Raw genomic sequence first — 72,089 nt, 5'->3', positions numbered from 1 at the left:
CAAGGGTTCGTAAGTTCATGCCCTAAAAAATGCTTAAATAAGCATGTATTTAGGCACTTCAAATTGGCAAAATATGCTTTGAAATATTCCTTAAAAAGTTAAAAATATGCAGGGCCGGATTAACCTAGGTGCAAAAGGAGCATTTGCTCCGGGGCGGCAAATTTAGTGGGGCGGCATAAATAAAATAGCCTCATAAAAATTATTTAAGATCGTCATTAATACAAGAAAAAATGTCCAACTTATCAATTTTATGCACAGAATCTGATTTGATTGAGGAAATGAAGTGAGAAGAACTAATATGAAAAACATAAAAACTTGTAACTATTAAATATTATAATTGTATTTTGTCAATATTTTCTGTTTAAAAAAATTCTTTGCAAAACTATTCTGTGACATTAATCATATACCTAATTATACTTTTTAGTTTAAGTAAGGGGCTTATTTAGGGGAGTGATATGGGTGTTAGAAAACCCACCCCCTAATTACTTACAGCGTAATTTGAAGAAACGTTGTATACAACTTGTAGATTTTACTTATACAGTCTTAATATAATCGTTTTCATTTATATAATAATTTATATAAATACATGGTATTCATTAATGTAATACGGGAAGGGGAGAGCCCCCACTTATCATAAGTCTATTCAATTTTAAAACACCCCCGTTAAATTAATCCTGGGTACGCCACTGGTTTATGTAGATTAATTATTATATTTAACTTATATTTTATAATAGTATTTTATTTTTTTAATTAATACATAAAAACCAGGATTTTTTTTTTTTGGTTTCACTTAACATTATTCTTTTGAGGTGGAGAGGGCAAAATTGTTTGCTCCAGGGCGGTATTGGCCCTTAATCCAGCACTGAAAATATGTATTTATATGCATTAAATATCTAAAATTATACACTTAAAAAATGCTTACTTAAAAAAATCATTTATCATTTTTGAAATAACATAAATTATCCTTTTATTTTTTTATAGCTATATTTTATTTTTTGTCACATTAAAAAAAAAATAGATTTAAATACTATTCTTGAGCCTTCATGAACTGCGTATAATGTGCGTCTTTAGCAGTAATTAATTTTAAATCTGAAACTTTTGAAACTTATATATTCATTAAATGTACGAATATCAAAAAGATAAGAAAAAAAAAATAATGCAATTTCTATTTTTAATTTAATTTATATTTTCCATTTCGATTTTTGATAGATTCTAATTGAATGTTGTATAATATGCCCGATAATACAAAAATATGCATAAATATGCCAAATATACAAAAACATGCCAAATATGCAAAAACATGCAAAATAAGATTTCACCGTGGTACCTTGCAATGGATTTCTATGTCATCTAGGATTAAATACAATTTTCCAAGATTGATATGCTAATGCCTGAACTTACGAGCCCTGGTCATTACTTTTTTTTTTTTTTTTACGAGTCGGGGGGACAGGTTATTTTACTAGTAAATAAATGTACTCGTATAAACATCATTACATGTAAACTAACATAAACATATAAATTAACAAAACGTCAGCAGGTAAATATATAAATACTAAAACAGGTGCATAAAATAAAATAAGATAGTGTTAATGTACTAAGTATATATTGGTAATTATCATAATGGTAATCAGTGGCATAATTTTTTTTTTTGGGGGGGGGCAGGGGGGTAAGTGCCCCCGTTACAATTTTTTGAGAGATAAAGGTATAATTTTGCCCCCCCCCCCCCAGATAATCCAACAGTACAAATAGCACGTTTTATTAATGAATTCTTATGGGTATTATTTAACAATATTGGTACCTAGTACTTGCTACCTACAATTTATGTTAATCTAAACCACAAAACGAGTTAAAAGACTTATGTAAAATCAATTAATTAGATATAGTGTATAAAATACATACAATAAAAATATATTTTAATTGGTGAGGGGGAGGGGTGTCTGGGTTTTGTTAATTATAAATATATTATATTGCCCCCCCTAGATTTTTTCCCAGTTACGCCACTGATGGTAATAGTAACAACGGGTGATTTTAGAGGTAACGTATGAAATTTTGTTTTTAAATTTCATCATTCCAAAATTCTGCCATCCCTGTGGCTTTGTTATTTGCGGCCTGCAAGTTTGTTACGTCACATTTTACTGGGTACTCATTGCAGTTTAGCAGGTGCGACACAGTTCGTGTCTTTCTTCCCATCGCTTATTTCTCATTTTTTTAAGTTCTCGAGCGTCTTACACCTGTACGTAAGCAATTTGATGTCCTCCAGATCACCCATTTATTGTCATATCCTCGGGGTAACTTCTCTTAGACTATTTTCCCGCTCTCTACCACCCACAATTTCAATTTTGCTGTCTGTGGGTTATCTTCTAATTTCTTCGTGCATTTTAGGAAACTCTTTCTCTATTTTAGTTGGAAACCTTCAACTTGTGTGTTATACATCGGGGGTGCCTCTCATCCATGAGCTGTTTCGTCCGTTCTATGTCACTAGCAATTTGTCTACGTATATGTAGTGGCGCTATTCCTGCTAGATGGTATATTTTGTCTACTAGTGTTGGCTTTAAGCAGTCTGTTATAATGCGTACCGTTTCATTTAATGCAGTATCAATTTGTTTAGTGTGTGTTGATCTGCCTCTCACAGGACATACATATTCAGTCACCGAGAAACATAAAGCTAGTGCAGAGATTTTAACTGTTTCGGAATGAGCTCCCCACTTTGAGATAACCAGTTTTCGCAATAGAATGTTTCTAATGTATATTTTTCGTTTTAAGGCAACACAGTGTTCTTTATAGTTGAGTGATCTATCAAGGTTAATACCTAAATATTTAGGGTATGGTGCGTGTTCTAACTTAACTCTTTTCTAGGTAATGTCCAGTTTTCTAGATGCTAGCCTGTTTTATACTTTTGTAGTATATTATAATGGTTTTAAGTGAAGATTCCAGTTTAATTTATACTCCTTCAAAGTTAGTATCTTGAACTGCTATCACTATATCATCGGCGTAGATGAAATGCCTGGCACCTGGAGTGATCCAATTTGTTCTTCTTTCTGTACCTATTATTTTTAGTAAAAATTCACCTTTATTTATGGTTTCAAATCCAAAAGGGTCCTTCTCATACATTTCGATGTATGTATTCATGTGTTTTGTTAGCTCTGAAGGAAAGCCCGTTATGTATTCTGTTCTACAGCCTCTTGGTATATGATTCCTTGATACTCTTTTAACTATATTTACAAAAATTTTGTAATTTTCTGTGGTTGAAGCGATTTTTATGATATCTGAATCCAGTTCGGTTCTGAAATTATTCTAATTAGCCTTTCTAAAAGTAAACCTTCTTTTCATTGACACTATAGTGGGTTTAAGGACAGCATTTATTGAACATACAATTGGTCGGTGTTGGGTGCGCGGGATTGGTTTTGCTACTGTCTTAACACACTGCTGTCTAATAGTTTCTCTGACTATGATCAAATCTGAGTTAAACCCTCTTTTCCATCTTGCACTATTGAATGATGGAGGTAGCTTTGAATCATGTATGATCGACAATTTGTTTTCATCTGCCCATTGTTCAACTAGGTCTCCATCATCATTTGTATTTTCATATCACCATTCTGTGTAATGGCTATTGAAATCACCAGTTATTATTTTTGTCCTTAAATTGTTAAAATTATCAAGATTGTGGAAAGTAAATGGAACATTAGGGGTTTGTATAATAATGTAATTGTCCACTAAGTTAATTCTATCGTTAAAATTTCTATTCCTTTAAAATTTGTTACATGTGATGACTTTATTTCCAACATAGGTTTGGTGAAAATAACACTTCCGTATTTATCATATGGTATTTGAGTTACTAATTTCATCCCTAGGATTTTTGGTTTATCCTGTTCGCTGCCTTTATGTATTTTCTGGATACAGATAATATCGCATAGTGTTTCTTTACATATATTTTCTAGGAGTAATTCCTTGTCGCTAGTCAAATCCTCGATATTTATCGAGGTTATCATCTGAGCTTGGTGTCAGGTCATCGTCAGGTTATGACGACTGGTTTTACTTTGATCTGACTAATTATATTTTTTCTAGTGTTCGATCATAATGCTTTATTATGACTAAAAGCAAAATGACTAAACATGACTTAAATTCCTTCAGTCAATTTTGCTTTACCAGTGTGCGGTCAGCCTTAGGCTACCCGATCGCATAGATCTAAGAGGTTATCACCCCTTCCCCCACCACGTTAAGGGGAGTTTGCAGATGTATCAGGAACATACCAAACATACAACTTATCTTCAATAAAATTCCAGGTTTCAAAATTGATATTCCTAATAATGTCTCAGCTTTAAATTGTTTCCAGTTATTCTGTAGTACAGATATTTTTGAGCTTATGCTAGTTGAAAGTAATTGTAACTCTGAACAGTTTCTTTCAAAGAGCAGGTTAACCAAGTCGAGTAGATTCTTTAAATGGTCACCAAAAAATGTTGATAAAATTGAAAAGTTTATGGGCTTACTCTTGTAAGTGGTTTAGTTAAAATGTCGAGTTTAGAGAGCTATTTGATTCAAAGCTAAAATTAGATACAAAAATAATGTTGCTCTTAAAATAATTTCACGTGATCGATTTGTATTACCTAATTTTATGATTTTGGCACTTCGCGGATTACGAGAAAACTCCTGATAATGATCGTATTTATAAAGTTCGTGATTTGATCGAACGTGTTGTAAAAATTATCAAAATGTCATGGAACCAGATGAGTACTTAGCAATAGATGAGTCAATGGCATAAGCGGAAATTTGAGGAAATTAATGAAGAGGGGGGCTGAGCATTATTTGTTTATTACACCTATAAGTACCTCTGTACCCAATTATTTATTTCAACAAGACTATTTACAAAGTTTGAAAATTTGACATACTCAACAATTTAACCAAAAAGAACAATTAGGTATCTTATCTTAAACATTTTTAGAGTAGGTATTCTAAACAGAAATTATTAATTAATTAAATTAAACAACCGATGCGGGTATTATTACAAATTATTAATATTACATTCATTACGATCGTTCCAAGTCATGACAATAAGTTTGTAAAATTTTACGAATTTGATTTAATTTTTATCACAAAATATTTTTTTTTTAATTCAGTTATTAAAAATGTATTTTACAATAATTGTAAATAATAGTTTTTAGTTTATGGTTAATAGTTTTCTTAATCAACACTAACAAAAGTTAAAAATTTACCATTTTGATCCACCTAAATTTCTTACACTGAATATCGTTTTTCTTGAGAAATAGTACATTGGTTCCAAAATTAAAATACCCATAAAGCAATGAGTTTTTTTTAAGTTATATTTTATATGATCATAACTTGCTCAAAAATTAAATTATCATAAAAAAAACCTATATAATCATAGGGATAATTTTCTTCTCTATAGTTTAAAAATAAGTCAGTTAACTCCACGGTATACTATATAATCTACCGTGGTTTACTCCAATGTTAAAGATTACAACACAAAATTTGTTCAACTGATAGCAGAATGGCTATACTGTACATTTGTAAAACAGAGACAACATAGTAAGTTCATTCAAGATTAAATATTATTGTAACACTAGCGCATTTGTATTATGTGTAGTATTCCATCAGATGAATAAGCAAATGCAAATAGCATTTCCTACGACCAGTATTGTTTAATATTATTTCAAATTATTATACGACATTCATATTATTTAATACAATTAATATAATGATAAATGTATTACAAATCTACTCATGGATTCAACCAGTAATGTTATTAATAGTAAGTATATATACAAGGTAAGTGCAACCGGTGCACCTGCACAGTAATATTATTGTTAATAATAGTTGTTGAATATTATTTTATATGGAATTCAGTAATTTGTAGTGTCGGGGGTTAGGGTTATAAGGGTGGTTCACATTTATATAAGCTAAACATTTTCTTTGAAAATTCAAAATGAGCACCTCTCTATTTTTTAACTGATAAGAAAAAATAATTTTGCGAAAATTTGATAATTCTATTATTTCCCATGTCGTAGTTGGATTTAATTATGGCTCAAATAAGATGTTTTTCAGATTTTTTAATTATTTCAAAAGTTAAAATTTTCACAAAAAAGTTTTTTAAATTACAAATTATAGAGTAGAGTTGCCATACATCTCGGAAAACCGGGATTATAACTGGTTTTGAACTTCGTGTCCCGGTGTCCTGAACAATTTTTTCGGGACGTCTATGTGTCCCGGTTTAGACGTTTAGAGGAAATGTAGAATTATTTAATTTTTAATTTTGACGATTTTATCTCAAAGTACATTTTTAATTGTAATCAATTAACAATGTATAATAAAAACATAATTTGTAATTTACACATAGTACATTTACAAGAATAGTAAATTTTATTTTACATAAATATCTTAAATATTATATTGCCGACATTAATTGTCCTCTAAATATATAAAAAGTATATTATTCAATAATGTGTTTGTCTTGTCTCGATTTCGCCTTATAAATTTATGGCAACCCTATTATAGAGGAATATACTTCTGCAATAGTGATGTTTATTGGTAAAGTTGCCAATATATGTAGAAATGTTTTTTAATATTGATAAAATTCAGAAAAAATAGTTTTATTATAGGGAACTCATAGGTCTGGAGGCGTGGCTTCCCCTCCTGGAGCTGCGCCTGGTTTCAACCCCATGGCCTTCCTCCGCGTAGATTCAGGTATACGAGTACTTGTTCATCAGCGAGATATCTATCAAACAATGGATTATTTATTTTATAATATGCTGTAATATGCGTGAACTCTAGTGGAAATGATTGATAAAGAAAACGAAATTCGCACAATTATTCCCTTAAAATAACTTATACAGAATTGTATTTGGACAATAAGAGTACATACAATTATACATCAATATAATTTCCTCAGAATAGGGCTGCTGAACAAAGTGTTCTATCATGCTTGCCGATGATTCGGGTCAACGGTAAGAATATTACTACTATTATGTTACTATTATTATTATTATTATTACAATATAGAAGCCATGCGATCGATTTCGGAAAGAAGAAAAAAAAATTAAAACGCTTACACAAACAACACGGGGATACTATACCGCGCGATTTATAATAATAATAATATATACCTAATATAATATAATAAAATATGCCACCGCGCGCTTATTATTCGTTTTATTACATTTGCGGTGTTTAGCATCTGCAGCAGCCAACCATCGGGTCCATCGGTTAGTCGGATCGATTGGTGGCGTTTTCCTGTATAAAATATATATAATAAGTAACATATATAATATTGTATACGTATGTGGATAACGAATACGTTTATATTTATCATATATTATGTATATACATCGGGCTTATACAGCCGAAAGATAGGATAACGTGTCGTTTGAGTCCTGCGGTTTCCTTTCGGCTCCGAAGCCTACTGTAATAACAACAACAACAACCGATAACAATGCGAACGCGGTGTACCTACAAATATCACAATGGTCCTGTGACTCGTGGTATTATATTCGCATAAACGCAAATGTGTATATATATATATTTAGTATATATCCACGTGGGTCAGTACACTCACACATGCATGTGTATACATGGTATGTAAGTATAGGTAAATGTGCGTATAAGAGCAGTGTGTACAACGTATACGTATAGATGTATTATTATTATTGAATAGTGCGATGTAAAGGGACGGATACACACACACATACACACTACGTGGAGGGTCTGACAGGTCATCGCCAAACGTTTTGCAAAAAAAAAAAAAAAAATCATACACAAAACGTCAAAACGGGCTTAAGCGTGTGTGTATTTTTATACTGTTTACATTGTTGCTTACGACCGAAATTCCAAAAACGTATTGTGCATCCGCCACGAACGGACATCTTGTCGGCGGCTGCTATAGTGGCGACAACGACGACGACGCGTTTAGGTTCTTATTATAATTTCACACAGTACGCATTATTGTATATACACGAATGCAATTTAAATGTATGACTTATGTTGATTGCCGTCAACTGCTGGGATGGCGAATGTGTCAAACGGACCATGAGACTCATGCATTTGGGCAAATCACTTATTCACAAACATAATAAAAACAATGTTTTTGAGCGAGTATTAAAAAATAGATGTTGGAAAACTGCGACGAATGCAGAAATAACTGTGTAAGCACATCATCACCACTCCTGGATTTGCTTGAATGGATTCGGTGGAACAAGTATCCATATTATGATAGATGGCATTAAACTTTTAGAATATATAACAGCACACATCAGGGACGGATCTTGGTTATTTTGATAGGGGGGAGGGGCACATATAAATTTTATAATGATTCTTTAATCATAATTAATAATACATACTTTTATTTTTAAACAAAATTGGTAATATATTTAATATATTGTTGATAACATAATATCACACACCAAAATAATAATTTATACCCATAGGCAAGTTATTATTCATATACGTAGTCATTAATAAATAAAAATATCTTTATAGATTCTCATACTTTATAGCCTTATAGGTCAAACTGAAGTCTTCGCTTATGTTTTTTAGCAAACATATTGATTTAGTTTAAATTTAAATAATTATTATACTAGTAGGTAGTATTATTCTTATTTATTGTATTTTTAATTAAATGATACTCGTAGTAACATAAAAAAAATTGTCGATAGAAAATTTACAGGGGGTACGTGCCCTTATGCCCCTCCCTTGAATCCGCCACTGCCACACGGGATTAGTCCATGGGATTAAAATTTTAAATATTTGACTCTTGAATTTTGTGTCACGCAATAGAAAAGAATAATATATATATTAAGAATTTTAATATTAAAAAAAAAAAAAAAACAGTGTATTTTTAAATGATATCTGTCCGATTTCAGGAACAGTTAAAAGTCTATTAAAATGAAAGGGAGGAAATGGACTAATAAAATACTGCCCAAATACATCATTGGATATTAAAAAAAATGAATACCCAAGTATATTATAACATTTTAATACCGCCCAAATTAATTACGTTAAATTTTCCAAACATATAGTACATATAGTACAGTTTGTAAGAACTCACTCAAACTCAAACCTCCAGCCAAAACTTAATACTGTCACAGGTAGATATAGGTGTAAAATCTGTATAGATTTGACCTGCAATACAAAAATATTAATTTAAGCATATGATTTTAATAGTTTTATATTCATAAATAAAATGCTTACTATAAAACTAAAACAATATTTAAAAATGCAAGTACAAAATTGGACGCGTAAATTGAATGCGTAACTTAGATTAACTCTTAAACCCGTAAAACAAATCTCTATTTACTCCAATTTTGGATTACAATTTTTATTATTTTTTATTAAGAGAACTGGTAAAGCGTCTTACAATAAACAAGGATTAGTGAATTTATTTCCTAAATATTTTTGTAATGGAGCATCAATTTGAGGGGAAAACGCGAGTTGGGTCCCGAGCTATTTGATCGCTTAAAATAAACACGAATTGGGTCCGCGATGTTATTCGATAATACTCGAATTGGGTCCGTGGTAATTTCCGGCTATAAGAGTAGTTTTAACAATAATCGGTAATATCTTATCTTACAATCTTATAATCATATTGTAACTTGTCAGTATACCGGCACGTGTCAAGGCTAAAAGTCCATTTAATAAAATATAAAATATAAAAAGTATAGCCTGTTTTTTTTGTTGTTATATTACATATAAAAATTAAATTATGGATTTCATGTCAAGCGAAAAAGGTAAAAAAATTATCATTAAAGACAGATTTAAATTTCGCTTCTACAAAATGTTCCGGAATGATGTACAACGTTGGAAGTGTTATCTTAATACCTGTAAGTGTTTTTTAAAACTATCTTGCACTTTAGATATAATAAAGAAATGTAACGTGCATAATTACCAAAAATGTGATGAGAGGTTCTGAATAGACAAAAGTTAAGTAACTCGGTTAAAAAGAAAAGCACAAGATGATATTTCTACACGACTTTCAAAGATCATTAGATCTAAGTTGAAAAACAGCGATATACTTTCGATAGATATTAATGATTTGAAATTAATAAAAAACAACGTCCATCATGCTCGTAAAGTACTATATCCTAAATTACCTAAAACCATACAAGACACCCATAATTGTTTAACTATAATGAACATAACTACAAACAGAGGTGAACAATTTTTATTCTGTAATAATTTGGTAGATAATATCATAAGTTTTTCAACTGAGACGAATTTGAAAGCTTTGTGTGATGTTACAAAAGTATTCATAGACGGGACGTTTAAAAGTTATACGAAATACTTTTTACAACCTTTTACTATTCATGGATTTCGAAATGGATTGTATGTACCATTGGTTTTCTTGGTATTACCCAACAAAACATTAGAAACGTACACTAAAACTTTTCAGTATATTGTGAGTTATTGCACGTCTCTTCAACTGAATTTTCAACCTACCGAAATATATGTCGATTTTGAGGTGTCAATTCATACGTCTGTTAAGTGTGTTTGGCCAAATGCTATTATTAAGGGTTGTAGATTTCACTTAGCGCAAAGTTGGTGACGAAAAATTCAACAGCTTAGGCTATCAAACGCGTATAAACGTTCCGATAATGATATAAGTGACTATCTCAAGTGTGTTTTTGGTTTATTGTTTTTGAAACCAGAGGAGGTGTTTGATTGTTTTATTGATGATTTAATAACTATCAAACCAATTAATACAAACATTGATAAATTTTGTGATTATCTTTTAAAAACATATATTGAGCAAGATGCATTATTTCCTCCTAATATTTGGGCCGAGTTTGCAGCAGCCACAAATCGCACCACAAATAGTTGTGAAAGTTTTCATGCAAAATTAAATGCTAGTTTCAGTGCAGCTCATCCTAACATTTTTGTTTTAATAGAAATTTTACTTGGGATCCAAAGTGAAATTTACGTATCACTTCGGTGCTCAGTCACACAGCCAATCAAAAGAATAGAAAAAGAAAAATTTTTACGAGAAAAGATGCTTAGTTTTACTAGAGGAGAATTGAGCCGCTTACATTTTATAAAAGATTTGTCTTTTAAATTTATTGCCTAGTTTAAAATAGTACAAATATTTCCGATAAGAAAAAAAAAAATAATAAAAGTAACAAAAAAAAAAAATGTCTTATATTTAATAATAATTTTAATATTTTAATAATCTCTACATTAGACCGTTACCTTAAAGTAACAAAAATAACATTTTTGGGAGAAATTCTAGCCAACCTCCTCGTGGTGTCTCCTGGGTAACGCTAATAGGCTAAAATATATCGGGACCCAACTCATGCACTCTATAAAATATACTGGGACCCAACTCATGTACTTCATAAAATACGTCCGGTCCCAATTCATGCTGTTTTTGAAATCTGGGACCCAACTCGAGTGTGTCAAATTTGAGTACATATAGGTATAAATGGAATATGAGATTACTACCTGATAAATATGGAAATAATTATTTATTATTCAAAATCAAAAGTCGATGACAAATGACGTGCCAAATACTAATAGTATTTTATAAAATACATTAAACATGTTCATTTATTAACATCATCTCTACATAATACAGATATGTTACTGTATTGAGTTACTTGACTTTGACTGAATATAAATTGAATTTAATCCGTCCATTTAATAGATAACTAATCATTAATGTATCATTAGATCACAATAATTTAGTATATCCTTTAGTAAAATATAACACATACGATCATTCATTATAGAGGTGTATGTCCTGTTGAGCTATTTTGTTAAACTGATTCGCCTTTATACAATTTGCAACTAACAATAAAAGCGAACACAATCCAGAGACAATATTATGACTTCACGTAATAAATCATAGTAATAGCAGTAAAAGTAATAATAAAAGGGAAGACGACTTGCCCGTATAAACCTGTGTCTGCAACCAATGTTGCTACGTGTATTTATGGGCATGTGTGTACGAATTGCGGTGCGTGTATGTTCACACACACACACACACACACACACACACACACACACACACACACACATACACACGTAATGGGGAATTCTGGTGATGTGATTTGTGAATGTTGTCAAACATACTCCGAAAAAGACCAAGTGGAAGAAAATCATTTACTGACTCTGCGAGCGGTCCATTTATTATTGACCCTTTAAAATTATTATTTGCCATGTTGAACCTGCGGGCTGGAGGTTTTTGAAATTGGGTTTGTTGTGTAAAGAAACACAGTGTGGGATACAGAAACAGATAAGTATCGCGGCATACCCTTGTACACACCGCATTACAAAAAAAAATATCTATATATACATATATAATAATAATAATAATAATAAAAAGAAATATAAGAATAATATTGTTTAAACGGTTTTCTTCTCATTCTTCATTTTTTTTTCTTTCCGAAACCGCACACACGATGCCGCCGCCTTTTTGGCTTCTTCTTTCACAAAAACTCACTATATACTCACGCATCCCCCCCTGTTATGCGACCAATGGGAAATTAAATTCAAAAATACGCACCACGATTGCCAAGGTAGTACGACTAACGCCATTAACTGTTGCACACATACGGTGAACTAGAAAGGAAGTGAGTAGGAGAGAGAGTGAATAAGAGAAAGAGAAAAAGAGAGGAAACCGTGTTCAATGAGATCAATGGAAGAAGGCGGCGGAATTTCGTGTGTTTATGTGCGTGGAAAGGGATCACTTTTACACCCGCGAATCAGCGATACCTATAGGTGTATACGTACCATTATACACATTTTGATGAGTCCGCAAGTAGATTAAAATATAATTAAAATGTTTTATTTTAGTGAAAATTAGTAATACATGTTAAAATATTATGTTCCCATTTACTAGTAAAACCAAAACTAATAAAATTAAATAAATAACAAAATAATAAATAGAAAATATTGACATAAGGATTTATTAAATTTATTAAATTATACCATCACCACTTATTTCAGAATAAATGTGATGGTATTTTTAACAAAGTATTCATTTTTAATGATCTAATAATGTGTTGTATTTATCAAATTAAATCCAACTATTGAATATCTAGTTAATCCTTACAAAGGATATGAACTCATAAACTTATGAGTTTTAGAATGTATTTTATATAGCTTATATAACGGAGTTGCATTATTTTTTATTTTTTGAAGTATTTAACATCCCAAAGAGGAAATTAGTATAATTTTAAAGTTAGCAAAAAGTATAAAAATAATTTTAATGATATCATACTAATACATGTTTAAAAGAAAAATATAAGTGAATATAATATAAAAGTTAAGTAAATTAATTAATATTCATTATTAGATTTTATCAAGTTTATCAATGAGATTAATTTGTTTAGGATTCCAAATGACTGATGCATATTGTAATATGGATCTGATGAGTGAGCAGTATAATACTTTTAAACAGTTAGTTTTAAAATTCGTGACAGTTTCGGTTTATAAAACCAATAGCCGCAGAGTTTTACTATAAATGAAATTATAATTATAAATATATATTTAAAATTAGTTTTATTTTATCTATTTAAGAAATATAACAAAACTGCAGTTATTCGTAGTAAACCTCAATAAAGATTAAAGAAGTAATTGATAGTTTAATTTCATTTGGTTATTAACACCAAGCATACAAATTAAAATAGTTAAAATAAATATAACAGTACTCGTAAATAGAATTTAAATAATATTATGTTTATTACAGGTTAAATGTATCATCAAGACATAATTAGAATTAATCATAAATCATCTAAAGATTTAGCACAGAAAACCCTTATATTTATTCAATTTTACTATCCGATTTTGGTCTTATAGTTTATTTTTCTATATTTAATTATGCGTCGTACATAACCCATATATATGTCACAAACGTATTTTTTTTTATATAGTTGTATACTTAGATATATTTCTAATATTTTATTATTTTATTTAATATATCCATTAAACAATGTAAATAAAACAATATGTTACAACCATAAACGTTCTATGAATGTGCTGATTTATTTTATTGAATTAATTTCGTTTTTTACTGTGAAATGTAAATTGACTGATTATGTAAAATTGTTGTTAAATATAATGTCATGTTTATGAAATAATATAACGTGTTGCATAAATTCATGGTCGGTCGTTCAGATAAGCGTCGTGAGTTACCACAGCTGGACCACACCATACTTAGTCACTTGTTTGGTCTATTCGTGATGTTTGATTGTCACTACAATGGATTTAGATATCGCGAGACTTAGTGAAAAAAGGGGAGAAAATCGATTCCAGTAATATACCATGAAACTATGGAAAATTAGAAAATGAGATAGTTTCACGCAATTGGGGTATAAAGTATTGACCATAATAATATTTAAAACGAATACACTATATTATAATAAAAACAAATAGAATAAGTCGTGTAACTTTTGAATGACGAACGTACGATATTTTAATCTCCTGTAAACCGTGGAGTAACATACATTTTAAAATTATAAAAATTAATTCTCTAATACAATGGAATATAATATGATGACTCATCATTAATGAGACCCTAAATACAATAAAATCAGTCTAATGAATTCTGTATTTTTTATACATATGTTAAAAAAATCATTTAAAACCTATGACTCATTAAAAACCGAAACATCATATAAAATTTATAATGCCGATTGAGTTAATAATTATGAAGTAAATAAAGTTTTTGGAAGCATAAATACACGGATATATTCTAATATACGAATGTTTTTTTGAAGATTAAGTTTGATATTGTTGTTAATGATATCTGATAATTGGTAATATATTTATAAATTAAGATTTCTTAGTAAATTATTTCTTTATTCCATGTCTTTATAATTATTTTATTTTTAAGTTGCACAACTGAGATTTTTAGTTCTAATTTTTTTGGTTTCAGGAAGTCATAAAATATACTTTATTATTCAAAAAAACACTAGTGCTACTGTCGTTAGAAATAGTAGGACGACTGCTTTTTACTGGAATTAAATGAGAAGTGACAGTAGTCGGTTTAACGAACAATTTTTCTGCAGAGTTTAGACGCAGCGTCCTAACGTAGAATTTGTCTGGACACTGCGTCTAGATGCAACGTTTGCTTGTTTTCTCTGTTGTGTTTCGACGCAGTCATTTTTGTTTTTTCTATCACGCTGCGTTCACTGAAATTCTATCATAGTTTTGTAACAGTGATCTAATCAATGTTGGGACTTATCTAGATAAATTTATCTAGATAAGTTATCTAGATAGATTTTTTGTCATCTTTTATCTTATCTAGATAAATAACGCTAAGTTATCTAATTACTTATCTAAGATAAAATTTTTACTTATCTAGATAATTGTCTGTATTCTTGCCAAGATTAGAGTTATTTTTATTCTTGTACGGAGACGAATCCAACAAATCAGAGATCATCAAAATCGGTCCAGCCGTTCTTGAATTATAACTTCTGTAAATAACCTGACTTTCTTTTATACATTTACATTTTGTATTCATAATCATAATTCGTGTATTATTAATAAATAATTAATAGGGCTCGGAAGTTGTTGCATTTGCATGATTTTTTTGAACCATTAGATTTATTGCTAAGCAAGCTAGAAATTCATTCCAAGACACTACGAAAAACATATCAAAAGTTTTTAGTGCATATTTTTGCATATTTAGTGATTTTTAGATTTTAGAGCATATTTCTTAATTTTACAATTTTTTAAAGCATATTTTATAATTTATGGAGATTAGGAGATTCAACATGAAAATTTGTAAATAAAAAAATAAATACATTCATATTCAGAGACCTTACTAAATATTCTTGTATCGTATTATTCAAATTTCCATTTGACATTAAAAACTGTTTTTCCGCTATCGGTTAATATGATATAATATTAATATATATACATAAATTACAACTACAGATAGCTTTATCTAAAATAGAATATTATACAAATCTAAAATAGAAACAGCTGCTATCGAAGTACGACGATTTTCTATAAATACTTTTATAGGAAAATAACTCAATGATTATTGACTATTGTTAATGGCATTTATAGACCTACCGCTTAGATATTTTTGTCAGTTCCGACTTATACGTCCGTGTTATCTGTTGTAGTTAGTAGTTCTATGCGTCATTCTTGTTTCAATTACCTACTTATATTATTTTTATTTCATAATGCCGAAAACCAAACAATCTGCGAAAAATCGTTTGAATAGTTTTGTTTTGGAATATGGTACGGATATATTCAAAACCGACGGAAGTATTTTATTCTGTAAGTTATGTTAAGTGAAAGTTAACAGTGATCGAAAATTTGTGGTCACTCAACACGTTAACACTGAGAAACATAAACGAGCAATTATTAGAAAAAACGTAAAAAACAAATTCTGAAATTCAACAGCTAGTAACTAATACTCCGAAAAAGTGTCTTTTTTTCACACGATTTGTGTAAAGCATTATTGTCAGCAAACATACCACTTTACAAAATAAGTAATCCTCAATTAAAATCATTGTTAGAAAAGTATACGTCAAGAGAAATTCCTAGTGACTCGACACTACGCAAAACTTATGTCGACGACATATACGAAGAAACTATAAAAAATATAAGAGAACAAATTAAAGAAAATAAAATATGGGTGTCTATCGACGAAACAACAGACTCTGAAGGCAGATATGTAGCTAACGTTATAATAGGAACTTTAAATACTGACGCACCGGGAAAAACTTATTTGCTAACAACCGAAGTTTTGGAAAAAGCAAATAATTCAACGATAGTTAAACTTTTTGATCATTCAATGTTCATCCTCTGGCCAAACGGAATTCGTCATGATAACGTCCTATTGTTTGTGATCGATGCCACACCATACATGGTGAAAGCTGGGCGAATACTTCAATCACTGTACTCTAAAATGATACACTTAACATGTCTCGCACACGGTATCCATAGAGTAGCCGAAAGTATACGGGAAAAGTTTAAGAAAGTTGATAAACTTATTTCCAGGGTTAAACAGGTGTTCTTAAAAGCGCCTTCACGTGTTTTAGTGTTTAAAAGTGAAGCACCAGCCATACCACTTCCACCAGAGCCAATACTAACTAGATGGGGCACATGGATAATGGCAGCTTCCTATTACTGCAAATATTACAAGGATATACGTAGAGTATTACTAAGTATAAATTCTGAAGATGCAATTTCTGTTAAAGAAGCTCAACAGTTAATTCAAGATCCCAATATGGAAGCTAATTTAGTATACATACATTCAAATTTTGGATTTATACCGGAATATATTACGAAACTTGAAACACAATATATTTTACTATCCGAAGCATTATCTGCAGTTAAATATGTCCAAAATAAATTAAACGACTGTGAGGGTGAAATTGGTGTTGTGGTATTTCAAAAATTCAATAATGTATTGGAGAAAAATTGTGGATTTAAAACGATATTTAATATTTCAAAAATATTAAGTGGACAAGAAAGTTCAATGGAAGGTTTTCCTGATAATTTGACCGGTGACGATATTACTTACTTCAAATATGCGCCGATTACGTCAACTGATGTTGAACGTAGTTTTTCAAGGTACAAAACTTTGCTCGTGGATAATCGGCGATCTTTCAATTTTGAAAACATTAAAAAAAGTTTAGTGGTCCAATGTAACACTTTGAAAGGTAAGAACAAAATTATATCCAATGCATTTTAATTATTAATTAAAATACTTTTTAATTAGGCATGTACCTGGTGGTTTTTCTAATTTAGTAATTTGTGTTATGTATTTCAGGTATATAAATATAACTCGACAGAAGTGCATTTTTTTACTCAAGGAACATTTTTAATTTTTAAAGCGATTTTTTTTATTATTTTTTTGTTTAAATTATGATTAAAAAATATAAATAAAAATAACTTTTATTACTTTGTTTTTTTTTTTATTAACAAATTTAAAAAAATATTTGTGCTAATGAAAATGTTGTGTAAAATAATTAAATATAAGTGCATATTTTTAGAGCATATTTGTACTTTTTTAAGTGCATTAAGTTCCGAGCCCTAGTAATTATTATTTCTTGGTATGACATTTTGTTTAAACTTTCATGTCGGGTAAATATTTTTGGTATTTTTAAACTTAATTTCTTATTTTTCCACGGTAGTTCCAAATATAATAGGTATTTGATTTTAATATAAACATGTCACTCATACGCTGAATAGTCATTACTTCTCTTTTGGAACCCGTAAAGTCGTAACTACTTATAGAATGATGAAAATCATGAAATTAATATTATATGGAAAATAATATTATTAACTTAAAATATTTTTTTATGTATTCTGTATTCATCTTGATACGTACAGAGCAAATTTCATTTTTTTTTTTTTTATGTAACATTTTAATGACTAACTATCATTAAATATTGTACATTATATATTAATACTGTTTAATGGTACACTATCTACATTAGTACAATAAACATTTAACACCTAGGAACCTATTGATAATAATGATTATAATTGAGTTTTCATAGATATTATTGGAATTTGAAATATTGACCAAAAAATAACATTTTTTGAAAATATCTTTTTTTTTATCTAGATAAAAATGAAATTATCTTTTATCTTTATCTAAATAAATTTGGACATATTATCTTTCATCTTTATCTAGATAAATTTTGCATTATCTATTCCCAACACTGAATCTAATACACATATAATTACTTTAAATAATATATATATTTAGCGATATAATTAGTAAATATTTTGTTTAATTACATTTTTAATTAATTAATTAGTGTTAATATATTTTGTACGAACCTTTTAAACTGATTTTTTCTGAAATATGTTTCCAAATATTTACTTTTTGATGAATATCTTTGTGTTTAGGATGTGAGCAATATAAAAAATTTCCCTATTTAGTTCAACTAATTCAATTAATATTTTATCCTCGGTTGATGAAAACACATATGTTTTGGATATTTTTAATTTGTAGATGCAGAACGTTTGAATGCGGCACAAGTTCAGATTAGTAGTATGTTTATGCGCTGCGTTAAATGCTAGTAGAAAAACGACCACATATAAAATGTATATACCTAATGAAAATGCGTCTGATGCTTTACTTGGACGCTACAGGGAAAACGTACCTTTACACATTATGCAAGTATGTACGTATAAAAATATTCGATTTAAAATTTATCATTACATTATAATTAAGACTGGGTTTTTGATACAAATGCATTTTTTTTCTAATGTCCCAAACACATAGGTTCGTAAAAAGAAAAAAAGAAGAATATGTGTTTCAAATGATACAGATTAATTTAATGCAGTTTTTATTTTGAATTTTTTGCATTTAATGACAAATTTAACTTTATATGCATTTTTAGGGTATATGTTGCTGTTTTTAAGAAATTTTTCAAGTTTTTATAGTATTTTAATTATTTAAGATACTATTTATTTTCTTTGGTTTTTTTTGGTAGAAATAATATAGCATGTAAGGAAAGAAGGATTTGGACCAAAGAGTCTTATTTAACCACCACATTTTTGAATAATAATAATTGTGATTTAGTTTATCACTAGCAAGTATAACGATAAGTCAGTATTAATAAATTCACAAAGATAAATAGATTTATAATTAATGTTCCATAATATATCTATAATATATGATAAAGATGAATGCTTATCTTGATGAATAAAATTTTAAATTATTGCACACTTTTTAGTATATATTATTTATACTGGGAAAGTAGAGAACAAAATACATGGACTTCAGCCTTTTCAATATATTAATGTTTCATGAAATCGAAAAATAACCTATAATATATTAAAATATCGATCTTTAATATACATAATATAGCTTAAATTATTCAATTTAATTTATAAAAGCGTGGATACCTAAAATAATATTTATACTTAGTCGATGCCATTTGTTATTCTGAATTACTTATATCAATTTTGCAATAACTTACATTTTGACCGTGGTCTGTAAACAATTCGAAACTCTTCCATAAACATAGGGTCGCAGGATATGGTTATCGTTTGTTTTTTTCGTCATTTCTTTTTTATCTTTTTCTTTTCATCTGTACTATTTAAGATTCCCGACCGAAATTAGTTACGCAGTATGGAAGCCAAACGGATACAAATTTCATTTTGTCCCGCATTACACCTGCTGCATTCTTCAATGGTCCATTATATACGTATTATTATGCAGGATGACTGCTATAGTGATAATTGAATCTCAGCTATATTGTGTGCTATATGTATGTACGTATATAATCATACTTATGACAATGAATCACGATACAGAAGTGTTCCAGTCGAAAATATCGCCAGTTTCTTAAGATTTTAAAATTTTAATGTATTGGGAACTTTTATAAGTGGTGATGAAACTAAAAGAAGTATTTAAAATAACTATTATGTAGTTAAACCGTAATTAATGAAATATTATATTTATAGAAATTCAATACTCATTGTACTATTATATTAAACTGCTAAGTTTGCAGCAAACAATTTTTTTTAAAGGACCTCTAAATGATATTTGCATCGACCTCCTGAGACTTAGATCTGGTTCTGTAGAGGCCACACATGGTATGATACTATAATAAAATATTGTAGAGTTAATAAGGGTATACGGTCTTCTGTATATATATTGCAATTTAATAAAATATTGAATTTTAACTATATAATTTAAATGAAAAACTGTTGTTTAAATTAGAATTATAAAATTATATCAATGCAATGTGAGAAAATTTAATGAAAGAGATTATTAGTCTGATATTTATTTTCTTGAAACTTAAATGTATGGTTTGATGTATTTTTTTGTAATTAATGAGTGCTTATTTATAATTATATTATCGAAATTGATCGGCAGTACATGAAACAGTCATACTAGTATTATATACTATATAGTACATTAATCATATATATATATATATATCTACCTATGTGTACCTATGTTCGTATATTGTTTAATTAATTATGTTATGTTGCGTCTTGCGTGTTTCCATGTTTTATTACCACTTATTCCTGATTCATATTTAAATTTAAATTTCAAATTTTTTAACACTATTAACTCTTTCCCACTATGGCTAAACATTGTTGTAAATTTCATCATGTTGAATTTCATATTGAAATTTTAACTACTTCTACTGATATTTAACACTGTAAGCAGTGGCGTGGCAAGCATATTTCAAACCCTAAGCAAAGTATTTAAACAATGACCCATACCCTCGCTTTCCTAGATAATATATATGTATATAACTATTAAATTGTATTATCTATAGGATTTTTCTTGATTCCTTTCAAATACCTAACTTATCTACCATATTTGCATATTAAATTATTTTTCAATGCCTGCAATTAGGCAATTAATTTAATTATTTAAATAAAATATGTTCATAAATACATAGCCAAGGGATACTCAGCCACGTGATAGGTTTCTAGGACTAAGCTTTTGCATTAGGTAACTGTCGTTCATAACGCCACGGCTAGTAAATAGGTATTAACTAGTATTATCAAAAGAAAAAGAACCGATATTTAGTATGTTTTGTTAAAACTTAAAAATACATTTGAATTTACCTTACCATTTTATACGTAAGACGCAACACAACATAATTAATTAAACGTTATACGTATGGTACATATTACATACTATAAAGTATATAATATCGTAGGTATATAAAATAAATTGCCACAGTTTGTATAATGTATCTTATTGGTTTTGTCTCAGATTGTGTAATGTTCAATTTTTTCTTGCCACAGTTTACGTATCAAATTGTAGAAAAAGGTTAATTTTTCCGCATTTTATCATCTCCCCATACTCTAACCATTTTTAAATATATAGTTAATTTAATAATTTATGTTGAACAACTTATTTAAATAAAATAAATTACCATGTAATTTATTTATTAAAATGTATTATTAGTAGTTAACTATAGTTAAAATAATTTAACAGTAGTTAACTGCAATTAATATTAGTTAGTAGTAGTTAACTGCAGTTACTATTGGTTAGCAGTAGTTTGATCATAGAATAAGATGTTATGAGAAGTGCAGATAAAAAGTGTTCGTGCTATTTCAGACTGAGTAGTTTGTAATACTGTGTTTTTAATAGAATTAAAACTAAATGTCTGTTAGAAATATATTTTTTGTAATCATTTCATCGTTTATAATATAATAAATTAATAAATTACAAGTAAATGATAACTATTTAATAGTAAAACTTCGTAAAATTAATTACTTTCATAAGACATTGACGTTCTTTTGTATGCGGATTTGGCCTTCACGGGGATACGAAAATAAGAACGCGTTATGTTTTTATGTCATAAGTATGTTTTTTTTAAAAGCTAAAGTTACTTACATACACGATTACAACATTGGTAAAAATAATTTTAAGGATAAAATAAAACAATTTAAATTATTATGAAATCGGCATTCTGTGTAAGCATTTATTTTTGTCATATTAATGTCATTGTGCAAGTACAAATATACATTATTAATAATGTACTTGAACACGAGTTCACGCGGACGTATAATACGATTGGTTCGATCTAATATTGTTTCAATATATTTAATATTGTATTATTATTAGTCACATGCTAGAAGCAAAAAAATTAAAGAAAATACGAGTTACTGCAACTGAAAATAATAAATTAAGTTCAAAATTTACATTAAGTCCTACGTCGATTGCGGTCAATTATAAATTACAAGTTTGCGGTGAAATCTGCATAAAAAAAATGTCATCATGTCGAGTTGTCGTTATAAAAATTACGGATTTGGATCGGTAAATTTAAAAATATAACAAGGAGCAACTTCTTTCCTAGTTATTTTATTGATGTGGCAAAAGTTTTGACTCGGATTACGGCTATGCGTGCAGTGTATTCTCTTATAAACGTGAAAACAACTGGGAACTCAAAAAATGTCGAGCAGGAAGAAAGGTGAAAATATCGTAAGTTTTCCTGTCTATTAAGATGAAAAAATCCGTATAATTTTTGTTCGAAACAAATCTATAGAAAGAGGTGCCTGGAGTCGCTATACAGTCTTCCTTTTACATTATACTGTAAGCGACGGAGGTTTTTATGATCATATTTTAAAGATGACGATGACGACGACGACAACGATAATGATAATGACGACGACGGAAAGAACGATGATGATGATGATGATGATAATGATGATGAGCAACTTTTGGACCACGCCCAGCTTCCAATGGGCAAATGGTATGATACTGGCAGGCACACCTGTACCGCCCGGAGGAGGAAGGAGTGCGCGAGAGACCGCGCGCGCGGTACAAAGAAGAAGATCACGGCGACCGACGGTGATGCTGCGCCGCCGCGCGATAATATATTACCCGAGTGAGAAACCGACGTTTCTTGTGTATGTGTACAATGTACGTGTACACGCGTGCGCACACACGCTCACATGTACGAACATTTGTGTACACGTACACAAGCGTAGAACGTGGTGGGGTTGCGGAAACATTAACGGGCACCTGTGCGTGTACACCGGCCGTCACGGTATCCCACGGGTGGGTTCGATCTCTGTTCACACAGACACGTCGTGTGGCGCGTATCTCGTGCGATGCGCGTCGTGCGTGCGCGTGTTACGTACGTTGGCCGCGCGTGACCGTGTACGACCGTATACATCGCGCGTCTGTTTTTGCGGAAAACACTGCGATATGTGTCTTTGGGATACCGCCCGAAATACAGTAGAACAGACCAACGTGCAGCAATATCTAACAATGTGTAGGTTTGCGAATGTGAAGAACGATATCCAAATGCACCACTACATGAAATCGAACGTGCATAACTTTTTAACGCACCCGTATACAAGTTTATTGTATTTATATAATTTTATGGATTATTCGACGGGTAATATTAACGGTCACGGTGGTAGATCCGGAGAACGTTCCCGTTATATTATCCGTAAAATTATAAAATGTTTTAAATATTTCTCGATAGTTTTTTTTTTTATTTTTTAATGTTCAGTATCTTGGAACAGATAATGTAACGGTAATGGATCATTTTCAAGAGACATTTATGGATTTAGAAAATATTTAGATTGGAAAACAGTTTTTGATTCCAACAAAACATCAACCATATTACATTTATTATTCATTGAGTAGTCGACACTATATTTTAATAAATTACTTTTATTGTAATTATTTTTCATAGTATGTACACTCAGAAGCTATATACTAATGCAGTTCTACAATATATTTTATTTACATATACATTTTATATCGAGTAAATAAACTATTTTTCATCTATTTACTCGTAACGGTCTATCAATATATTGATTTGTTAGTTTCATAAGTAAGGGTGAGTTCCGATCAATTGTTTATCGTATTTCGTTTTCATTTATTTTATGCTAATTTTAAATTTATATATTTGATTATACGTCTTATTATTATGTAAACCTTGGATTATTTGATGTTTGACATAATGCAAAAAGTTCCTAAACGACATTTACGAATACATGGTAGTAGTTTCAACATTAAAATTACGTTTAGTTACCTATTCGTTTTATACTACACCTCTATACACAAGGTGGTAAGAAAATAATATTAACTATACATTGTAACAAAAAATATCTTAAAACATCACGGTACAATTTATAATTCGGAAGTAACCTGTCGTCATAAATAACATATAACTTTTTTTATATAGTTCACTGTAAAACCTAAATTTTGTTTTTTTTTTACACTTTTTGCATACGTATGTTTTTAATGGACATGGCCGTTTTTTGACCGAAAACGTACCCTTCCCTTTTCGGCCGATTCACTTTTCAACCAAATTTAAAATAGGCCGATTCCCTTTTCAATCAAAACAAAAATTTATATAATAAATTTAAAATAATAAAATAATAATGTACAATTTTTGTCAATAATTATTAAAATATTAATATAAAAGAGAACATTATTTTGATCTAGTTTTGATCTCTTATTGTGATGAAAATTGTTTGCATTTATTTTTTTTTCGAAAAATCAGAACTTTAATTTAAAAAATGTTAAGGCTCGCCCCAGAGAGAAATATAGTCTAAGCCTTATCTAGTTTTTGTAAAAACCTTGTTACTGTTGCAAATGAGATTATGCATTGTATGTGAACCTAAAACTTCGTTACGCGAGTAAAACTCTGAATCGTCATTAATATATTATAGTAGTTTCCATCATAATCAAACACTGTATATCATAAATTTATTATATAAATTTTTGTTTTGGTTAACTGAATCGATCTATTTTAAATTTGGTCGAAAAGTGAATCTGCCGAAAAGGGAAGGGTACGGTTTTGGTCGAAAACAGACTCGCCCTTTTCAATAAACATATTTAATCCAGTATGGCTATATATATATATCCCTATTATCAAATAAGATATTATAATATGTAGATAGTATATATATTTGTGTCTAAATGAGTATAAAAAATTTAACATTTTTATAGATTTATATTATATGCTATGTAAGACGATGATTAAAGCATAAGTATATAATGGTGAAATATCTGGTGTATACTTGGTAAATAATGGTATATAAACCGTATATGTTACAGTAGATTGTGTGTATTGTACACGAACTTGGTGTTTAAACTAATATAATTTATTTTAACCTTATTATAATAATTTTTATTATTTGAAGCCACACTATTCAATAGTTATTTAATATAGTTAATTATATAAAATAAAAAAAATAAAAACATGTACCATGTATGTATATCTTATTAAAAAACAAAAAAATTAATAATGTACCCATATACATTTAAAAACGATTATCAAATTTTTGAAGATCTTAATCTTAAGTTTATTATTAGTTATCACACTTGTAGATATGAAGTTATTTTGTTAAATTTTCAAAAATACAATAATATATTAATACTGGATTGGGTGATAAATTAAAAATTTAATGTATTTTAGTAAATCTTACAATTTTATAATTATTTTATATAATAAAATTTGATATATATATATATATAGGCATTATAATATGCATAGATGACATATGTTGTCGGTAATCAAAACAATCAGATGTTCATAAATACATGTTCATTAATGTATTTATACGAATACTTATCTTAATCGATTTTAAGTCCTTTTTCTTCAGGTTCTAAACTACCTAAATTCGTGAGGTAGATATTATATTCTGAGTTTACTACCCCATACAAATGCTTGTAATTATATAAGATATTTACATTTTTCTAATTATATAACTATTAGAAATTAGAAGTTAGGGTGGGAATTTGGGTCCTTAATTATTATGGGGCTTGGAGCCCAGGCTCTGTGTTTAATCCGGCCCTGTTATTAACATTTATTTACTATACTGCTCTAGTTTAATTCATGTTTTAGTTTAAATCGACAAATGACGTAGATAAGCATCCTTTTTTAAAAAGTGTTTCATATTTGTTTAACTTGTAAATTATATGACCACAGGTTGTAATAATTAAAGTTTATAGAAATATCTATTGGAAATATAGTTTTCTACATATTTTTAATGGTACATTGTTACATTTTTTAATAATATTTTTAAAATTATTTGGAATTCCAAAGAAAAATAATTAAACGCTTATAGATTAATTTAATATAATTTAAAAATACATACATTATTTATCTATTTAATTTGTATGGTATATTCTATTACAATTTGTCTTTAAAAAAATTATATTTATGTTTTTATAACAATAATTAAAGTATCTGTTGTTTAAATTATAGTAAATAATACACTTATTATTATAGATATAGTAGTATTTGAATATTTAGTTCGACATTTTGTGTAAAATATCATAAAACAAATTTGGTGTTTCATTATAAAAGATCCCTATCATATATCACCTTAACTAAACAAAATATTTATATTTTTTTGTATTACAAATGTGCAACTTATGTCTTTGATATTTTATTGTTACACGCGACTATAATAAACTCACCCGATTAGTTCTGAAAACACATTTTGGCAGGTATGTGTTATTGACAGGTAATAGTTTTGCAAACACATTGCAACAGGAAACGTCAAAAATCAATGTCATGTGACATGCACTAAAAAGAAAAGAGACAGAATAAATCTTTTATTTGTATATGATAGGTACACTTGTACCTATATTTACTATTAGAATAATGTGATCAACGAAGCATCCATTTGATTTTTTGAAAAAGGGTTTTCATCACAACCCAAAATCAGTCAAAAAGTTATTGACATAAAAAAAGTTGTAGAAATGATTTTTTTTATGAAATGTATACCTATTTATATTACAATAGGTATTGTTATTTTCACATTATGTTTAGCCGTATAGAGGTATACATAATTGTATACATAATACCTATCTTTATAATGATCTTGCAGTACACTGCACCTTTACCTTTACGTTAAGATGACCAAAAAGGATTTTGACACAACTAAAGCGGTGGCGCGAGATGTCTTGATCCGGAAACGATCGATTCTTTGATAATAATATTTAGTCCGTGGCGATCAACGATCGTTGTCTCTTTGTCTTTGAGGAGGACAAAAGGCTCTGCAAGAGCGCCAGTCGGACGATTTGATGTCCGTCGTCGGTCGGGTACCGGCGGCTTACACGATGCAGTCCACGCGTACATGGAGGCGGCTACGAAATAGGCGGAGCTCAGTATACCAGGGTGGGAGAGCGGTTGTGGCTCACACCCACAACAACACCGCTGAGTCTGGTTCAAATTCGTTGACCTTGTTACCAGAATCGGTTCGGCGCGACTTCAGTGTACCGAATTCTGAGTTTTCGACCATTTTTACACGAACATCGGTTTGAAAAGTATAATTTTTATATATATTCAAATTATCAGTTTGACTTCGTGCGTTAACTTTGTGAATAGTTTTAATTCGTTTTTATATTTTTACTTATATTTACATCGTGTAACGTGCGGTAGCGGCTCGTCGCTGAACGCGCGATTGTATAGTGAGGAAAATCACGAGGACTATTATTTTTCTACCCTATAATTGATATTTATTTAATTTCAATCAGCATTCACAAGGTAAGTGAATTTATTAAGTAAAATGTATATAGTTTATATGCTCAAAAGTGACAAATATAGACCAAAAAAAATATTAAAATTATAAAAATTATTGTATATAATGTACACTCTATTACATATAAAATAAGTTAAAATAAATAAATTTCAGTTAAAATACACAAAACTATTCAAAATTAAAAAATGATTGATTTTTAATAACTATAATATGAAATCAAATTCAATATAATTAATTAATATTAAGTCTTTAAGAAAATATTTATTTAACAATCATATAATTATAAAATTATAAATTAATAAAATGATTCCTAAAATATATTATCAGTCATCTCAATTATATTAATAGTTTGATAAAGCCTAACAGTAGTTCTAAACCAATTACCTATTCATTTATAATGTGGTATCTCTAAAATATAATTTAAATTTTGTTGTTTTATAATTAGATCAAATAAAATAGATTATTATTTTCAGCCAATTATGAATAGCATAATTTATAGTTATTAATTTTAATGACAGATCACATTAGTAATCAATTATGATAGTATAATAAAAAAAATATCTTTTAGATAATTATAAGCTTTATCTCAATTTCCCAAAAATATATTATAAGTTTTTACATCAAAGAATAATACGTCTAGATATTAAAAATATACTAGACCTTGACCGTTTCAAATAAAATGATCCATGGTATTTTATTATTATACTTAAGAACATATAATTGTAAAGAATTCAGTATAAAACCATACTTTTAAATTTGTTTAAGGGATTTAAAGAACCTTCTCAGCGGGAACAGTTTTTTTTATCATAAATAAAATTCTCAATAAAATCCCGTTTTAGTATATTTTTTTTTACTTTTTTTTAGGTACCTAGTTATTTATACTTCATAGTCAATAGGCAAACTGTTACTGCTTGTATTTTTTTATCATGGGATTTTTTTATAATAAAATATTAAAGTATTTATTAATTTTTATAATTTATATTAATAATACTTATGGATAATAAATAAAGCCTAGACTCATATTTTAAACTATTAATATTCTTTTTTAATTGATTTTACGTCAAGTATAATTAGACTATTATGTCTTTATTATTATTAAACTATTTTAAATATTTTGATCAACAATGTACTTTAGTACTTAAATTCTTATAACCTTATTAATTGAAAAAAAAATTATTAGGTATGTCATAAAAAAAAGAATCATTATAATACATTATATATTTTGAAAGCAAAGAAATTTCTATACTTTATATATAACTATATTTTGATTTACGTTAAATATTTTGGATTAATTTATACTTAATGTAGATTTATTTACTTAGTTAATTTAGGAGGTTTGTCAAAAAGTAACGGATAATTTGCTGTTTTAATTCTTAGATAGGTACCTTTATAAATTGTAATTTATAATTAAAAAAAAAAATGTAAGAATTATCCATAATTATGTCTTTGTATTGTAATTATTAAAATAAATTGTACCACATAAATTTTTAATTATTGAGAAAAAAAGTTTATTATGAATTATGTATATAAATTGATTCAAGTTTTGAAGGCTCGATATAATATTTTATAATTTTGCTTATTTTTTTTTTTTTTTTTATTCGTATGGCTAGGGATTTTGCTTATTACACTATAAAACAGTTTTTGGTTATAGATTTTATATTTATTTTTTATACTTATAAATAATTTTTTTTATAAAAATCATTAAAGGCTAATAAAATTATATTTATTTATAATATAATTGTTGAATTTCTTTACATTTTTCGTTCACACTATTTTAATTTATAAAATTCGTGAAAAAATTCATAAAGTTATGAGTTCATGTGTTTGAAGAAGTTGCTTGCATTTAATATTAGGGAAACTATACATGAAATACTGGAATGGTATTGGATATAAAATTTTACATTTATGATATTTTTTTGAAACACTTGTTATATAGCATAGATAAAACTATATTATTATTAGGTATAATAGTATAATATATCATTAAATATTTTTCAAAATCATATTAGCATAAAATATGCTTAATAATATTTTAATACTCTTAAATTATCATATTATATTCATCAAGTTTATAGCGCAAGTTAATTTTTTTTTTTATCTTTAGTAAAAACATTTTTTCATTCATTTATAATGAAATCTAAGTACAAAAATGCGATCGAATCAATTTATTAGATTAATATTTTGTGAGTGTAAAATGTATTTGTATGCATTGTTCGGTCAAATCGTATACATATTACATGATTTACAATATGGTGGTCAGTAAAGTACCCTGTATATGGTTACAATTGGTTTTTTTTACGGTATAATATTTACACATATATATGTATATAAAATATAATCTTTATTTTACATTTCTTACGAAAACTATCCATCAATTTTGTTTCACGTGGATTTAATAACATGTAGAAACCGATTGCTGTATGAGTAAAGGCCGCGGTAATGCGGTGTCTGGCAGCCGGATATGAGGAACGGCGACGGCGGCGGTGGCGTTGTTGCGGTGGCGTCCAGGTATCGGTGGCGGTTCACGTTGACGCTGATGGTGTGCGTGATGGCTGTGGCCGGAGTAGAAAGCTGTGGCCCGTTGCGCGGTCCGTCGAAGTTCCGGAATCCGCGCAAGATGAAGCCGCTGGTGTTCCAGCAACACGAACCCAACGTCAGCGAATTCTCGATCACCGCCAGCGGACCAGCGGAAGGACGGGTCCAGCGCAACGACTCCAGGTTCATGGAGCTGGTGCCCAACTACAACGCGGACATCGAGTTCAAAGACGACGAGGGCACCGGTGCTGACCGACTAATGACCCAGGTAGAAGGCGAATTATTCTTTAATATCATCCATAACATAATATACAAAGTATCCCTCCGATTATAAGTATATTGTATTGTAAACTACAAAACAAGTACCCAACGCTTTTAACCCATTAACCTAATCAGAGAAAAAATAAAATCGTGTTTTAACCCGTCAAGTGAAACCCGAGAAAAATTAACCCATTTGGACTTTCAGCCCAATATACTGCATGCACTAAATATTGCTCCAAAAGCATATAATTTAACGTAATCGAACACTGTACAAATATAATAATTGTTTGTGGTTCCTATTTATGGCAAACGCCCAATATCGTTTAATAGCATTCATAATACCTATTTATTATTTAACAAAAAAAAATATTATGTGTTCTTATACAAAGTTAAATTGGTTTATATTTTCGTGCTGATAAGACAATACTAAACAAGCAATAAACTAATAAACATAGAAAATGAGATGTATATGCATCAAAATTTGTTGAAAAAATCCATATTTTGGTATATACACCTTGTAAAGTTCTTAACTATTATATATAAATGTTAAACATATTTTTCGTGTATCAGCTACAATTGATTTAATGAACATATTTTTATATCTCAATAAGTAGTACTTTTTTTAAATTTTTTATATTTTTTTTTTTATCAACGACAATATATTTTGTTCCGTATAATATATACGTACACCAGAAATTCTTTCGGACGCAAGTTTAATAGTTATCGAAAACTAGTTCATTATCTCTTACGTACAAGTGAATCACTATAAATTTATTTTCCGACAACTCCCGCGTTTTTTTTTTCGGAATTTGTAAGTTACTGTTACCTTTTGAGAAATACCTGGTTATATACGTTCTTGCACACGTACTACCCGCAAACACGAAGCGTACGCGTAGTGTCACCTTGACCCAAATTTGTCGGCGTCTCCGCACCCCCGTGCATCCCTGGTGATAACTCATCGGGGGTTCTTTGCGTAACAATATTGAGATTCTGTCAGTTCTGACACGCGTCTCCGTTCCCAATAACATTATAATATAGTTATTACAACAACTGGATGACACCACGTTGTCGATGCCGTCGTCGGCTGTGACATATTATATTATATTGGCCACGAACGATAACGTTGAGTGCCATAAAGAAATTACACATAGTCAATGAAAGCGTACACTATGTTTATATATTTTACGATGAACGCAATGAAATTTGTACTTGTTTATCAATTACTCACATAATATACATTTTATGTATAAAGAAACGATAATACTTCGGAGGTGCTCATTGTCATTAACATAACGATAGTTATTATATTATCGACGAGAAATTAAATCTTCTTTGTAAAATCAGACTGCATTATTCATATTATTTTAAGTCTTGTTAAAAACCAATTTAATGTCGCGTGCAATAAATGTTATACGTGACAACCAAATTATTCGTTATACGTATTGAGACCGCGGACCATTATATCGTGTCGTATATCTGCGACGCTGCCGCCGAGCGCGTTTTTTTTTTCTTTCGGTCAACGGCGCAAAGACGACGCCCGGCAGTCTGGCCATCTTCTGGTTTATCGATTTCGGCGTTACAATACGTACACATGTGTACGCCTTTATGATGATTACAGTTTTCGGCAGCTTGTCTTGTACATGGACGGTAAGGATTACCGATAAGGTACATATGGCCTGTATAATACGCACGCGCGTATCCGTTAGTATGTGTAATCCGATCTCTGGTAGTCGTTGAAGTCGAAAGGCACGTCGTCGTCGTCGGTACGCCGCGTCGCATTGTTTTCGAAACGATTTAGCAGAAGCATATAATATAAAAATATACTCGTATTATTATAGTGTGTATACGTACAGACGTATATAATGGGTTGCTTATCAATCGTAATGAGCTGTGAAAAAAAAAATTAAAAGATTAAGTTTGCGCTATTGTTTAATTAAATTAGGTGAAAAAATATCGAAATTTGCAACGAACAGCAGAAAAAAACTTTTTTTCTCTCCGCGTTTAATTGGATTTTTTTTTTTATCTACGTCCTCTGTATATAAATAAAATATAAAATATTCGGGCTCGTGCCCATGTTTGTGTCTAGTCAACAATGCAAACCGACAAGCCGATAACATTGTTATTACGCGTTGTTTGTTCATTTGTCTGTGCCTGCGTACACGTTCCTCGTTCCGTCTCCGTCTGTCGTACGCATGCCCCGTCGGTATCCTTCATCGCGGCAGCGTTCACGGCTGTCCGGTCTCGTTATTTCACCGTACGAATAGTTCGTTTCCAGGGCGTACGTGTGTAGCGTATTGGCGTTTTACATGCGTCACCAACGCGTACCGCACACCTGTGGACGTCTAGACACGCGGCTCCAAGTCTCTCTACTGTCCGGTGCGCGCGCGCGTACCCACGTTACATGCATAAGTGCACACGGGGTTGCAGACAACCGTTGCGCTGCAGATACCAATCTCCTAGCAATATCACGTACCTACTACGTACGTAATATCTCGCATGCGTGACATAACATTAATTTTTTTTACCCGATAATTGTTGTACGATTTAATATTACGGTTTATTTTATTACTACACTTGTCGTACTTAAAATTCACTGTTTTACTCCCGATCAGCATAAGGATATTTATATGATTCTTATAATGTACAACTTCGATATATCTAGTTGCGTTACAAGTATTGACGTGAAAGGAAATCCAAACTCCAAGAGACAAAAAAAACCGTGGTTTCAAATTTCATTGAGAAAAAAAATATTTCATTAATTTTTTTTTTATCGTGTACGTAATGAACACTACTATCGTAGTATGCAATAACAGCATGCCATTCACACTCAAGTTATTACATATTAATTTTCATGGGTATCTCAGTATCTATAGGTATGTATGCATGTGTGTGTGTGTGTGTGCGCGCGCGAGCGTATAGGAAAGATATCGAATACTATTAAACTATGCACAACATATACGTTCATTATGCTTAGAAAATAACTAGAATTTCATATTTTAGCATATTTTTGACATAATATGGTAAAGATTATTGATTGTAGTGATACAAATTACGAAGTGACTGTCAAAATACAATTTTATTGTACGTTCTTTTAAATATTTTGTAATTTAATGGGCAAAAGATACATGTATCTTCGGGTTGAAATAAAGGTTCGGAACGTCTATAAAGATTAATGGATTAAAGTTATTTATAAAAGAAAATAGCAACTGTGATTCGATGAAAAATGGATAAATATACCTCGTTCGACCTCATAGGATGCGCTTTGTAATTGAGTACACGGGAACAGTCTTATATTCTATATATCGATCAATAAAATATATGTTTAATGAATTCGAATACCACATAACTGACTAGAATCCATAAATAGCATTAAGTGATTGACTTGTTTCTCACGGTTCTTAAATTTAACATACAATTTTTTTTTCGGTGTATGAATGTTTCATACTTGTAACTTTTCTTTTATGGTTAATACCTATAAATTACTATTATTATACCCTCAGTTGAAAATTCTTAATAAATTCAATAAATATGTTTATTTAAATTAAATTACTTATATATAATTTTATGTAAATATTTTAAAACAACACAAGTATTAACAAAATATTTCAATGCTATTTATAATATATACTATAGTTCATATTACGAAATGTTTATGTATGAATAATAAATAATAATAAACACCATCATGTATAAATTAAGTTCTAATTGTTCAAAATTAAATGTGTAACAAGATATTTTATATAATAATTGTATTATAGTATTGTACATATGGCGGCTGCTATGTAAATAAACTTTTCAATTTTTTTATTTCTTATTTTTTGATTACTTGACAATAATCTTTGTTTGTTATACATCAAATCGAGGAGCTAAAAAAATTAAGTGTCAGTTAAATAAATATCGCATAACGAGTTAGTCAAAATAGTGAAAAACAAAGGTCTAACGAATAAATACATCGAGGATGCAATATATAGTACAGCACCAATTAAAAAATAGTAACTGGACATTTTAATATTTTGTATCATATTTTATTAATTTACAAATGTGTATTAACATGTTACATGTGTTTTTTATTTTTTAATTTTATCCACTAAGTGAATACCTAAAACTAAATCATGTATACCATGATGTTCTGAAAATTCTGTTAATCTTTACGTGCGTATTATGCACATTCATATTACACACACATGCATGTATTTGATACGGTTTTAGAAAGAGATGTGTGCGAATCATACATTGTATGTGTTTACACAGACTGATGCATACGATGATTAATCGGCAGAACGGTTTGTACACAGAAATGACACACCCTATTGTGATGAGATGCGCGTGCATAAGCTTTTTTACAAGCGTCTGATGTTGCAGTTCGCAAGCACAATTGTAAGTCTCGACCACGGCTGCTTTCACCGGCCATATTGGACGGCACCAGCACGGTGACGACCGTATAGTTCGGCTGGGCAGTATGTACATGAACACGCGGGCGTGGGCGTGGGAACGACTGCACGATAAATCGTGGACGCGTACGCACGCGCGGCCGAGCACACACGGATCGATGATCGTCGTCGTCGGTGTAGTCGTAAAAATAAAAATAAAAATGAAAAAAAAAAAATAAATAAATAAAAAACCACACCAGAGAACCGGTTGCCTCTTCTTCCTCCCTCCTTCCTTCACGGCCGTGTGCTCTTTCTATTACTCTTCACAGAAAGCGGGTCGTGTGCGCGGTGCGTATATTAGCGCACTGCCGCCGCCGCGAGACTCTTGTAAGCACCGAATATTACGAAGCGATCGTACGTACAGCGCGAGTTTCCCTTCAGGGGACATCGTCTGGTAGGGGCGGGAGGTAAATCGATACCGCCATCTTGATGGTCACGAGTCAAACACCTCGTGCAGTCAAAATATTCAATCTACATATACATCATGGTCCGTTGCAGCTTTACGTATAGGTATAGGTGTACACCATAATATTATACACAAAGTTATATCCATACGGTTAATGTGTTGGGGAAACTAGTTATTTTTTTAGGAGTTATACACTCGTCACCTCGGTACCCGAATTCCGATACGCCTCCTCTAAAGTGCGTCTCGTTGTATCTAAGTGCTGGTACTGGGCCTGGATTAGGTTAAAATAGTTCTTGCGTGCGTTGGCCGTCGTGAATTTTGAATAGATGGCAAAGTATTCTCTTTATAACTTCTCAGTCTTAAAATTAGTTTTAATCGATAACCGACAACTATTAATTTGCAGTACACATATACTTAGTACATTTATAATTACGTGTCTGAATCCGAATGTAAAACGTATAAATGAATAAAAATATATTAGATTCACAATAGCAACAGTAACTATTTTGAGTTCTGAAAAATTTAATTGATAAGAATTATAATTATAAATTGTATGCTTCATTTCATCAGTCCACCGGTATATGATTTTCAATTTTTATTAACTGCGTAATTTCCTTTCAAAATTTCACTGATGTTCTTCACTAATCTAAAGCAATAGCAGGCAAGTTAAAGAATGTCGAGGTTGGTTTTTGTTACGAGCGTAAATAGAACTACCGCTGCGTAGGTATCATTGTCTAGTCACTACCTAACCATAATAATAAAAAGATATAGAATATGGATTGACGTTCAATTAAATGATTGTTGAAAAGGTAAGCTGCAGCTATAATAACTCAAATAAAATTCGGTAAATGTTTACCGTTATACCTACCTAATACAATTGAAACACATCCATAAACCGTAAAAATGTAGTGCCCTGTCTTTTTTCTTGTCAGTTGGATATCATTGATATAGAAAAACATAGCTACTGAAAACCCACATTGTATTGGTTTTAAAACTACAAATCGTTTTAAATTTATACCCGAAAATAGAAAGTGAAAAATAATTTTGTTTTCGTTGAAGATTATTTGCTTAGTTATACATACACAGTTTAAGTCCATTGTTAAAAGGTATTTCCAAAGACTTTATTTATATGTATTAAGAAGACCAAACGTAGAATGAATTTTTCATGGGGAAACTCAGCTGCAACGTCTCCCCCGTGGGTGCATCGATCGTGAAATTGAAATTCGATCCGTCACCCCAAGGGGGCTTAAGGAGAGGAGGAGCAAGTCAAAATGCAATCTATACCCATTCGATTTATATAATGTAAAATATAAAAATATTAGAAAAAAGGGCGAAATAATAATATTTTAAAAACTTGGCGAACCGTAACAATTGGAATATGCCTTTGGTGCGCGCATCTTTCGTTCCGGTACAACAGTGTATGCACCATCCGGTTAGCCCGTGGACAATGAAACGTTACGTTACCGTCCCACCCGCTGGCCGATGTGGTTATTGCCAAAATGTTGTGACAATGCGTTTTTAAGGTCAGTTCCAATTTCTTACGGAACATTAATAAAATTGTATGTCTTCAGCGACCTTCGGGTATATTATAAAAACGACACTGCGACAGTTTTTAACTACCAAATACGTACCAAATACGACTTCTCGTGTTCTTTTTTTTTCTCTTTACACTCCTGCATATCACGAAGACCGGGCGGTTCTGATACGTAGAGTGTGAGAAAGAATCAATTCACTGGGAAATTATAAACGGTCCAGTTATATAAAAGGATACAAATACTAAGTCTTCTAGATGATATTTTTTTTCCTTGGTGATTTTTTTTCTATTATATATACAAATATTATAGATAATATTTTTAGAGAGGTGTTATTAATTAATTTAAAGAAAAACTAAAATTTATTATACAAATTAAATTACAATAAAACTCTGAAAGGCTTTCAGAACTTTTTTATGCGTATTCCCATTAATATAGTGCTGGGGTACTCAATGATCATCTTATAAGATCATTCATGAACATAGAAAGGAAAATGTGAACTATTTATAGACATATTATTCTTATGAAACGAAAATGATCGAACATTATCCATGTATCTTAGTAACCCTGGTAGGCAAGTTAAAAGAGGAAAATAATGTATGACAAATTATTTTTGACAGGATAATATTTTAATATCCCAATAACCTGAAGTTGAAACACTTTACATCTAATTATTTGTTTAATGGTTAACAAACATTATACATTGGTTAGTATAAAATATTAATTTTATAATCGTAAGATCAGATACATTTTTATAATTTTTTTGTATTTGATAATTCATCACATGCTTTTAAATTAAAATAAAATATCTTTGAAAATTAATGTTATTTTTAAGATATTTAGATATATTATTAGGTAATTTTTTGTATTTATCATCGGTAAAAAACATTGTCACTTTCAGTAAGTATGTACAATGTACATAAGTACTTACAATACACTTTTGACAGATGAACTGACGATCACTTTGCCTTTCACTTCTTTCTACTTATAAATGTCAATTAATCAAACAGTATTTAAATAAACACTTGAAAATAAATAATTTTTCATACCTTACATGGGTGTAAATAAAAAATAATGTAAATCAATTTGTATTTTTAACAATAAATTACTTAAATTGAATTTATGACGTACATTAGTGTAATGATTGTTATGAATGGTTTTCTCAAGTATATATTATATTATCTGTACGTACAGCTACTGTGTGTGCTCAAAACACTATCATATCCATAACATTCGAAAGCATCCGTGCCAAATAATTCGAAGAAGATTAATGACATTGAAAATCGGCTACAGTTGAATAATGAAAAAAAATAATAAATAAATAAAAACTGTAAATGGTAAAAAAAAAAAGTAAAACAAAATGTTCTTAAGTATAACTATTGTTCTCTTATTGAACTGGTTATTATGGTAATGAGAAAGCGATCGTAGTCGTCGTTGTCATTGTGTATGTGTTTTTTCTTTTGCTTTTTTCAACCTATTCTACGCTTGTCCGCTTGTTGTTCTCCCCCTATCGACAGCATTGGACGCACATTAGGGAGATGGCCATCTGAACAGTAAATAAATCAAAGCCGCGGTGAATGGGGCAGAGGCAGCGACGGCGGCAGCGGCAGCAACAGCAGCAGCAGCAGCAGCAGCACCAGCAGCAGCAGCACCAGCAGCAGTATCGCCGCGGCTCGGTGGACAAACATGTGAGTGGCATAGCGAGATAGGAGGTGGGATGTAGAGAGGGCGGTAAAAAACCCACACAGGTCGACCATGTAACAACTTGTAAAAAACACACCAGCAGTTCATTTTGTCAGACTCGGAATTCTAATTGTCGTCGGACACACAGACAGCATAAGTTAAAACGCGCTATTAAATACGCATTCCGCCGGCTCTCTCGGGGGAGAGACCAGTTTACCGGTTACCATGCACTGACAACATGACATTTAAACAGCCATAAAACACTTTTTATTAATTCCCCAACAGATCCGTCACGAAAGACCGTTGTTGTTTTTTCGGTTTTTTTTTCTCCTCCGCCTCGTCCTTCTTCTACTCCGCACGTTCCTTCGTGTGTAATGTCAACTGGATTCTCTATATTAGTTGCACACGCTCGTGTCAACACTATCAATTATATATTTATAAACATGCGTATGCTAGACGCCGCCGTCGCTGCCGCCGGGAGTTATATTATGTGTAGTGATTCTTTTATAGTCCTCCGAGACCGCGAGGGTAATTAAAAATACATACTCGTACAACCGACGTGAGAATTTTAATTACATGCAACTTCGTGTTACTTTTTTTTATATCTCATCTAATAGGAAAGTAAATCGGAACAGGTCTTCAAATGCTAGTGTATTTAAAAAACAATTTTATCCAAGCACTTTTTGAAAAATCTAAGCATTTTTTTGGGTGAATGTAAGTTCTTACACGAGAAAAACAGGTAAAAATTACCCTTGGGTATGTCTTCGTAAGTTCCTACATGAAAATAAATATACCGGTACGTAAGTAACTACACGAATATAAGCTATAACGAATACAAATATCCTTCCCACCTCATTCAGACTTAGGAGTTATTTCTTTTAAAGTTGTAATCTAATATTTTTTTGTTTGTATAATTTTATTTTTCTTATTTTTTGAGGTCTTTTGGTACTTAATGTTTTTATTTTAATATATGTATTTGTTTGAAACCTTTTTAATTTTAATTTTTTATTATTATTTTGAATATATTATGATGATGATAATGATAAAAATTGGGTTCAATTTGAAGTGAAAACCTTCACAAGAATTTGTAGTAAGACTTTTACAAGAAGTAGTTCTAGTCCAAATACTAGGAGAGAATATTATTTTCCTTTGTGTAATTTTTCATTAAATAATCACAAAATTCTTTTATTTTATTATCATATGGTTTTTCAGTTATGAAATATATAAGTACTTTTGTTCGTGTAGGAACTTACGTATCGGTATATTTTTTTTCGTGTAGGAATTTAGGTACTGTTATATTTTTTTTATGTAGAAACTTACATACGTAAAGATTTACCTGCTATGTTTCGTGTGAGAATTTACCGTTTCCCTTTTTTTGTATACATATAAATAATAAGGAAAACAAACTGTAAAAAATCAAACATCCATTTTATATAAATAATATTATTTTACATAATATTATTTATTAATATATTTATTAAATTAATTAATAAAAAACAAAATAAAACTATATTAAATAAATTGTAAATAAATAATATACATATACTTTATTATTTATGCTATAATATTAAATATGTGATACTGTAATCAAAAGTATCTCCAAATATAATATCTTTTTATAACTATTATCTTTAAGAATAATTTTAATTTTATAAAACAAAATAAATGCATTTTAATAACCACACTAACAATAAAATTTCGATGATATTGAACAATAAATAAATTGTGTTATTTTTAATATTTTCATCTAAAATACTTCTGGATAAACGTGTTTTGAATTTTTAACTATATGTTATCCATAAATGTAAGACCTAGACATTTTAACTATGTTGTAAGACTATAAATTAAATATTATAATTTTTTATGAATTAGAGTGTTTTGCGGAATTAATTTTCTCTCCTACCTACATTTTTCTTGGCTTATATAAATTATTCTCAAATTCATATCAAAACATCACCTTTTGCATCAGCGAGCTAAATAGATGTTTGGTAGGTTTTTCTCTCTCTAGCTCCTTGTGTTTATCTTCCAACTTGTTTTTCGTCGGTTTCCAATTACACAAAATCTTGTGTTTATCGAATTCTAGGCTTAGGTTAATCCCTACATCAGAATTTCATTAACGGATTTTTTCGTCACCATAGCCCAGTTGGACACGTCTCTGATTTAAAATTTTTTTTCTTTTACTAGGTGTTCCTATCCTCATCTCTTACCAATAAATAAAATGTATACACTGATCGTAAAATTCAATCTCTTTCATGCAGCGTAACCCGTGAGCAAACACGTAAACATGTCTAAAGATAATATTTTTGTTAAATTGAATGTCACGCTGTTTTTGTTAGAATGTAGCATAAAAAAAAAGAATAAACAAAAAAAACTAAATATTTTTAACCCTTGAAGTCAAACCAAACTTTGATTCACCGCGTTTATTTTTTCATTCTTCAAAATGGTTTGCTTTAAATCTCCGATTTCTTTGGATTTGTTTCCTCATGCTCGGTTCATGATTTCGTGACGATAACACGATATCATTGGATTTAGTCAAGCGCCGGCGCCTACGAATCTGTCTGTCGGCTTGATCTTATTTTTTTGCCCCTCGCAATGGTTTTCACACCTTTTATTCGTCGGCCATGAAAATCAATCCACAGTCACGTACTGAGAACAATGCGTCGTCTAAACGGTCTGGCAACAAGAACCAATTTATAATCATTATCATTGTATTTTTGACATAAATACAAACGATTAAGTGAATTAAAACCGACCAACACCAAACGACAGAAAACATCCTCGACATTTCGTATGTTGGTGAGTGTACAGTTTCAGAAAACGATAATTTTATTAATATTACAGCTATTAACGTTTTTATTGTCTGTAGAAACGTTCATTTGTAATAATATCGTCGTGTTAGAGGCCAAAAGGGTTAAAATAAGTACTTCACGTATACTCGTCGTTCTGTACACCTGTGATTATTTGTTTACATAAACTCGCGCGTGTTAATTCGTTTTGAAACATATATATCACGGTGTCGTGTGCTCATAAGTGTGTATATGCGCGCGCTCACGTTAGTGCTTACGCGTGCGTGCGCATGTGAACGTGTGTATATGTAATAACAATACCGAAGAAGTAAAACGTGCTCAGACTGTAGGCAATAAAAAAAAGAAGGAAAAATGGGAATAGAATAAGAACCTGCCGACGCGACGACCTGCACGGGTCAAAGGCTGTCAAATTGCCCGGGTATTTACTCGTACATGAAACCGTTCATAACAATTAATTGCATTGTTTGGACTTCTGCAGTGTTGCACTCCTACATATATAATTCATGTAACAAACACACACACACACACACACACATACACGTAGTCATGTATATACACGTATTAATGTATTATAAAAATCTTTACGTTATAACTTATAACATATTACGTATATACCTACGCCTTAAAGTATGTTTTATGTGTCCGTATCTCTCTGTCTGTTTGACCGCCGCCACCGCGACGGTCGTCGTCGTTGTCGGCATTTGACACCCGAAACTGAACCGAAGCGGTCAACCAGAACGTTCTGGGTCCGGTAGTGTTCTTGTTCACGTAATATATACAAATTTAATATTATACACCTATGAACACGATTTAATGCTAAAACGAGATAAACTATGTGATTAAAATAATAATAACTAGCTGTAACTCTCAATGTATTTTTTTTCTATCGTAAAAATAGGTATTGGAATAAAATTAGGTGTCTATTCGGTTTTGCACGTCATTTTTATATACTCGTTATATTATTATTATAATTTTTTAATTATTTTTATGAAGTGAATCGTTGACGTAATGGACGTCAGGAGTATACTATAGAATCCAGAAAGTTAACTTAAACTATTACAGAAAATTTTAATTAATCGGAGAATTTGTTTTGATTAATTGATTTACGACCACATCATTAAAATCAAATTAATATTTAAATTACTGGTTTGATGGCAGTGAATCATATAGTTATATAATTAGCTAACGAAAAATAATTTATTTTATATATTTGTTCTGTGCAACCTATTTATACATCCCTTTAGTCAGCAATTTGTGTATGTTTTTCATATCTTAAATAATTTTGGTTCTTTAAAGACCGGTTTGTTATATTTTCGTAGTTAGGTTTTTTATCTTATTTAAAAAATCAAACTTCACCTAGTCCGAGGCACATGGACTTCCATTCGTTTCATTAACAATGCGAGCAACTAAAGAGAAGTCGTTCGGTAACTGGTTTGGGTTCATTGTTCTCAATTATAATCATTGGCAAACGATTGATTTGTACAAGCACAATTCAGTCGGATGATTATTATCACAGTTCTGTATAAGAATGAGAAAATAATCCACATTAAATTTATATCATTTTTATGCAAGTGATAATGTTTAAAAATATATTTAATTTGGAGATAAGTAGTTTTAAAATATAAATGTGTAATATAAGATTAAATATTAAATTGAGAAAAATACATTTCCAAATATTTAGCATATTATAATAATTTTAATTCATCGTAATGATTTTTTTTTTTAGTTGACGTAAAACCGGATTAAATTGAAATAACTATTAATACTAAAAAATATTTACGATTCACCTTTAATCGTTGGTGACATTTGAAATAGCTATTTATATGGGCGTTAACTAAATTTGCGCACATTGATGATAATTTAACTAAAATAAGACAAACCATTTGTGAGTATTAACTGTATAAATCTAACAAGTTGCTTGAGCATATTACTGTAATAAGGATAATATTTATTTATTTAAAAAAAATTGACTTGGAAAAAATGATAAATAGGTAAAAATTAAAATTAATTTACTAATAGCCTCAAAACGAAAATGTTATAAATTTATTTGTCGCAGATGATTTGTTTAAATTAATAATTTTCAGCTTACAAATGTGAATCATTTTAAAATTAATTTTATACTGTATTATATTATATTTAATATTGTTTATTTGTTTGCGTAAATAATATATTAAAAATATCATTATTTTGTGTATTTTTGATAATAATATTTTATATATAAATATTTACATTTGATGATAAAAACTATACTACGGCATATTAAACAATCAATAAAGAAATGTTTAGAGAACATAATGATGTAAAAGATACATGTAATATAATTCTAAGAAGACTTATCTATTATGATGAACTAAAAAATTAAAAATATGAATCATTAATTAAACAATAAAATGCTTTTATAGGCCATAAATAAAAATCAATGACAGGAAGTAGGCCTACAAGAATAATTTAACCATTGTATATATTTTATTGATTCTACGTAAAATATAGTTATCCTCAATAAATCATTTGTATAATACTTTTGCTGTCCATTTCGAGGTAAACATTCACGTTAATTCCAATATGGAAGATTTTAAATAGCCATTAAAATAATAATTATTATACCATCGTACTGTACACTATTCTTTATTAAACTTTACTGATGTTCGTTTTGGCTTAAAAGATAAGTGTGGTTGGAAAAATATTTATTGTCGATTTTATTGTATCGAAAAACGTCTTGTTTGTTATTGGAAAATATTTCAAAATCGCACGTTTCTTAACATAAATTATTTGATTCGGTAACGAAAATAAAATTCTGGTGGATAACGACAGTACAATATATAACAGAATTTACGGTTAATGTATATCATTAAATCGTGAAATTAAATGTTAATCGATAAATCATGAAAATTAAACGATATATTTTTTTTTTATCACTTCGAAGAACTCGACCCTACCTACTCGAGAAGTATTATTTTTATGGGCCATTATGACACATCATTGTGTACATCACCTGTACTCGGATGTTTCTTCGTCGACATATTTTTTCACGCGACACGTAGTTACTTTATCCCTACGATATATGCTTACGGGCTTCAAGACGGAATTGCCTTACGGTACGTGAAAATAGTACTTAAAATCGTTGTAATGTACGCATACGATCCAATATTTATGCGTCTTATACAATGCACGTGTACTAGACGCTATGGGACGTAACTGGTATGTTTCGAATGTTGTCCGACAAATTTTCGTATGAAGTATATAATACAAGGCGGCGCGAAGGTGAAATGCGCGCGGCAAAATGACCCACCGCGTTGTTGTTCCTTAAAAAGGCACATCACAATATAATACAAAATAGCCGATCGACTACCAATCGCCATTGTTAACACGCGCGCGGGATGCGTTGTAATGTAGGCGCGTTACGTGTGTTGTAGACGCCGGGGTCGTTGTTTGCGGCACCGATTTCAATCGTAATAGCGCGCGCGGTATATACCTGTGTACCTGATATGTATACCACCCATGTACACATATTCCACGGCTCGTGCTTGCACGCCAGTGCAGTAGCTATCTTTCATTGCGTTTTTGATGAAAAAATATGCACGCACCCTTCTCAGTTATATTTATAATATTAATTGGTGGACTTCATTTTTCGATCATTTTGACAAAAATGTTAATTCTTGTTTATCGTTAATCTTGTAGAGCTTAGTGCTATGTAACAACGTCTTATATCATAACTGCCCGCTAGCTGCGTTTCTGCAAAAAAATGTTAAAATACATTCTTTCACGAGAATCATATGGTATTTATCATATCAGTATTCGTTATATTACGGCACAAATATTCTACAAGTTAAAGCATTTGAATTTGACAGGTACACGAATTCACAAACATTATTATTTTTTTTTTTATAGTTCATTAGGTAATATTTTAAAACATTAATACTTACGTTTAATGTATATGAAAATCCATTTGTTTTTCGATTTTATTTGAAGAAAAATACTAATATATTAATGTGTTTTGCGCCCTAAACATTTATGTGCCCTTAGCGATTACCTGTCTCCAAAACATTAACTTCTATGGCTATGATCCTGCCTATGTCCTAGGTAGTCAATGGTGTGGAATTCCATTTTTATGTAGGGCAGCAGTCTTATAAGTTTTTGAGATGGTTCCCCAAGCCACATTTATGATAGTATTACGAGTTATGCCATACGAATTTTCGGTAAATGGTGTGTGCCCGGGATTAAATATTATTATTTCCCTTTATAACTTCAAAACAACTTAAGCTCCATTAGGTGAATTAGTGCATATGTGATAGCTGTTCGTAATAGGCTTATACCATAGGCACATTGGCTGCTGTAGTATTATGGCTATAATAGGTACGAACGTACAACACAAATATCAACCGGATAGATAACGGTCGCGATAACGTAACTAATTAATACGGAATACGCGTCTGGTATGCGGAGGTTTAGACGACGGTTTGGTGGTCCGCGAGCAGCGGCGGGGGAGGTGGCCGGCTCTATGGACGTCTGCAATCGGGTGTATCGATGAAATCCGAGACGGTGGTCGGAGGCCAACCGGGTCCCGTTCGACACTCTCGTATGGTGCACATTATACTCACGCGCGAGCGCGGGCGCGCGCGCGAGCGACCGACCGAGCGCGGGGAAGACAATAACGGCAGCGGCGGCGGCTCGGACAGACACCCGGGAGGTACCTAATCTCCTATAATAGTAATATTATTCGATTATAATCCCCTTTGGGATCGTGTAAACGATAGGAACACAGTATTTTTATTATTTTATTTTGTTTTTTTTCTTCACCCTGTATGTATAGTTGTTGTTGTTGTTGTTTTTTTTTTTTTTGAGAAAATTGATTTCGACAGCACTACGCGCGTGTACAACAACAACACTGATATATTATACACATTATGTGTATGGTTTACGATCGCTTCACGTCGTATACCGCACAATTGACTTTCTCACTTCACGGACGGTTATTTTATTTTTTGGCCGTTTTTTATTTTTTGCCCAACACCAGAGTTTGCATCGTGATTTTTTAGATTGTATAGGTAACGTATGTTATATTGTATAAATTAAAGATAGGTACCCACACTTATACATATGTTAGGTATATGTGTGTTTTGTTAAAGAGACATGCTGAGATGTAGGAAAAAAAAGACACAAAAACGAGTTTTAGTTGAAATCGATAGTGATTTGTTCGATGAATTAAAGAAGGTGGGAGAGCAACATTATTTTTTTTTTTAACGGTTCACGACTTCACGGGTACCCTATATAATATATAACAAGATGTTTGACAAATTTTTATGATGTTCAAATAATGAATTCACGCTCGTTCTACCTACTGGTAAATGTACACTTTTATTACAAAAAAAAAAAAAAGGAATATTACCAGACGTATATTTTATATACTTGTAATAATTTAAAATTAAATTTTATTGCTTAACGCGAGTTACACATATTTCATTCTAAAGACTTGTAACGTTTAATTGCAAGTCATGTCGACGAAAAATATTGTGACTCACAGTGTACCTACATGTTATTTATATGTAATAATGATACAATATAGGTACAAGGCTTATAAGTTATTAACTTCTATGCAAAGTGTGATGGTGATGTTTGAAATATTCAGTGTTGCTAAAATAAAATAAAAACAAACTTTGCCATTTATGAATATATATGTATTCGTGTGGGTAGTAGTGGGTACGTAAAAAGCATAATAGTCGCAAAAGAAATGGCCTGAAAAATATTTTCGACACGACCGTTGAAATTAGCGGTTTCTTCTAACTCAAACATAACGTATATGTATACGCTCGCGAACGAAATACAACCGCACGCCGTCGAGTTAGGTCTCGCGCCCGGACAAAGGGATGTGCTAAATCATCGGTTTATTTTACGTCAAAATAATAATTTGACAAAAATACGTATATCTGTAATAATAAAAAAAAAAACCACCCTAGTAGTATGCGTTTGCCGCCACCGCCACCACCTGTCCGATCCCGACGGGCAAGGTGTAAAGTCAAAAGACTAACAAGCCAACGCATAAACACGCGGTGCACACGGGTGGTGCGTGGCTCGACGCGAGTCCGCAGCGGCGGACGATTCATTGTGTCCCGCGCCGCTTACACGGCATATACGTACGCGCGTAGTACGTTTGTGTGCAGCGAGTGTTCACGCGCGCGGTGCGTTCAGAATGCCCATTATATCAAATTGCTTGTCAAAATAAACCGCGAGAGGCGCCTGCCGCCGCCGCCGTCCCCACAGACGGACACCAACAGCGGTTCCCCTGCCCCTCCGCCATAAAGCGGTCTACCCGGCAGCCGCTATTTTTCCGGGGTCCTTTGCTCTGTACGTCATCGACGGCGTTCGACGGATATCGTTTAGTCACACGCATACATTTACAGACATAGGTACACAAATGTATATTTGTACGTACACGTGTATGCGCACCGAGCAGATCGTAATCTCGTACATGTATACGCGTCAGCCGCAGCTCACCCCGCGGTGCCCGTTCTTTATTATTATTATTATTATTATTATTTAAGACAATGCTTTTCGGAATGCAGGTCCCGAACAAAATGGCTGCTGCTGGGTCGGCAATTGGGTATATTAAGCGGGGGCGGGGTGGTGGGGCGAGGGACGGGTAGAGGGAAATACCGACGTGCACCGTACATAACGTCCGTAACGCATTCACCAAGTAGACTGCGGCGACGGCGACGACGGCGAATTCGGTTTTTCCCCTCCTTCAACGCGTTTTCTTCTTCGTCTCCGTCCTCGTCATATTATAGTCATAGTCACAGCCGTCTATTTATTATTATTATTATTATTTTCATTCTTATTTTCTATATTACACTATGTATCGTGTATACACACGTATATAATATGTGTAATACATGGTCCGCTCTCGTATTATGTAGGTATATAATAGCGCGGCGGCGTGTATAGCCCCGTTTGTTGCCCGCGCCCAACGCGGCGGCGGCCACGACATTCTTGGTTTTCTCTCTGCCGCTTTTGACCTCGCCGCCGCGCGTATATACCGTCGTACCACCGACACCACATACATGTTTCGCCCGCGGTGATCTCCGGGCCCCGCCCAACGGTGCCACCTCGGCACCCCCGTGTGCGCCGATGTCTCATCTTTTGTTTTCCGCTACACGTCTATCGCTGTTGTTTCAACGCTCTATGGTCGTCTATGGCCCATACATATTACGTACACAGCCGTTTTCAGGGTATGTGAAACCCTAGGGCCTTATATATATATATTTAAATAGGAGGCCTTTAGAGGCATAAATTATGGTACATATATTTTTTAACATATCAATTATTGTTATGAGCTATTTATAAACTTGATTTCTAAATTTTCAAAAAAAAAAAAAAAAGAAAAGTAATATAAAATTATGATATTTAATAAATATAATGTAATTTTTGTGAAATCCTGAGGCCTCCGGCCTGGGCCCTTTGGACCCATGTTTTGATGCGACACTGATTAAGTACAGTAGCACACAGCATAACCGGCAATGGCGGTGTGAATACGATTTTCCGTTGCGCTGTACAACGTCTCGCACATCAATAGATGTTAGAATATGTCAATAGACATTAGAAGTTGATAGAAACACGTGCACAGACAAAATCCGCGGTGATGTGAAAACGCGAACCCGCGAACGATCCCATGCGCGGTCGAGTTTGTGGTCGATAGCGATCTTTCGACGCGATTGGTTTTCGAATTTTCACGGTGGTGTGCCGCCATATCACATTTCACAATGATCGTCATCGTGTGCATATTTTATTGGGATTTTTTTTCCTTACAATACAATTTACAATCTGTTGCGTATATAACGTGCAATAAACATATGTGATTGGGAAAATATTTACTTAATGTGAGTATAATATGAGGATGGACACTGTCAAGTGACATTTAATAGATTCTTGCTTCAATGTATTTTTAACCGTTGGGCGATTTTCTGATAAGTTTTCTGCGCCTTGAATGGAAATGAACGGTTTATATGACTGGAGAATTTGGAATATTATATGGTTTTTTGTTGAGTATTTGTTTTATCTCACCACCGTACATGGATTTTGGATGGACCGTTCAACACTGTAATCATATAATATTGATAACATACTCTAACAAAGTGAAATTATGGCGTTGCTTACAAACTTTTATTATATCCATGCACAAAATTCCATCGTTGGACGTTAAATTATTGCAAAATCAGATATTTCCGAACTTGGAATCAAATATAATTTCGAATAATCAGTGGCATATTTGAAATCATTTTTAGTGGGGGGGGCAGCAAAATCCGTACATTTGATTTTGACATATTAATATCAAAACGTTCACTAATCTAAAAATTTAAAATATTTCAATCAATACGCAGCTCAAACTAAAGAATCACTGTAAATTATGAAGTATAGTAAAAATAAACTACATATTAGCACAGAATATTTATTATAATTATAAGTACCGTATTTTTCTTTGTTATCTACGATTATAACCATTGTTCAGAAAGTTCACTTAAAAATTGAATTCGTTCACGTTAATGTTCAACTTTTTTTTAAAAAGTGAATACGTTCGCGTTGTTCAAGTTCTATGAAAAAATGAACGTGCTAATTTGGCCATTCAATTAAATTTTCTTATTTCGTATTTATGGAACCACTTACCTGCATTCTGTATCGTATTAATAGAATCTTTACAATACTATCTATTACGCCACTTTACGCCACTGCGAATAATAATGACTATCTAGTTACTGTTGATGGCTTTTATAAATGCGTGGCTATTCGGCATACGCAATAATTTTTTAATACGATGTCAATTATATATAAATAAATCACAACACCAAAAAAATTATATTTATTATGTTATTGCGTATAACATTAACTTAATACATCTGACTTACCAAGTTTTAAGTTAAAACAATACCAATAAACCAATAGCCCAAATATTTTTCTAACAAAATATTTTTAATAGCTTTAACCTATTTTAATGATATAATTACAGAAGTAATTTTAAAACTGGAAACCAGCAAAATAAATGTATTTATCGATATAACCATAAGTCTAGTCACTATTCGATATGAATATTCTAATAACTTTTTATACAAAAATGTCAGTGTACTAAAATATTATGTAACGTATTAAGTAGAGACATTTCATAAATTTGATTGTGTTTTATTTGTCTTATGTTATTTATTATATATATAATGATTTTTAATCTTTTGTAATTATAAGTTGCACAATATTCAACTATAACACATGTTTACATATTTATTAGCAATTTCTTATCAATGATTGATTGCAGTAAAAAAAACACGCAAATTAAACGTAAACAAAATGATTGTTATAACAAAAATACACTTATTCATGACTCATGTATTTTATAAATTCAGATCCGATCGATTGTACCATAAATCGTGTCTATGCAGTACATTTCAGTAGGAAAAAAATGTGTGTGTTGCAAGTACGCGCGTTGGAAGTGAAACTTGCTTCGGAGTTTAGGCTTCTTAGAATTTCATATGTAATACTCAGAAGGAAAATAAGAAGGGAAAAAGTAAAACTAAAGTAAAAAAATTGATCATTGGGTTATTATTTGATTTAATAATTTATTTAGATTAATTTTTATATACTTAATATACGAATAAAAAATACTTAACAATGTACAATTCGTCTAAAATGTTCAATATCGAACACTAAAATTGCAGGTTTAAGATATAAACAATTTAAAATGAACGCAATTAAATTGTCTATAAAAGATATTCACTCAACGCACATATACGCATTAGTCGACGTTTTCTCCCAGGTCAATATACGAAACGTGAATGCGCATATGATGTTTAATCCCCTTCCAAACATACCCGAACAGAACGTTACAGTCGGCCGCTGTACCCAACCACTGGGTCACGTCCTCAGGTATTTCCTTAAAAATGTTGAATTTCAAAAGTTTTTATACGAAATACGTATTTCAATCGATCCGTAGCACTATGTTGTATACACGATAAGTTCTTGTTGAATAAACGTTCATGAGCAAATTAGTGCAATTTTTCACGCAGTGGCTATTGCTGCTGCTGCTGGTGGGTTAATTTGTCGTTGGTTATCTTAAATAACGATTCTCAGAAGATCCAAACGGACGTGTGTATAAGTTATATGCCGGCCGGGCGCACGCTTAAACAGGCATAACCAGAATGCGAGTCGTCCAATAACTTGCGCGCGCATAATTCCGTTTAACTGGTTGCCGTCATTAGGAGAGAATGAAAAAAAAACTAGTCGCCGGTGACTGTTAAGCCGTGGTGTGAAAATGGTGTACACATACACGCATTCTTGTGGGAAATTACGACGACAAGCAAAGCTGTATCGTAATGATAGCCGTTTATTTTTTCTCCGATTTTATTAAATTTCGATAACTACTCGGGTATAAATATATTTATTTACATATATTTGCGCATAATTTGTTTTTGGATACTCATTGTCTTATGCTGGCTGAATGACTAATCGTACTTATATTGTACAGTACCAACACACTATTCCGAAAACTTCATTCGCTGCAACAATCGATGCAAAAGACAATAGAGACTAATCAATTCTATACTTATATAAATTATGTGTTCTGTTAGTGTACACCATTTAGGTTTCGTTTGGTACAACAAATCGTATACTATCACGATTCGAAGACGTTCTATTGAAAGTCACTGAATCCATTTTTTTTTAGACATTTCTGCTGATTTATTTCGATTTTATCATTTTATTTATTCGGTTAAATAAGCTGCAAATATATCGCTTATGCATTTGATAGATATAATTATTTGGAATATTATTGTTAACCAGTAAAACACTGCTAAATACAGTGGCGTAGTTACGGGGAGGGTGTAAGGGGTTTCCACCCCCCCCACAGATTTTTTTTTAATGATATTTGATTATTATTTATTAATATTTATATATTATAGTAAAATATTTTGATTTTACTATGATTAGGTATATATTAAAAATTGAATAACAAAATAATTTTTATTAATACGGGACATAATAACACTATTTTAAATGTAATATTATATATGATCTCGTTTTAAGATATACTACGAACACTTAAAAACTTACACTTAAACACCCCCCCCCCCCCCCACCAGAAAAGAATTGTATCTATGCTACTGGCTAAATATAATTTAGCTGAAAAAACACGAGCATAATAGTGTTCGTAGACACTTATACAGGTATTAAATTTATTTCGTTTTCATGTTTCCAGAGGTGTAAGGAGAAACTCAACACGTTGGCCATCAGCGTGATGAACTTGTGGCCGAACGTCCGGCTGCGGGTGATCGACGGATGGGTGGACCGGGCCGGTAGCAGCTTGCACAACGAGGGCCGAGCGGTGGACATCACCACGTCAGACAGGGACAAGGCCAAGTACGGCATGTTGGCTCGGCTGGCGGTAGAAGCCGGATTCGATTGGGTCAATTACAACCGTCGGTACATACACTGCTCTTGCAAATCAGGTGAGTCACGAACGCTGTTCAGATACATAATATTATGTACACGCAATCGTATTACAATTATTACAATATGGTACCGGTTAAGGGGCACGGGTAATCTTTGCGGTTATGGTGTATTCCCTGTTCCCATGTATACACCTATATGTACCACTAGACAATGCGTATTTGTGGTCGTCGGTTCGAATAATAACGTGCGACGCCATGTACGTATAATGTACAGTGTAAAGGTATCCGCGGCGTGTATCAACATATTTTCCAATATCTGATCGATATTATCTGAGCTACACGTAGGAACGCTAATTTCATCGTTATTATATACTTCGTGTTGTGATCAAAATTATATTTACACACGACAAAATGTTTAAACAGCAGAAATTAATTTTACTGATAAAAAGTATCGAAAACCAGTGGTGTATAGATAATCGTTTCTTATTAGCAATAATATATAAGCGATTTATATGTTTTAAATACGCTTTCAACATTTAATATCGATATAATTTATAACTAATTGGTGGTCATATATTTTACGAATCGACTCGAGTGATCAATATTGAATGTATAAATTAAACATTGTACATTACGCAAGTATCGGAGTATAAAAAAAAAATTAAATAAATTATAAAATTATTCGCTTCTTTTCAGAATAAAAAATTATTTTAGGTATTTTTTAACTGTTTAACTGTTTTTCTTAATGATAATCATTAATCCTCTGAATAAATTTACATATTTTACTATGTTTAGTATAATGATTTCTAAGTTATTTATTTTTTGATAAAGTAGATAAGTTCTATATCATATCAAACAAAATATAATACGAATAGTTCGGGCTTATTTTCGATATATTTTAAGTGTCAGTAAAATATATTTGACTTTTTAACGCCGAGAAAATGTATTAGTATTTATTATATGTATCTATATACAAATGTAAATGAATAAAACTATCTTACGCTTGCATAAGAGTCCAAATATGTACACTGCACTATTCAAAAGAACTATTAATGTACGAATATGTATAGGTACTATTTGAAATGATTTTTTTTTCATCCACATAAATATAATCTATACACTAAAGTGCAAGTACATCACTGTTACAAGTACATCATTTGGTTCGGGTAGTAGTTTGTTTAGCTGAATTTCTGAATGAGCGTGTGAGAAAACCATACGTTGTGTCGTAAACGCGGAACACGTACAATAATAATATACATTTTGTATCATACATGTACATATACATATATATAAACATATATAATATCAGTACAAGTGTATTTATGTATTATTTGTGTGTGTGTGAACACGTACACGCGTGTTGTGTGTATATGCTCGCGCGCGCGCGCCGGGTGACCGTGTGAACGACACAACGACGATGACGACGGAGTTGCGTACGTACATAAAATCCGTACAAACAAAAAGAAAAAAACGGCCGCAAAGGGATTTTCCGGTGAAATCGTCTTCTTGTTTAGAAGGGTGGTCGAGAGAAAGAGATGGAAAAATGTTTGCTCCGAGCAAACAAGTAAATAAAAACGTTTTGTAAGCGTCGGCGGCGGCGACGAGTACATGCGTGCGTGTTAAAATATTCGGAAATTATTGTTTCCGACCGTTCGTGGCCGGTCGTAGACACGGCGTCGTATATAAACATTATAATAATAATAATAATAATAATAATACCTATGTATACCTGTGCGCGCGTATAAACACTCTGCGCAGTGGTCGTCATCGTCGTCGTCGTTGTTCGGTCAACAAGTCTCTCCGGCCGGTTAGTCTTTCAACGGGCGCGTCATATTATTTTCCGTTAGTCCGACAAAAGGGCCGCGTATCGTTTTCACGCCGGCGCGGACGGGTCTCATTAATTATCGCTCGCCGCTAGTGCCCACATGCATCGCGGGCGTCGGCTATCCATCATGCACACGCATACACGCTCTGCCGCCGCAATCGGCTCCGGCGGCGTCGGCATCGGTGTCTCCACGGTGACGTGACGATCTCCGGGTGGAAAAGGAGGACGTCCGGTTCGCACGGTTCGCTTCGCATTATTATTGTTATTAGTACTGTTGTTGTAAATTAAGCTCATGTCTGTAATATACAATATCGAGTCGCCTGACCAGATGAACACGTAAAAGTTACCTTGAAAACACTGAGAATCTAGTATAGTTTTTAATTTTTCAATGCACGTACAAGAAGAAAATTGTTCATGAAATTATTTGAAATAATAACGATCGATCAGTTGTAATCAAAAATTAACATAATTTTTTTTTATCTTACTTCAATGCAGTATAGTAACGCGTACCAGTACCTGCGATGAAAATTGTAAGGAACTTTGTACGCGTATAAAAATAAAAGATTACGGAAAACTAGTTGCTGTATAAATCCGTCAAGGGTACAATTATTACCCATAATATAGTTTTAAATGTAATCTATAATATTACATGCATTGTTATATAGGTATAATATGGTTTTATATTTCATATCTCAGGTATGCGTTATTTACAATAACATTTCGCTGCGGCATGCGTGGTGGTAGTTGAAAATTAGTGGTATTGGTTTTTTTTTCGTTTAATAAAAAGTAAATTGTAAAATGCATATATTTGCATTATTTTTCGCCGTATGTGTTTAAATACGGTTACATACGACAGTTTAGTCAATCGTAACATTTGATTTTGTTCTTGTACCGCTTTTTAAAGCGATATCGTATTATTCAGTAACAAGGTTGAGTCTAATGATAACACGCGTTTTTTAAACCTATTTGCATATATATTTATAACACGAGTTGAGAAATATGTTTTAGAGCAATAAAAACAATTAGTGTAATCCCAAACGTGTTATAAAGTGGACGTTCCACGTTATTTGCCATTCGTATACCAATACCAGTATGCACGTGTATAATTAGTGATCGGTATACACGTTATCCTAAATTATATTAAACGGTTACTCTACACGATTTAATTAATTTTAAATTAAAAAGGAAATAAAAAAATGTTTCCAGTAATTGAATAACGGATTGCGAATAATTATAATGAAAGTTACGGACGTTGTGTCACTTGTATTGGGTTTGCGTCAATCGCTTTACAGATCTATATTTTTAATCGGATATCAAAGAAATGTAACTATATATAATAAAGTGCTTTAAGTGCAATAATATAAGATATATATATATACAGGGACGGCGTGAGGGGGTGGGTAATAGGGGCAGTTTCCCAGGGCCTCGTGCCTTATATTATAATTAAGGCCCCGCGATTCTGATTTAACTGAACTTCAAATATTTTATTAATATAAATTATAAGACCCAACATTTATTTTGCCCAGGGCCTCGCAAACTCTAGCACCGTCACTGTATGTATCCGTCACTGTATGTATATATATATATATATATGTAATTATAAGGGAACGGATTTAAATGCTCTAAAAAACAGGAAAAATGCCTTAAAAAAATACGATTTAATGCCTTAAAAAAATGCTTTAACATCAAAAATGCACTAAAAAAATGCCCTGAAAAATTTTAAAAATGGGTTTATATTCAATAAAAACAAAATTTTGAATTTAAAACTTATAAAAAAACACATAATTATGAAAAATCTAATAAAAAATAAAAAAATATTTAAATACAATACAACCTTAATTAATTAACTTTCAATTATCTTGATATATGTCATACTATCTTCTTTTTACCCTTAAAAATAAAAAAATTAATAAGTATACCATTTAGATAGGCATATTCGTTATACTTTTACCTTTTGTTTCATAGCATTGTACTCGTATAATCAGGTGCTGCTTAATATTGTCAAACAGAAATCTTCGACGGTTATCGGCCAGTATTGTTTTGTATCTCGAGAAACTTCGTTCCACGTCAACTGACGTCATAGGTGCAAACTTCATATGAGCCATATCATCAACAGTTAGTTTTTCAGATATTGTACTATTTCGAGATGTTGCTTTTCCTTCCAAAATATTTGAAATTTGTGTCTACACGTGTCAACAATAATTTCGTAATTTCGTAACATAATACATATTTAGGTATTTTAATTTTTTTTAGAAAGAATGTGGAAAAAATGTTGAAAAAATGACTTAAAAACCACAAAATGCACTAAAAATTTCAAAAAATGCTCTAAAAATGCATTTAAGTCTTAAAAATACAAAAAAAATGCAAAAAAATGCAAAATAAAAGTTACATTTTTTAATTCTTTGATGTATGAAATGAACTGTTTGCTTGGAAACCAATGTTTTCGGACATTCAGAAAAAAATGCAATTTGCATTCAAATCCGTTCCTTAGTAATTATGTAATAATTAGTTGCGTGTATAATATCGAAGATTGCAATAGTTAAAAAATAATTCCTAACACCTATGTTAAATATGTCATTGGTTTCAAGAAATCTCACAATTCCCATGATTTTATTTGTATTATTTAAAAAAAATGTACTAAAATTATGCAACTTTTTATTTCTTATCAATTATTAAATTATTTTGTTTACACAACAATACAATATATTGCTTTTATAATGAACATATGTTTACAAATAGGTACAATTTGCCTGATGTAAAACATTGCTGAGTGACCAATTTAAGAAATGTTTATTTTTAAGTCAACCATATATTTTAAAGCAGCTCATTCAGAACAGAATAATAATTGATTTAATAGGAAAATCATTGAGGTGCATATAATATCGATCTTACTATGCAATTAATGATAATACTAAAAAAGGTACTAACGATCGAAGATTAAAATTATGCATCACAAAAATGTACATAATATATAACGCCATATATTTGTACACGTTTAATATCTAAATACTATATAGTAAATGTAATACGTATACATCACACGTATATTTAGATAGGCCTAATTTATGCCACTATTCATATGTACCTATTATCTTTTATTCTTGACAACAATGACATAGTATTATACTCACGGCCCACCCTCAATTTATAACAACTAACGTGAAAAATTATTGTAGAAGGGAGCCAAGAATGTACCACTGAATTAATGATATAGATGTCCTATATTATATTATGTTAAACAATAACAGATAACATTAAGCAATCTTAATAGTTAACATCAATGTTTAACAAATTATAGACCTCGACACATTCACATTAAGTCTACCAAAGCAACCTATTAATAAAATATATATTAATATATAACCAATACATTTTTGTATGAATTAAACTATATTATAATAATAATTTTAAATATATGAACAACATATTATATAAAAAAATTTTTATTTTTAATTTAAATATATTATGATTTATGGTTTAGAAAGTTTTAATAAAAATAAATAATTTATTGACACGTGATTATTTTCATTTGATCACTAGTTAAATATAATTATTATAATTAGTCAACGTTAGCCAATATTAAGTAGTTTCAATTTTAAGTTATATCAATAAAATGTACATCAACAAAATGAATCATGATTGTTATATTTTAATACGAACGTAGTGAACAAAAAAGTTGCAAAAATAAATTGGACGTAATAGATTTAATTATATCTAATCTATAATAACTTTAATTTGTATAAGGGTATCAGAATTAAATAGCGGTGATAAGAAATCATATGAAAATTATTTTCGCAATAACAATTAAATATTAGCTATAGTTTATTTGGAACTTAATTTTGATCACAATTCTTGTAACGTTTAAAGATTTATTAATTTTATCATTTCTATCCAACTATTATTATAGTCTATAGAATATTATTTTAATAACTAAAAAATCATTTGCGATAGAAATAATTATAATTTACTGAAATAACGAATTGTATAAGATCGGTAAGAATTGGCAGGTTAATATAAAACCAGTATTAAATCAGTCTTAACTAGATCACATGATTTTTTTTTTGTAAGGCCTAAAAATATTTCATAAATATTTATGGATTATAGAACACAAAAAATAAATAAATTATATATGAGGCATCTATTATCCTTGCCCATTTATTGATCTTTTTTATTTTTTATATAAGTACTTTATTATAAGTAATAATAATTAAATACGTATTTTTTAATATATTTTATGAGAATTTGTTTTTAGAGCTGAGACAATGATTAAAATCATAACGAAAATTATATCTAAGTACAGGTACCAATAGCCCGAATTGCTGGGAAAATTCAAGTTCTTTGCCATATCAAATAAAAGTCATTATATTTTATGATTATACTTTTATTTTAAAATAATACGCCGTTACGTTTACGTAAATATATCAACAGTATCATCGAAGTTGATGTTATTTGAGATATCTCTCTATATTATACAAAATATATATATATAAGTATACTGATTATGCTTTCGGTGGTACGGTGTTCTGTTCAACTTATTTGCAGCATCCTTCTTCAACACCACATTTCAAAGCTTTCGAGGATTCGTTGCTCTGTATTACTTAATATTCAAATTTTTCAGTTCTAAAACGTTACACTCCATCGGTATAATTTTATGAAGCGTTTCTTCACCATAATACTCATACTATTGGAGCATAAAATGGTTTTTCTTAGAAATCTAAAGCTGACATTACCTATGTAATTCTGGACCTTATTTCCATAATGTAACTGAGCTGTTATTATGTTATTTGAGCTGTCTAAGTATTAAAAATGTTCTATTTGTTCAAGCAGTGGATTTCTTACTTGGATATTAATTTTACGGATATGGTCTAATTTTTGACATGTCATAACTTTGATTTTCAGCCAATTGATAATTAAATTATTTTTTTGGAAGCATTTCACCTTCTTTCTTGGTGCTTTTTTTAAATCGTGTTCATTATTGGTTAAGAGTGCAATATCGTTAGCGAATCTTATAAAGAATATTCACTTTTATGTCTATTTTATTTTTGATATGTTTTTCTTTGATTTCTTTAATAGGCCGTTCTATACATATTGTTATCGTATATATATTAAGTATAGAATAATATAGAAAAACAAGCCCGCATTATTGTTGGAGATTTGATAGTGATTTTGTGGGTCTAAGTGACTCAAGTAACTCAATCCCCATTTGCATCTATGTATTAAAATTAGTTATTAAAATATCAATATAATAAAACTAGAATATTTATTTATAGTTTGAGAGACGAAGTATGGAGATTGGTATATTGTGGTTACTTCAGAGTTTATTTAAACATTTTAGAACGCAATGAAACAATGTTATAACATTATAATATTTCGGTATATTAGTTTTTGGTATGAAGCGTATATTGATTGTCCCGTGAAAAAAAGAAGAGGAAGACACCCAGGGTTTAAGATATTGTATGTATACCGTTATGAAGAACGACTTTTGTCCGAGAACATGGTATAATTAATAAATGTCACGATATTTTTGTCATAATGGATAATCCTTTTCAGCAAATTAATTCCACCTTGCCGAAACAGCATCGAAAAATGACTTTATCATCTTAGAATCAAATGGTCTCATTACTTTGTTATTTATTACTATAAATGCGAGTTTTCGAGTTAAAAAGAAAAAACTGTATTTTCGTTCGCTTAAAATATTTGTAATTCGGTTCGATTGGAAGTGTTTCGACGTTAAGATAGATGTTCGAACGGTAAAAGAAATCAGTTCAAAAGAGAATAGGGTCGTTTTTGCGGGAATAGCTAGGGATCGCCCGTCGCGGTACCGCAGGGGATCCGCGCCTGGAGTGGATAACTTGGGTGGCTGCGAACACATACACCAGTGTATATAATAATATTGTCACACAAGTACACCTATATTACGTTATAGGTTATAATACACGTAACTACCGGTACACGCGGGCATAACACAATATAATATTTAGTTATGCATCGGGATCCGAGTGTGCAGCGCGAAATCGATATGTGCGGAGCGCGTTTTTCTCACACGTCTCACAGCCCGCAGCGTAACCGTCGCATAACACAACCGTATAGGCAATCGGGTACATATGTAGACACGCAATCGTCGCAGCGGCCGTCATCGTTGTCGTCGCCGCCCGATTGTCGTACGTCGCGGCGTGTACAAATACAATATTATTGTAAATCTCGGCCGTCGGGTTTCGCAACAGCCACTTTTATAATACGCCCGAGCTGCTGCTGTTTCTTTACCTTTGCCCCGGACCAACACATATCTAGACGTCATTTCGTGCGTATAAAACACGTCTACCGCGTGTACGTTCATCTTTTTCGGTCACAACTATGCGCGGATCGGTGTCCGGCTTTCGTGTGCGCTGTCACGCCAAGATCCGATTACACACATGCGACCGCAAGTCCCTCTCTTTCTTTCACGAGACCGTCTGCTGGTACATCATGCTCGTTCCTGTACACGATATACATAGAGTGAGAAAGATAGAGGGAGCGAGAGAAAGAGAGCGATGTATTATTGTATATACATTATGTATGCGTACGGGGAGAAGAATAACACGAAATCACTTTTTTCTCTTTCTTTTCTTTTTACCGGAGAACAAATAATACACACGTGTATATGTATACAAACCCCGCGTGTGTTCGTGAGCATATATAGCTGTGTATATATAAACGTATACGTACACATTATAAATACACGACGACGACGACGACGACGACCGAAGACGACGACGCGAGTTGGAAGCGCGGTATACGTTTGTGTAAACACGACTCGTGCGGTGAGTGTAAAGCAAATTCGAACAAACTCGTACAAGGGATGATGGTGCATAATTTGTATTCTTTCTCTCTATGTTTTTTTTTTTTATTTTTTTTATCCATTATTTGTTTCCAAACATCAAATAAGAGGCGATCGTGACCTGTCCAAAACTAGAATCCCACAACTCGTTAAACCAACCGTATATAGGTATACACGGCGGCGGTGCATACGATTAACCTTTTCGTCGTATACACAACGCATGTACACACGGCGCAAGCATATCACAGCACCGTGGCCAGTGCACGATCTGCCACAAGTTTATGAGGTACGCGCGTAATAATAATAATAATAATAACAAGCGCTATCACGCTTATTATAATATTGTACGGGCTCCTCGCGCGCGCCCGGTACGCATAGGAGCCATGAGGTTAGCCTATCCACCGCGTACGTATGTTCGCGTCGTCTCACCCGTGTATAACGACCACGGATCGCACATACACGACTATTATAACTACTACTTCGCGTAGTTCGCATTATACAATGCAATTTCGTATACATAATGTTATACACATATACTTATGGTGTGTACACATCAGGGTCTAGGTGAGGCCTAATATATATATATATACGTATAGGATTTTTCAAAATATGTGACTGCAGCAGTTCATGTAAAACGCCTAACATGGACCTACGTACGTGCATACACATAATATTCGTTTTAATTTTTCATTAAAGATTAATAGAAAAAACAATCGTGAAGAAATTCGTTAGGATTTAACATTTATGATATTAAAAAAATTGTTCAAAGAGAAATATAATATTTTAGCTGTCATGCGAGATCCAAAAATCCCTCTATTTACCTCTGTGCCGGGTCACTCAAATTTAGCATTACAAACGTAATGCTGAATTTGAATGTCCCTGTATAATACATAACATAACAATCGGGGACGTATATTCTTTCTCGTGGACTTCCACAACCACGCTATGCAGACAACATGCACCGGCACATAATCGTCAAATCTAATTCCAATTCAAAATTCCGCACTGTGAATTCCTTTTATACATCATTATTATCGTTATTATTATTATTATTATTATTATTATTATTATTATTATTATTATTATTATTATTATTGAATGTTCCACATATTTTCAAAACCACGTATAAAAGATAAATATTTACACTATTTTGAATTTTACAGAAAAAATAAATACATAAGCTCGCCGAGAATTCTAAACGAAATATTTAAATTGGATTTTTTCCGTCATAATGACTATTACTGCACCGCTGTATATTATATTATATACAATTAGGTAATATTATACGCGTGTTTCCGCTGCGCTGCTGCATGCCATCGCCGGTGTCGTTAATTTATTGTTTTATCTGTTAAGTATATTCTTCGACAAAATTTGAATTTTGGAAAAATAAAAACAAATAAAAATTATTACTAATTTTAGTTATTCATATCAAGTTCAGCATTTCCGACAGATTTTATTAATGATATTCATTATTCAAGATAAATATAGTAGGTAACTGTTTATTGGATTTTACACATAATTTCTTCGGCTTTACAGTGTAATCAAATAGCTGTTACAATAAAGTACCTACGCTTTTTTGTTTAATATATGTACTTGATACGTATCTCTAAATGAATAAAAACCGTTTTATCCTTACAATTAAAATAGCAATAAAACCAAGTAAACACTATTTATCACTTGATATTCATATTATATAATTACTGAATGCAATAATATACTGAAATCGTCTGCAGACACGTATTAACAAAAGAGAAAAATAACGTTGATTTATGGAATTCGAGATTTTCTACTTGAAGTTAACGGATGAATAATACAATATGAACGCACCTGGACCGTGCAACCTTAAAAGAACCTACAAATGTGTATAGCAATGGACGTAATAAACTAATAACGCAGTAGTACGTGCCCAAATGAAACGTTCGAATGTTTGTGAAGTAACGCTATATTCTTTGCCCGGAGCACACTCAACGATACAATCGATGAAAATTATGCATGTGAAACCATTGGTATTTTCACTCACGCGTCTATGGTACACGTTGGTCGTTACCATGTACTCGTAATCGTAAATGAAATCCATTCCTCAGAAACGGTAATATGCGTTCAGGTCTTACTCTTATCGCAGCTATTTAGATAATAATGAGTTGATTTTTTATTACTTTTTTCTACTGTAACTTCGAGTTAATATCAAGTACGTTACACGTTCACCCAAAGTGTTCAAACGCGAATTTGGTATAACATTAGTATTACATCAAATATTGTACAGAATGGAATAGTGTAAGGGTCTGCCAAGTTGAATGAACAGTATACGCGTTCGAGGAATATGCTAATCCGTCATTATTTTTAAAGATCATTTCAAATGGAAATGTAAACTTATTTATTTCAGTAGAAATGTTAATGGTGACATTAAAGGGATCAGTATAAATGTGTTAATCCTTTGAGTATCAAAACCGCAGTAACATTTTTTTACTAAGCCTACGGATGTCGGTTTTACCAACGGTTATAGAATATTTTTTAATCAATAGCTGTATGGTAGTAGTCGATGTTGTTATAAATGGTTATCTCTGTATAAAAAATATTATGGTTTATAATGTAATAATAATCCGATGACCTATCGATATTTTTACATCGGATACAGAGAAAGATTCAAAACATCGGCTAATTCTTAGTTGTTACATTGAAAATTATACATATGAAAATGATGATCGGATGATCGTTGGAAATAGCGTTCTGCAGTGAACATGGATATTTGCTATACAGAGGAGTTATATTTTAACTTGAATCGATTTGTATGGCTTAAGAAATATAAGTAATCCGTACTCGTGTTAACTATTGGAAACTAAGACACACATAGGATTATTTGGTATACAATCGAATAAACTAATATTTTTCGTAATTAATAATACAATATACTTCGTCAATCACCCCTTTATGTATATATCCCGTGAAAAATATCTCAGAAGAATGAAACACTGCATAATGTATTTCTCATATTTTCCCAGATATATGTACGTACAGCCACATCATTAAAGTTTCATCCTGTTTAAGAGCAGTGTAGTATATATGTGCACGTAAACACACACGGATGGTAGTTATAGGTGAACGACGGGACGTGGACGACAAGAGGAAACGCATAAAAAATAAAACTTAAATGTCTCTCCTCTCATCGGTGTTGTATTTATATCGTAGTTAAACACGAGCGCGCGCGATCCGGTGATGCGTGCCCCCGTGTGTCACGGGCATCTAGTGTCCGTTTTATGTTTATGACTCCGGTGTTGGCCCGCCGTGAACTATCCGCCGCGCAGTAGGACGATCATAAGAATACCTGTACGATATAATAATAGAATAACACGCATTTAATGTTGTGATTCCGTCGATGTCCCCGAAATTCGACCGATGGTGGCAGCAATCCGGTTTTCCGGAGGACTCGAATATTATTACTATTATTTTTCTTTTTTTATTATTATTAGTAATAATAGTATTGTATGGGTAGTAGATACTTCTTCACCCGTAGCGGCGGCCGCGTCCCAACAGCGATTAGATCACGGATACGCACGCGGTGCAGTGTGATGGTCGTCCGCCGCCACCGCGGCGACGGAGACCGCGCGCGCCTGGACGGTGGACACTGCGTGGTCGTTGTTGTATGTAGATACTAGATATAATACATTAAACAATATTGTGAGTGCGCGCTGCGAACAGAAAGACAAGAATTATTGCCCTTTTTATCTCATTAACTAATTTATCGTGGTCGCACGACGGCGGCGTTGAGAAACGAAGATGATATTAAAGAAAAAAAAACAAACAGAGCACAATCACCACCACCACCACCACGCCGAATCGTTAATTTTATTATTATTAGTTTTTATTTTTTTTATTTTTTAATGGCGTTTAAAAACCAGACAAATCAACGGCTACGATCTCTCCTAGCGAGTCGTCCCCGTAAACAACACATTATAATACAAAACGTATTCATATATGTATGAGTATAGCGATTAATATACTGCATTGAGCGAACAGCGGGTGTCGGCGAACTATGTGTGTATGGTTATTTTTTCACTGGTTTGAATTGCTAATTTACCGAGCAATCGAGCTATTAGTGTATCGCGTACCTATATTGAATTATATGTTTCACAAGTGGCCAAAATACCGCACCACAACACACCCGTTTACACTCATCTTGTAATCGGACGTTATAGGTTAAGCACTCGCATCATATTGTGATGAACGAATAAAAACTCACAAAGGTAGGGGCTATATTTATTTTCATTCCTCTCCCTCCCCCAAAAAACTACAGTAGTGCTCTGGTAGTTCAAACATGTATAGCACATAATACGGGAACTTATTTTTTTTCTAATTTACACAATATCATCTTTGAAAACTTATTAAAAATATTAAGGTCTAATATTAAGATACAAAAAATAACTATAAATCATACATTAAACACTAAAAAAACAATATTTATTTAAAATAATAATCAGCAATAGGTAATCTTGCTGAATCATAAGTTCTAAGTTTTTTTTGTAACTTTTTTTAATATCGATTCCCATCGGTCTCAATTATCCCACTGATGGGCTACGAATAGCTATTCTCAGCGTGCCTATTGCCTATATATAAACGAAATTTACCCCAAGAGAAATTATAGCGTGCATTTATTTATATATGACTTTAAAACGATATCAGCCATTTTCGTAGCATACATTACAATAATATGCGTGTAGGTTATGGAAAATTCTAATTTAAACGTTTTCGATTTCTTTTTGTTTTTTCAGAGACGAAAATCAACACGAGGACCATGGGTTGTTTCCCGGGCGACAGTGTGGTGACCACGAGCGGGGGCGAGAAGAAGCTGATGAAGGACCTGCGGGTCGGCGAATCGGTGCTGGCGTTGTCCGACGACGGGCTACTCGTACCCAGCAAGGTGTTGCTGTTCCTAGACCGGAGCGAGAAGGCGCGCACCGAGTACGTGACGCTGGTGACAGACACGGGCAAGTCGATCACGGCAACGCCCACGCACCTGGTGCTCCGGTGGGAGAGGTCGGACCGGTCGCAGATCCGGCACGCCAACCCGGTTTTCGCGAAACGGGTGCGCGTCAACGACACGCTGCTGACGGTGGACGGCGCCGGGGACGCGCTTCGGCTGCGCACGGAGCGCGTGGTCCGAATCCAGCGCACCGAGCAGTTCGGCTTGTACGCGCCGCTCACGGTCGACGGCACCGTGGTCGTGGACGACGTGATCGCGTCCTGTTACGCCGTGATCGACAGCCAGTGGCTGGCGCACCTGGCGTTCCTGCCGACCCGTGCCCTGGACGCCGCCCGCACGTCCCTGTACGGCCTGGTCTGGCGGCTGGGCCATCCGCTACGCGATTCGTCACCGGCGTCCGCGGTCGCCGCTGCCACCGCTTACCCCGACCAACCAGCCGACGGCATACACTGGTACCCGCGGATGCTGTACGCCATATCCGACTACGTGATACCGGCCGGTTGGATGGACACGCACTGAACCGCATGAATACTTTATCGTTTTAACCATAACACCCATAACATATGCGTACTGCAATATATTATTATGTTATTGCATTCATTATCACTGTATTATTATTAATATTATTGTCGTACCGTGCGCATGTGGTAATTGGGAGGGGGACGCGTGGTTTAACCGTTTTTTTATTTTTCGTTTGCAACACCCGACACGATACGGATGTACAATTACAGTACGTGTGCAATAATTGTACATTGTTAAAACCCTCGTGTTCCGGCGCATTCCGGCGCCCCGCGTCTTATCATTCCCCGAAAGGAACTTTATGAATTTTAATGCCAAAAATTATTGTTTTTTTCCGTCTACCTATTCACTTTTGTATATACTGTATAGATTTTTGTACTTCGTGCGTAATCAATCGACGAAGCTTTCTCGTACACCTCGCGGGAGACACGGTTTTTAGGTACCAGTTTTTATAGAAATATATTTTCATGATCGTATACATTATGTACATCCATATCATCCAATGCACCGATACCGATTTATCGTCATCACGTTATTTCGTTTAGTGTCGAGCGAATCACACACCTCGGTTTTTACTCCTTTTTGTTTTGTTTTAGTACTTTCTTTTAATTTTCTTAAATGCTGAATCCGCTCGGGAACCCTTTAGTGACGATGAACCCGGTTTACCTTTTATAAATGATGGTACCCATACCATACTGCTGTAGTTTAAACGGACATGTTGTTATTTATATTATACATTATATGTATACGTGTAAATTGTTTTGTACCATATGACTATTTATTTTTTGTGCACTCGTATAATCGTAGGTTTGTAGATAATATAATTTTATGTAAACATCTTTGCCTATATAGACAAATAAAACATGAACTACATACTGAAATCAAATAGTCGACATTTAAATTTTCTTCTTGAACGAACAATCATGAAACTTGTGGTCTTGTTTTCCTCTTTCAGAAATTTATATCATCGTATACAGTGGCGGCGTGAAGTTTATTTTCTAATGAAGCATTACGTGTGTCAAGTACCCGTCCCAAGTCAAAGTTCTAGATCTAGAGTAAATATTTAAATTAACGGGTTCAAAAAAAATAAAACAATTATATTTTATATCAAAAGTGCAAATTATGTATTAACATTTTCTGTCATGCAACACTACAAAAACATTCTAACCTACCTACCTACAGAGATGTATTTGGTGTTTTGACGCCCCAAGTAAAGTTTTATTGCCACCCAACACACGTTTTATACGATTTTTCAAGAGATAATATTTATTAACTATAGATTTTACGCGATTAACTTTTAATAATATTATCATGAAAATAAATATCGCAGCGTGGTCGCTCTGCAAAATCTTAAAATATTAAAATATTTTGATTGACGAATGAAAATGGATGATGGATTATGGTTACAAAACCGCTCGGTAGGCCGCTCGGATTAGGTTACTTCCTGGTTAGGTTACTCCCTAACCTAACCTGGTACTCCCTCGCCCTCTTAAAATACGTTCCTACCTACCTCATTTTAGTCACGAATAGAGTCCGAATTTTTATGCAAATTCATGTTTTTCTACAATTCACCTAAAATAATTTTGATAACAAATACCAAAGTTTTGCATTGTATAGACTCTTATAGATTATTTTTGTTTTTGAATATTTTACATATTGGAGTAAAAATGACAATGAATTGCATATTTCTGTATAATTTCATACAAATGCATATTTTATAAATAATAAATAAAAAAATTTTAATTGTGTACTGATACATAAAATTAATTTTTGAAATGTTTATATTTTTATTTTTAACGATCTATAAAATATGCATCCATTATATTATCTATAGTTTTACTCTTGTTAAAGTTATTTCAACGACTAATTTTCGTTACCGGGGCCTACTGACAGCCCTATGTTCATATAATAGCATACGACATAGACGTGCGCAGACAATACTCGTAGGTGGTGCATTCCTATTTTACTATTTACCACTAATATTTTTGCCATCATCTAAAATGTTTTCTTATACAAAATATTATAAATATTTGGCATGGTTTAATTTAAAATAATTTTTTTTTATTAATTGTATAATCATAACCATTTACCTTAAAAAAAAATACAAAATAACCAAACATTTATTAATTATTTATTTACTTATAATATAATATTTATGAGGAATATACATTTTCACTTAATATCTATATGAAAATTAAAGTTCAAGACGACGTATGGCTGGAGTTAAAGATTTAAATTCTTCAATGATATCTTCAAAATTTAAATTTATAGCCATTTCTTGCTCTACAAATATCAATAATAAACACTCAAGACGTTCTTGTGACATCTGACTCCTTAATTTATTTTTGACCAAACTTAATTTTGAAAAGGCTCTTTCACAGCTACAACTTGTAACCGGAATTGTTACAAAGAGCAATAAAATATGTTTGTTAAAAAATTGTTTCTATAACAAACACCAGGCCGAAAATATTACAACAAATGGGCGACGACTGTATTTTCCTATCATTAGTTAGTGACAGTGGTGTAATTTTTTATCCGTAATATTTCTGTTTAGCATTAAATACTTCATCTATTTGAAAAAAGACAGAATAGGCATAGCATTTGCTAAACTTAAATTATCGCAAGTATTGTCTAAAAATCCAGGGTATTCTAATATTAAAACATTTTTGGCGTAATATATGGAAAAATAAGTAACGAAAAATAAGGAATTTTGGAGTTTTTACCTAAAGATAGTGCCGTAGCAACAAAACATTGTACCCGGGACGAAACTTCAAAATACACCCTTATATATTTTTTAATTTAAAAATATTATGTTTATTAGATATTATTTTCAATAAATGCTTTAATTAATATGAAGGATGTTAAAGATTTTGTAAACAAAATATACGACATTGACCGTTGTAATTTTTAAAATTAAACACAAGATTTTCATTTTTGCGCTCTCCCAGGAATTATGCCCGGGACATAGGCATCTTTCGCCACCCCCTTGCTACGGCCCTGTTTAAAGACATATATTGTTTTAAATATGTGCTAATAATAACTTGTGATGTAGAAAGTTTTTTTTATGTATAAATTTATGCTACGCAACAACTGTAAAAGCTTTCTTTTTAAAAATCTAAAATCATATTTTATAACTTCGTGTTGGTATTTATTTCAAAAAAATGATTTCTTGTTGTTAATTCTGAATTTAAATAATTGATTAATAATTACTTAATTTGTTAACAATGGTAAATTGTAATCATTTATATGATGTAATCTTTTGTAATAATATTTTTGTTTATTATTTGCATACATTTAATTTTCGGGTATACATATATGTGCATATTCATCAATATTTTTTAAAAAAATCTGCATCGCGTCGCCACTGCTCATATATATAAACAACCACAACGTACATTTTAAGGTTTAAAGCATCGGCAACTACTATACAGTTATGCATAAAATGTTATCGTATTAATAATCAGCTTCGGATTGAATGCTAAAACCAATTGGCCAAAACGAAAATTTTTTTCTAAGGTCATAACCAGAGCTCAGAAGTTGTATCACTAAAAATGTTACTTTTTAACTTTTTAGCTCTTTAATATGCACTTAAAAACTTTAAAATATGCGCTATAAATAAAACGAAAAATGAAAAAATATGCAAAAATTATAAATTTATAAAAAAAAAATGTAATTTTAAAAAATTTTTGGGCTCATATACATAGTCTGGACTAGTTGAATAATAAACTGTTAACGAAAATGTTAAATTACTTAAATATATTTATAAAAATGTACTTATTATTAAATTATTTCACATATTTACTTTGAAAATTATCCTGGATTATTAAAATGTTTGATAATTTAATACAATGATATAATATGGGAACAATGACGTCACTAACTATTAATACATTAAATTGTCGATGAAAACATAAAATAATATGAGGTCTATTTATTTCCAATAATTCAAATATTTTTAAAAAATAACCAAGTAAATACAATTATTATCAACTAAATATGATTATTTCCAATATTATGTGAAAATGTACTCGAAAATAGAACTATAAACCCTAAATTAGCAAAATTAATATTTTGTGTATGATAACCGAGCAATGAGAAACATAATTGTATCTTACTTTGGATGTTCTAGAATGAACCAAGAAAAATATGCATTTACTAGAACTTCCGAGCCCAAGTCATTACCCATCACTTGGTGAACTTACGTTAAGAGGGACGAAGCAAGAATCATACTCAAATATTACTTATGAATGCAAGGATGTCTATTGAGAGGGGGTAAAAAAGGGATATGTCCCTCTGGCGTATTTACTGTACATTCATTTTTCTACTCCCTCGTCTTTTTTGTCTCGATTTTCTACATCCCCTACGCACACATCAATAGCCCTCAAATAATTCTCAATCGTATCCAACCATCTCTTTTTTGGTTTTTCTCTTTCTCTTTTCCCTTCAATGTTCATTTTCATAACCGCTCTTACTCATTTTGTTTCTTCTTGCCTCATTATACTCCATCTCAATCTATTTTCTTTCGTCTTGTTGACTATCGACGCTACACCAATCAAGGCCGGATTAAGCATCTATTGGGCTCCGGGACTGAAATTTTATATGGGCTATTTTGACAAAACATGCTTTATAAAGCCGCTCGTTATGCTCGCAGAACGATACATTTTTTTAACTATTTCACAAATTGTCAATTGCATTATAAAATTAATAGGTTAATAGATATATAAATAATATAATATAATAGATATAAAAAATTTATGTCTATTAACTACTCATTTTAGTATGATAAAAAATGTGTATCGGCTTAAAATTGTTTGGGCCCCGGGACTATAGGCCCGGCTAGACCCCCCTTACCTCGGCCTTGACACCAATACTTACTCATACATATTCGTTCCTTATTTTATCTTCTCTTGTCATTCTACTCATCCATCTAAGCATTCTCATTTCCGTAACACTCGTACTCTGTT

General features: G+C 31.6%; 2 protein-coding genes and 2 long non-coding RNA genes across 4 annotated transcripts; 2 read left to right on the top strand and 2 right to left on the bottom strand.

Moving 5' to 3' along the window:
• Positions 1-16,381: 16,381 nt before the first annotated feature.
• LOC112682372 lies at positions 16,382-18,996 on the top strand. The gene is made up of 2 exons (XM_025552947.1): positions 16,382-17,624; positions 18,929-18,996. Exons 1-2 carry the CDS (start codon positions 16,754-16,756, stop codon positions 18,994-18,996), a joined length of 939 nt encoding a protein of 312 aa, XP_025408732.1. The 5' UTR covers positions 16,382-16,753.
• Positions 18,997-20,418: 1,422 nt separating this feature from the next.
• Positions 20,419-27,499, bottom strand: LOC112682308. Its single transcript, XR_003148502.1, has 3 exons — positions 27,272-27,499; positions 26,843-26,951; positions 20,419-20,528 (listed from the first exon to the last, which is right to left on the bottom strand). It is a non-coding gene; the product is annotated as an uncharacterized LOC112682308 (long non-coding RNA).
• A 120-nt stretch (positions 27,500-27,619) lies between these two features.
• Positions 27,620-68,006, top strand: LOC112682307 (desert hedgehog protein). The gene is made up of 4 exons (XM_025552850.1): positions 27,620-27,914; positions 30,316-30,712; positions 52,794-53,043; positions 66,395-68,006. Exons 2-4 carry the CDS (start codon positions 30,371-30,373, stop codon positions 67,123-67,125), a joined length of 1,323 nt encoding a protein of 440 aa, XP_025408635.1. The 5' UTR covers positions 27,620-27,914; positions 30,316-30,370; the 3' UTR covers positions 67,126-68,006.
• Positions 49,005-50,277, bottom strand: LOC112682309. The gene is made up of 4 exons (XR_003148503.1): positions 50,219-50,277; positions 50,023-50,145; positions 49,712-49,902; positions 49,005-49,652 (listed from the first exon to the last, which is right to left on the bottom strand). It is a non-coding gene; the product is annotated as an uncharacterized LOC112682309 (long non-coding RNA).
• Positions 68,007-72,089: the final 4,083 nt, after the last annotated feature.

The sequence above is a fragment of the Sipha flava genome, unplaced genomic scaffold, assembly GCF_003268045.1.
Source record: "Sipha flava isolate LNK unplaced genomic scaffold, YSA_version1 202_pilon_pilon, whole genome shotgun sequence".
NCBI lineage: Eukaryota > Metazoa > Arthropoda > Insecta > Hemiptera > Aphididae > Sipha > Sipha flava.
This window is presented reverse-complemented; position numbering and strand designations above follow the sequence as displayed.

Coding starts and splice junctions, on each gene's coding strand:
- LOC112682307 (XM_025552850.1), top strand. CDS start 30,371: ATGAGGAACGGCGACGGCGGCGGTGGCGTTGTTGCGGTGGCGTCCAGG. Junction 30,713..52,793: donor CTGACCGACTAATGACCCAG/GTAGAAGGCGAA, acceptor TCATGTTTCCAG/AGGTGTAAGGAGAAACTCAA. Junction 53,044..66,394: donor ACACTGCTCTTGCAAATCAG/GTGAGTCACGAA, acceptor TTGTTTTTTCAG/AGACGAAAATCAACACGAGG.
- LOC112682372 (XM_025552947.1), top strand. CDS start 16,754: ATGTTCATCCTCTGGCCAAACGGAATTCGTCATGATAACGTCCTATTG. Junction 17,625..18,928: donor CCAATGTAACACTTTGAAAG/GTAAGAACAAAA, acceptor TTTAATTTGTAG/ATGCAGAACGTTTGAATGCG.